General features: G+C 37.8%; 1 protein-coding gene across 1 annotated transcript; it reads left to right on the forward strand.

The window, feature by feature from the left end:
• The first annotated feature begins 36,142 nt into the window (after positions 1-36,142).
• TPBG (trophoblast glycoprotein) lies at positions 36,143-38,984 on the forward strand. Its single transcript, XM_027854717.1, has one exon. The coding sequence runs from the start codon at positions 36,328-36,330 to the stop codon at positions 37,642-37,644; it is 1,317 nt and encodes a 438-aa protein (XP_027710518.1). The 5' UTR covers positions 36,143-36,327; the 3' UTR covers positions 37,645-38,984.
• The last annotated feature ends 26,923 nt before the right edge of the window (positions 38,985-65,907 follow it).

Raw genomic sequence — 65,907 nt, forward strand, 5'->3', positions numbered from 1 at the left:
GGTCTTTTAGGTCTCAAATTTTGACAACTGCCTCTTTAAAGAGGCCAGTGCCTTACCCGTTAGGCCATTGGGGCAATTCTTTCTCTTTAAGAAACAAGAGGGGATGTGGTCAACACAAACTAGACTATCATTCAGTTTGTAATTCTTCTTGAGACTAGCTTTGGTGTTCTTTGGCTTTCTTGACCCTTTTGTCTCATTCAGATATTTTGTTTTTATCTGAGATTCTGCTCTCATCTGTCTATTATGTTTTTGATCCTACCTGTACTCCTGACTCCCATTTGTTATCTCCATTGGCCCTGCAATTTTCTCCTTTGGTATTGTATATGCAATTTCAACCTTTGGTATTGTAAACTGACCATCCTTTTGCTGCCATCACTCCTAATGCCTGTTGTCTAGCTCTCTTCCCATTCAAGGAACAGCTTTCCTTGGCTTCTAGTGACCTATTAAATCTTACCTAGCATTAAAATTCCATATTTAATCTCCATTTCTCTATTCTCAACTCCCCTATTTTTTCCCTAACCTGTCCAAGAGTGACCTTGAACTTTCATCCACATATTATTAGATCTGAGATTCCACCATATCACCATGCCTGCCAAAGAGTTGTGGCATAGTGGGAATAGTGCTGTGTTTGGAACCAGAGTACCTGGGTTCCAATCTTAGTTCTACTACTTAGTACCACTGTAACCATAGGCAAGTCACTTAACCCTCATGGTCTTCAGTTCCCCATCTGTGAAATGGATCTCTCAAGGTACTTCCACCTGTAAGTCTATGAGCCTGCGATCTATACTTGTGTTATCTGTACTCGTGCTAGTTCCTAGGGAGAACCACATGTCTTGTAGTGTTGGAATGAAAAGACCTGGGCTTGAATCCTGGGTCTGATACTTACTAGTTGTGTGTTGTTGTTGTTGTTGTAGCTGTTATTGTTGTTGAGTCATTTCAGTCATGTCTGACTCTTCATAACCTCATTAGGTGTTTTCTTAGAAAAGATACTGGGGTGGTTTGCCATTCCTTCTCCAGCTCATTTTGCAGGTGAGGAAATTGGGGCAAACAGGGTTAAGTGACTTGCTCAGGGTCGCATAGCTAATAAGTGTCCTGAGGTCAGATGTGAACTCAGGAAGGTGAACCTTCCTGACTCTAGGCTAGGCGCTCTCTCTGCTGCACTACCTAGCTGACCCTAGTTATATGGCTTTGGGCAAAATCACTTAACCTTTCTTCATCTTAATTTTCTCATCCAAACAATGAAGATAATAATATACTTGCACTACTTCTATCACAAGATAATTGTGAGAATCAAATGATATGTTGCGCATTTAATATTTGGCTTCCTGGCTGCTACCCACAAGCATTGTCACAGAGATATCAGGTTCTGGAAATGGTAAATAGAGTCTATCCCAGAGTTCACCAGCTTGGAGATGTCTTTTTGAACTTGGTCTTGGAGCTTTATAGGAGTGAGAAGCCAGAAGAGATCATTCCTCTCATGCACCATGTGGGAAGAAGTATGTTAGGAATGGCCAAGCAATACGTCTGAATTATGTATTCTGCTCCCCTGTTCTCTGTCCTGGGACTCTGATATCTCAAGACAGTGGTGCATTGTCTTCTACCATTCTTACTCTATTTGTGAGAGGAAGAGAGAAGGTGAGATAGGGGTTTGATGCCCCCAGCTGCTAGTCAAAAGCATCTAGTCTCATTTATAAATAAGTCTTTCTGACTCTAGGCCTAGCTCTTTATCTACTGCGGCATCTAGTGTAACCACATACCCTTTATGTTTTCTGGCAACCACCTACGCCCATTGTCCTTTCTTACCTGTATCTATAGAGATTTGAGGAGAGGTATCAATTCCTTTGGGGCAGTTAGGTGGCACAGTGGATAGAGTGCTGAGCCTAGAGTCAGGAAGACTTTTATCTTCCTGAGTTCAAATCTGGCCTCAGATACTCACTAGTTGTGTGACACTGGCCAAGTCACTTAAGCTTTTTTGCCTCAGCTTCCTCATCTGTAAAGTGAGCTAGAGAAGGAAATGGCAAACTACTCCACTATCTTTGCTAAGAAAACCCCAAATGGGATTACAAAGAATCAGACATGACTGAAAAATGAAACAAACATCACTGATCCCTTTACAGCAGGAGTTTTTAACTTTTTTGTGTGTCACGGACTCTTCTTACAGTCTAGTGCAACCTATGGACCCCTCAGAATAATTTTTAAAAATGTAAGTGATTACTCTGGCCGCACTGTCTGAAGATCAGATATGTTACATTTCACAACTTCCCCTGGGTTCTCTAGCACTCTTAGGGAGGTTTGTGCGTACTTAGTCTTTCTGTCATTGGCTCAAGCTCCCACCGATGGTGTTCCCCCAATTATAGGGGTCCCTTGCACTGCAGTTTAATTTCACCGCATTGTTAGATGAGCTGACAAATACAAAGGAATATTTACTTCAAGTATAGCAAGAATTGGGGCAGCTAGATGGCACAGTGGATAGAGCGCCGGGCCTGGAGTCAGGAGGACCTGAGTTCAAATCTGGCCTCAAACACATAACACTTGCCAGCTGTGTGATTCTGGGCAAATCACTTAACCCCAACTGCTTCTCCAAAAAAATCATAAAAAAAGAATAAATATACAAACATCCTCCCCAACACATGGTAGTGGGGAAGGAGAGGATAACCACCCCCTAAACAACCCCCGTTTCTCCAGCAGCGAAGGAGATTATATTTATGATTTAGCTCAGTTCCTATATGGTATAGTCCCACTAAGCTCCAAGTTCGAATCCTTGGGCTTGAGTTTCAGCCACACCGGCCTCTCAAGTGTTCCTTGCTGGGCCAGTAGCAATATCCAGCCTGGAATACTGTCTCCAAACCTCCTGGGTCTAGGGATTCCATTGCCTGCACCCGAAACTGAAAATGACAAATGAAACACATCAGAATAAAAACCCCAAACCCATTCTCAGGACCATAGCACCTAAGGGCTGGAGGGAGAAGGAGGAGAAGGCAGAGAAGGCCCTTACTCAGTTCAGTTTGTAGTATCCTTGCTGCAGGTGAGCAGAACTTTTACTGTCCCTGGACACCACCGGAAAAAGAGATGATCCCAGTCCACTTGTTTTAAAGACAAGGCCTGTTCAAGGTACACAGCCGATCAGAAGAAGTTATTTCCAACCCCATAGTGGGAGAATGTCTTTTCCTAGAAGCTGGTCCCTGGGTTCTCCCGTGTGGGACTGGGCATGCACAAAGTACAACCCTTTTACATATAAAACATATAGGATTATAAAAGAAACCAATTAAATTGAAATATAGTTATTAAAATATTTTTAAAAGTTCATAAACCCTAAGTTAAGAACAGCATCCCTTCTTCATTGTGAGCTGAGGGAGATGGCGGGTTGGGAAAGAGGAAGAGACTGATCCTGTCTGAATTTCCCATGAGCAAGTGAGGCATACTATTATGAGACTCTTAGGCAAATACAACCTTTCCCCTAACCAGAAGAGATTATGCCATAATTTATATAACCTGAGACATAACAGAAAAACCCTTGATCCAAACAAGACCTGGGCAGGATATGCAGGGATAGGGAGCATTTTGAACCAGCCTCCTCTTGAACTGTCTCATGTTGAGAGGCATTGGAGAAGCAGGGGGCTGCCTCACTTGGGAATTGCCTCCTTGTCACAGAATATCCTCACTCCTGTTTGTTCTGTTATGAGCTTGATCTCCCCTCAACCTGCAGGAACTCCAGGCATCTTTGTAAACATCAAATCTCTACACAAATCCGAGTTTCTGTTATTCCTGCCAGTTATGATTGGCACAAAAAGTAGTCATATGGCCTTCAGAGGCCATAGAAGCATGCACTAACAAAAATTATAAGTCTCAAGAAACATAATTATCTATTATATTCTCAAGCAGTTGGGATATGAAAGAACATCATAAATAAACCTGAGTATCTGGTGATACTTCCAGTGAGGAGATTCCTGCATTGGGTTCTCTGGTTTTAAAACCCATTTATGATTCATATAAAGTGAAATGAGCTTCTGAGTTTCTATTGTTTTCTCAGTCATGTAGCTGCATTTTTATTTAAAACAATTTGTCAAAGGAACAAAAGATTTCTTTCACACAAGCAGAAAGTGAAAAGGAAAATATAGCAGGGGGAGGATACTGCTTTCTGCAGATCTTCTGAAAAAGATTATCATATTTTAAATATCATTAATTAAAGCCTTCTTTGGTCTTTATATGATTATAATATATTTGCAACATATTAGGCTTTAGGTATTCCATTTTCTTTCTTGTTTCCATATGGGGATATCTCTTCCATTCAGCATTTTAGAATAATGTCAGGAAAGTTGTTTGGGAGGTTTTAGAAAAGGTATTTTTATGAGCATTATAATCTGTCCTTATCTCATTCCACCCTCCCATTATTTCAATTGTGTCCAACTCTTCATGGCCCCATTTGGGATTTTCTTGGCAAGGATACAGGAGTGGTTTGCTATTTCCTTCTCCAGCTCATTTTATAGATGAGGAAACTGAGGCAAACAGGGTTAAGTGACTTGCCCATGGTCACACAGCTAGTAAGTATCTGAGGCTGGATTTGAACTTAGGAAGATGAGTCTTCCTGATTCCAAACCCAGCTTTCCATCCAGTGGGCCACCTAGCTGCCCTTACCTTCCCCTCCTCCCCCCTGCCAACTAAACAACAACAAACAAAAATGAATGATAAAACATTCGTCATAAGGATATAGTCCAGCAAAACATTGGTCATGCCCCAAAAATATCTCTCTCTCTCTCTCTCTCTCTATCTCTGAATTTTAAGTCCATCACTTCTCTGGCAGGAGACAGATGGCATAGTTGATCTTCAGTCTACTGGATTTCTGTGTTGTTTTTTGTTTTTATTTTTTTTATGGCATTGATCACTGTTGTAAAGTCTTTCAAAGTTGTTTTTGGCCTTGGGATCTGGACCTCAAAAAGGAAAAGTCCTGGACTTTCCCCCGTGGCCAAATCTCTGTTGTTCCATTTTCCCTCGGTCACGTGGTCCAGGTCCCTGGCATTTTGTTACCTCACAGTCACCTCAGCTTAGTGGCCACTCCCATCCGGATCTTCCTTAGACCCCTCCTCCAGTCAGAGGACTCCAGACTACTTGGCCACTCACAGTCTTTCTGTTTATAAGGTATATCTGGCCTCCGATGCTCAGATTCTTATAATCTAGCCAATGCTCAGATTCTTTAAGAATCTAGACAAGGGCTCAGATTCTTAAGATCTGGCCCACTTGCATTAGTGATACAAATGCTTAGATTCCTTAAGAGTCTGGCCAATATGGCAGATTCTTTAAATCTCACCCACCCTGATCGGTGTTTGAATAAACCTTGTCTTTAGCTGAAAAAAAAAGTTGTTTCCCTCCCCCCACCCTATAATGCTGTTGTAATTTTATTAATTATTTTCCTAGTTCTATTTGCTTTTCTCTGCGTAAGTATCTTTCAAGTTTCCTCTGAAACTGTCCATTTTGTCATTTCTTAGGACATGATGATATTCCATTACATTCATGTATCATAATTTGTTTAGCTGCTCCCCAATAGCATATACCCTTAGTTTCCAGTTTTCAGCTACTACAAAATAGTTGCTATAAATAGTTTTGTACTTATAAGTACTTTTCCTCTTTCTTTTGTCTCATTGTGGTGTAGGCCTACTGGTGGTATAGATGGGTCAAAGGGTATGAGTGACTTTTGAGGCATAGCTCTAAATCGTTTTCCAGAACAACTGGACCAATTAGCAACTCTACCAACAGTAGAGTTCACTGTCTCTGGACACCACTGGAAAAAGAGATGGTACTAGTGACTATTTTTGGAAGGCTTTTCAAATGCTTCTAGGACACAAGTTCTCAATCTTTTTTTTTTTCTTCTTAATGTCAATAGACTCTTTGGGCAGTTTGGTGAAACCCAATGACCCCTTCTCACCACAACATTTGTTGCATGAAATAAAATACATAGGCTTACAAAGGAAAGCAATTACATTGAAATACAGTTGTCAAAATTTGTTTTACGTTAACAGACTGAAGGTTAAGAACTCCTATTCTGTAACTATTTTTATTTGGTTAATAGACATAGCAGGGCTAGCCCTAATTCTAAGTGAAAGACTCAAAGTTAGTCTTCATTGCTCCAGTACTCTCCCTTCTTGCTCCCCTTTTCCACCCTCATTATTTATCTTGAAGCTCTTCATTGTTCCTTTCCAGTCACCTAAAACACTGGCTCCCAGGAAAGGGACTGATAAATGCATTCACACCAAAGGTGTAAATTACTAATAGGACTTAAGGTGTTAGTTGGTGGCTAAGAGGAGCAGAGGGGTGATGATGGAGATGACTTACTCGTTTGTAGTAGATGAATGAATCCATGGAATTTAGACAGCTAGTTGACACAAGATAGAGTAAGGACTTCCTGGAGCCAGTAAGACCTGAGTTCAAATTTGACCTCAGACACTTACTAGCTCTGTGACCCTGGCTGGGCAAGTCACTTAACATCTGTTCCCTTCAGTTTCCTCATCTATGAAATAGGGATAATAATACTACCTGTCTCCCAGGATTGCTGTGAGGATCAAATAAGATAATAATTGTAAATCATTTAGTATAGTACCTGGCACATAGTAAGTGCCATATAAATGTCAACTATTATTATTATACATGATAATAATCATTACAATTTAATAATTATTATCATTAAAATGATAATGATTATCATATAAGTTTATAGTGTCCAGTATCAATTCCATTACAACTCTATGAGGTAAGTAAGGAAATTATTATTTCCTCTGTCCTCTGTACATGAGGAAACGTAGATTCAGAGGAGTTAAATGACTTGGCCAAAATCACAAACCAAGTGATATTCACAAGGGGCAAGGGCAGATTTAGAACCCAAGTTTTCTGCAACAAAGGACTTTTACAAGTTGAGCCATCACTTCCAATAACATTTTTCATTTTCCAGGAATAATTTAAAATTGTGTTTACATTGCTCAAATGTCAAGCAAGAGTTCATTGTTTTGAATTTTTACTTTTTGCTTGCTTTTGTAATTAATGCAATGAATCATCAACTAGTATACTATCCCACATTAGCAGAAATTATCACAGGTGTCTATACTTATAAATATTATGTCAACATTCAAAATGTGCATCCCTATTTTTTTAAGTGCACAGCAGATAGATTTCCATTCAATTATTCTCAGGTGATGAATTAACTTTCTTGCTATATTTTTAAACTATAAATTTTTCCCTGTAGAATCGTAAAATGTTAGTGATCATCTGTCCCAAACTTTCAGTTTAATTATGTGGGAACTGAAGTCCTTAGAAGTAAAGTGACCCATCCAAAACCACACAACAAGTAAATGGCAGATTTAGGATTCAAGGTAGGAATGTGCTTGTAAATGCTTAACAATGGGCTCTGCCGGGGTGGGGAGGAGAGGTACCCGCAACACACTTTTAAGTTTAATCAATATTCACATTTTCTCCATCACCTGCTTAAGTCAAGACAGTCAACAAAACAATAAATCAAGCCCTGGTTTTTAGAGTTTGCTGGTTTCTGAAGTGTAAATGTTCACACTGAAAATTTAACAGTCTGCTCTCAGCCCACCCCTGATTCAAGCGCAGCCCATCTGACTCCAAATCCCACACTTTTCCCACTACAAAACAGCTTCCTTCTCTTGGGAAATAACTTTAGTGCAGATCGTAGAATCACAGATTTAGACTTGATCTATCTGTCTTGATAACTGGAACTGAGTGTTTAATATCAAAACAATTTTTCCTCTAGCCACTGCTAAAAGCTCAGTGACAAATCTTACTCTCCAACTTGCCCTACACTTTTTGTAAACTCAATTTTCACCCACTTTTTATAGTTTCTATTTTTCTACATTATTGCAAAAGCTTCTCAGCGTCCTTAGGGATTCAATCTACTAAAGCACAGCTTAGGTGAAAAGAACACTGGCTTGGAAGTCAGAAGTCTGGATTCAAATTTCTATTCTGACACTTCTAGCTTTGTGACACTGGGGATGTTACTGCAGAAATGTGAATTACTGCTTATTTTACATTGAGTACATTTTCAGTAGGAAGGCCTTTCTGTTTTAAAAGGAAAATTCTTTGTTCTGGCTTTTACCCTGATCAAAATGAGGCAAAACTCAAGATAAAGAGAATTAAAAAGAATTTGTTAATAAATATGTCAAGGTAGCAACACATTGATGGGTTGATCACTGGAGATCATCAAGGGATTCAAGATGGAACTCCCTTTTACTGATAACTTTCATAATGACATAAAAACAAACATAAAGACAATTCAGATAGGTCCAGGCCAGTAAAAGGGAATGGGCCATTACATCTTAGTTCCTTCCCAATTGCCTATATGTGATGTTTAACAAGAACAAACAGGTAGAGGAGTGACTTGCAATGTAATGTGAGGTATTATACAAGCTGTAGATTGGGTGATACCTCCTCAAACATTGATTGACAAGCTGGTCTGGGAATAATGGGTAACTGCATATAACTTTCAAAATTTTTCTTCCAGGCAGTTAATCTCTTCCATGGGATATATGGTTGCACTGAATTTATGATCTCATTGGTTCAGGGAAATCCATCTGTCAATGGAGGTGAGCTCCTTTTCCAATCCAATCCAATCTGATAAATGTTTATTAGGCATCTGTTATGTACCAGGCACTATGGTAAGCACTGGGGATACAATTAATAAAAAGAAACAATCCCTTCCCTCAAGGAACTTACATTCTAAAGGGGGATACAACACACAGAAGGAGGCAAGAAAAGGGGGTAGAGATGGGATACCAGGGGTAACTATATGAGGCATCTTATTTCGAGAAGTTGAAACCAGGCAGAGTAGCATATGCAAGTGGAATGAGCTGAGTCCAGCTTCTGCCCTCTATAAAGGAAAGCTTTGAAAGAAGTTTGGCATGCCTCCAGCCCTCCAATCAGAGGGGAGTAGAGACTGGGGGTGTGTGTGGTATCAATCAAGGTTTGAAGTGATGAGCTTATCTTGGGAGAGCCATCAAGGCAGTAGATTCAAACTGCTCTTCTTTGGAATATATAGAGTTGCCCTAGAGCACTGACAGCTGTGGGTAGCTAGGTGGCCAAGTGGATAGAGCATCAGGCCTGGAGTCAAATCCAGCCTCAGACACTTACTAGCTGTGTGACTCTGGATAAGTCATTAACCCTATTTGCTGCCTCAGTTTCCTCCTCTATGAAATGATCTGGAGAAGACAATGGCAAACCACACCTTTGCAAAACAAAACAAAATGAAAAACCTAAAAGGGGTCACAAAGAGTTGGACATAATTGAAAATGACTAAACAATAACTGACAGGTGTAGTGATTTGCCCAGGGTCTCTCAGCCAGAATATATCATTCAGCAGGACTTTCTTGGCTTCCAGGATAGTTCTCTATCCACTATGACACAGTGTCTCACACTGCCTTTCCTCCCTAGTATGTCTAATTTCTTTTCTAGTTTGTGAATTCCTGTTAGCCTCACAGAGTGAGTTTTTTTTTTTTTTTGGTGAGGCAATTGGGGTTAAGTGACTTGTCCAGAATTACACAGCTGGTGAAGGTAATATGTCTGAGGCCAAATTTGAACTCAGATCCTCCTGACTCCAGGGCTGATGCTCTAGCCACTGTGCCACCTAGCTGCCCCAAATGTTTTTTTCCCCCCAAACATTTCCTGGTGCATCTTTTATTTAAGTCCTGAAATAAGGTGTTCAATGTAGATTGAAGTTAATAATGTTGATCTGAGATTCATTTAGAGTCGTGGAACCTTAAAGTTGTAAAGGACCTGATAGTGTATCTGGTCCAACCTCTTCCTCTTCCATGAGAGAATAAACTCTACAGTATTCCTGGCAGGGCTGTTTTCTTCCAGATCAGTTTCTGATTCAGCACTTTTAGTGATGGAGAGAACTCCCTGCCTGAAGACTAACCATTCCATTTTGGGATGGCCTTAATTGTTAGAAAATTCTTTCTTATTGGAGATGGTGGGAGGGCACCATTTTGTGATTTCATGGGTCAAAGATCTAATATTGCTTCATATTCTCTTGTCATGCTAGCTGCTCTCTTCTAAATATGCTCTAATAAAAATGGAACACCCTGAATTAAACAGTTTTCCAGATGTGTTTTTTAATGTGTCCTCATTTTTCTTTTAGAGATGAGGGAACTGAGGCAGCCTGAAGCCAAGTGATTTGCCCAGAGTCACATAGGTAGTGTGTCTGAGGCTGAATTTGAACTCAGGCCTTTCTGGCTCCAGGGTCATTGCCAACTAGCTGTCTCGTTATATGCTTACATTTTGTGTTTTAATCCACACAAAGTGCTATAGGACCATTAATTCCTTTGTCTTAGATATTATACTTCTATTAGGGAGATATCTTGGTATAGGGAAAATAGCAATGACCAGACATCAGAAGACCCCAGTCTAGTCTCCACTTGAATTTGCATGAGCTATTTTTAACAGACACTTCACACTGGGGGTTTATAATGAGGATACAGACAATTGACGCCTCTAGGCTTTTTTTCTTTTCATGTGAGCTATGGTTAAACCAGGACTTACCTCCCTTATGTCAGATTTTTGGGGCAAAATGTAAGACCTTATATTTTATCTTGTTAGTTTACGATGGTTAGATTTCATTTGATGGGCCTCTTAAGAACTTTTGAAATTTTGGCTTTGCTAACCAACATATTAGTTCTCTCTCTACCATTGAGGGATCATGGATTGGTTGAATGAATTTTTGATATCTTTTAAAGTTCTGCAATTTAAGTGCAGTAATAGGTAGGTAGGGCACCTAGGTGGCACCATGGATAGAGCACCAGGTCTAGAGTCAGAAAGACCTGAGTTCAGATTTGACTTGAGACACTTATTAGTTGTGTGACCCTGGGCAAGTCACTTGTCCCCATTTGTCTCAGTTTCCTCATCTGTAAAATGAGCTTCAGAAGGAAATGACAAACCACTATAGTATCTTTGCCAACCCCTCCCCCCCAAAAAAACCAAAAAACAAAAAGCAAAGTGGGGTCATGAAGAGTTGGACGTGACTATAATAACAAACAGGCAAGAAGACAGGCAGAATATGGAGGGTGGGAGGATGGGGGCAGATCTGGCAATGGTATTGGGGACCAAGCCACAATGAGTGGGCTTAGAAGCATAATAGGAGACTTTCCTAATCTTCCCAGCATTACTTTCTGTACCAACCCCCCTTCCCCCAACCTAACATGACCTCACATTAACTGCCTATTGAGAGGCCTCATGGTGTAGTGAATATAGCATTACAAAGACTCGAGTTCAAGTGCTGCCTCTAACACATACTAGCTGTGCAATCCTAGGCAAGTCACTTAACTTTTCAGTGCCCCCAGTTGCATCTCTAAAGACTATAAATTGAAGATCAGTTGCTGATTTCTTTTTCTAAAGGACATTTCCTCTCTGGAACTTCCCTATGCCAATAAACTCTCCAGTCCAGTTCAAATCCAAATACACATGTGTATTTCCATAGATGTGCACATGTTGCTGACTCGATAGGATGTAAGCTCTTTTAGGATAGGGAGTGTTTTGTTTTTGTCCTCATCTTCCCAGTGTCTAGAAAGACACCTGGTACAGACTAGATATTTAAATGTTCATTGAATTAATACACACTGGTAAGATAGTGTCAAATTCTCAGATCCAGAGGAACTGAGTTGGATCTTGGTCAGGGTACAAGAACAGAGAAGCAAGAGAGAGACTCAACTGCTAAACCTGGTATACAAGATGAAGGCTTGGTTACTAGGACCAAGGCAAGAGTCCAGTTATCAAAACCAGAATAAAAGTTCAAAGAGGGGCAAGAAGCAAGGCTGGATTTATATTGAATCAGCTGAGTGCTTATATTTCCTCTGCCCATGGGCTAGACTGCTAGATTGATCTTAGGCCTTGTTGTAGGGGTACACTTTCCTAAAAGGCCACCTTGACTCCAGTCCTTGACTCAGGACTGAACAGATATAAAGGCAAGCAACTAGACCAGTCATTAAACCTCCTGATTTGGACCTTCAGGGGGCTTGCCCTTCGATAAAAAGAGCCTGACTTTGATCTTCCTATTAAGTAGCAAGAGGAAAGAAGAGAAAGGAAAAGTTGAGGAGTAGATGTTGGATTTCTCATAAAAGAATAGCTGAGTGCAGCTACTGTTTACTTTAGACCACTAGCAGAGATCCTGGGTCTGATGTGCCTGAGCCAGTTGGGATCACAGAGCATAAGAACAGGAAGGGAAAACTCATAAAAAGGCAGGGAAGCACTTTGTAGATAGAGCCTTCCTAAGGAACCTCTAGTGAGTGCCTAAGCCCATAGCAAGAGAGCTCGGTGCATTAAATAGCTACAACAAATAGGCTGTTAAGTGGCAGGAGTTAATGGTAAGCATGACCCAGGACTGAAGATCCTTCTTTCATCAAGTATGGTGGACCAATGACCTGCAGAGATTGCTCTGTTTGTACTTTTGCCCTCTGAGCAGCTGAATGACTGATACTAGCAGAGGCACCAGGTGGATACCTGTGACATAACAGAATGCAAAGACAATGAAACACTTAGCAGAGAGCAACAATACAACACCAAGTGATATAATATAATGGGTAGTTTGGCGGCTCAGTGAATACAGCACTGGGTCTGGAATCAGGAAGACCCTAAGTTCAAATCCAGCCTCAGACACTTACTAGCTGTGTGACCCTAGGCAAGTCACTTAACCCTGTTTGCCTCAGTTTCCTCATCTGTAAAATGAGCTGGAGAAGAAATGGTAAGCCACTTGAGTTTGCCAAGTAAACCCAAACGGGGTCATAAAGAGTCAAACATGACTGAAAAATGACTGAACAACAATAAATATGATATTATATGATATACAATGTATTATAAATCAACAATATTAATAACATATAATTAAACATACTTTAAAACACTATAGGATTTGCAAAATACTTTCCATGTTAACTCATTTGATCTGCACCATGTGAGATAGTGGTGCCAAGAACAGGCTGACATTGCCTAGATGAGTTTCCCAGGATAAAAGTTCTCTGATCTGGGAAGCTGCCTGGGGTGCTTCTACTGCAAAAGTATTTAAAGCCCATCAGAAAAACAATGTTTATTTGGTTTCATTTCCATTTCCCAGGTGATTGGAGGACAGTGGTACCCAGAACAGTAATAGGAAAGTTGGGAAGAGGAGAGGTTTTTTCGGGGAAATGATGTGGTCTGCTTTTGACATGTGAAGTTTGAGATGCACTGAAGACATCTAGCTTGAGATGTCCAAAAACAATTGTTGATTTGGGAACAGAGTTTGGGAGAGCTACTAAGGCTGGGTAGATTGGAATGGGAATCATCTTCATAGAGGTTGTAATTGAACCCTTGGGAGCTTATAAGATCACCAATGAGAGAGTTTAGGGGGAGAGAAGAGGACCCACAGCTAAGACCTGGGTGACACCACAGTTAGTGGGCATGATCTTGAAGATGATTTAGCAAAGGAGGCTGAGAAGGAACAGAAAGGTAGGAAGAGAACCAAGAGAGAGCAATGCCATGAAGACTTAGAAAGAAAAGAGTATAAAAGAGATGCGGGTGATCTACAATGTCAAAGGCTGCAGAGAGGTGAAGAAGGATGAAGATTTGGGGATGTTAGATTTGACAGTTAAGGGGATTTCATGGACTTCCTATCTACTTTGATTCAACAGTAAGATGTGACAGCAAAAAAAAAAAAAAAGAATCATAACCAAAAACATAATTGTATCTCAGGTGTCATTAACAAAGACATATTGTTTAGGACAAGAGAGGTGATCCAGAGAAAGAACTGATGGAGTCTGAATTCAGATTGAAACATACTATTTTCACTTGTGTGTGTGTATGTGTGTTTTGTCCTTTTGTTCTATTTCTTCTCTCACAACATGACTAATGTGGAAATATGTCTTACATGATTACACATGTTTAACCTTTATCAGATTACTTGCCATCTTGGGGAGGGGGAAAGGGAGGGAGAAAAACTGGAACTCAAAATATTTTTAAAAATGAATGTTGAAAACTGTCTTTACATGTAATTAGAAAAAAGTAAAATACTATTAAATTTTTTAAAAGAGAGAGATGATATTATTAATTAATTTTGTCAAGGGTATAGTTCTTTTCGAATCTGATTTTTCTATTCATGGTGCCATATTTTAGAAAAGATAGATTAGAGAATGTTCAAAGATGGTCAGAGATGACAACTAGGATGGTGTAAGGCATTGAGATCATGCCATTTGAGGAATATATGAATTAATAATGTTTAGATTAGTGATGTCAAACTCAAATAGAAACAAGGGTTACTAAACTGTGTTTAAGGGTCTCTATGAGCAGCATATTGACTTAGAAAACCACATATTGTCTATATTCCATTGTATTTCTTATTTATTTTAAAAACATTTCCCAATTACATTTTAATATAATTTATAATTCCAGATCACTCAAGTGTGTTGTGGACCAAATGTGACCCACCTTGTGTTTGATCCTTTGGTTTGGACTATACAGGGGAAGACTTAGGGGGGGACACGATAGATGTCTTCAAGTAAAGGATTGTCACAAGAAACAGGGATTAAACTCATTTTGCTTGGCCTCAGAGGGCAGAGCCAAGAGGAATGAGTAGAAGTTGGACAGGCAAATTTAGATTTGACGTCAGGAAAAACCTCCTAATCATTAGAGCACAGTGGAATGGGCTTCCCTGAGGTCTTCAAGTAAAAGTTGGATGACCCTTTGTCTGGTATATATAAGCAGTTAGGTGGTACCTGGTGTCTGGAAACTGTTATTCAGTCATTTTTCAGTCATGTCTCACTTTCCATCACTTCATTTGGGATTTTCTTGACAAAGATACTGAAGTGGTTTGCCATTTCCTTCTCTGGCTCATATTACAGATGAGGAAACTAAGGCAAACAGGGCTAAGTGACTTGCCTAGGGTCACAAAGCTATTAAGTGTCTGAGGCCAGATTTACTCAGGAAGATGAATCTTTCTGGTTCCAAGCTTAGCATTCTATCCACTGTGTGACCTAGCTGCCCTAGATGAACTCAGGAAGACCTGAGTTCAAATTGGGCCTCAGATATCTCTATCTCTATCTCTATCTCTATCTCTATCTCTATCTCTATCTCTATCTATATCCATACCTATATATATATATCCATCTCTATATCTATATCTATATCTATATCTATATCTATATCTATATCTATATCCATACCTATATCTATATATATATCCATATCTATATCTACATCTACATCTATATCTATATCTATACATCAGCTGAATGACCCTGGGGAAGTCACTTAATCTGTGTCTGCTTCAGTTCCTTTATCTCTAAAAGGGGAGTAATAGTGGCACCTAACTCCCAGGGTTCTCGTGAGGATCTTATGAGATAATATTTGTAAAGTGCTTTGCAATGTTTTATAAAAATGCTAGATATTTTTGTTATTATTATATTGTGGACAAGAATGACTACTAATGTGTGGATCAGATTAGCTGATCCCTGATGTCTTTTCTAGCACTGAGATTTTGCCATTGGATTTCTTTGTTTCTTCTTGATACCAGAGAGCAGAGCTATTGAGCAAAGGGTGGAAATTGCCAAAAAGGCAAATTTGGGGTTCATCATAGAAAAAATTACTAACAATTAGATCCACCCCCAAGTGGAATGAGCTACTTCATTGTGCACTTCCTCATTGGAAGGCTTCAAATGGAAGGTTCCCGAACACTTGTCAGTCTTGTTGCCAAGAGGGTTATGGGTGAAGTATAGATTGAACTCGATGGCCTCTAAGATCTCATTTAACTCTGAGATTCTATGTAACTCCATATAGGTGAGAGAGGAGCAAGTGTACACTTAACTGCTCTTAAATAGTTCAGGTCATCAGGCCTGGATGAATTACAGCCCAAGTTGCTGAAAGAGGTTGTGGATATAATAGCTGTGCTGCTACTGGTGACTTCTGATGCATCATTGGAAAGAAGAGATGTGCCACAAGAACAGAAATGGGTGAATATTTTGTCTTTCAAAGAGGAGGAAGAGGATCTACAACTAGCTGTAGATTGGTGAACTTGATTTAAGTTCCTGGAAAACTCCTAGATCATATTATTAAAGGAATGATTTGCAAACCCTTAGAAAGAGCAGCAGTAATCATTTAGAGTGATAAACTTGGGTTCATTCAGGATAGATCATATAAGACATCTCACTTCTATCATTGATAGCAATATTTGACTAACAGAAAAACAAAAAAAGAAAGTCCATAAACAAGATATATCTGGATTTTAGGAAGGCATTTGACAAAGTCTCTTAAATTATCCTAGTGTATAAGATGAAGAAATGTGCAGGACTAGTTGAATTATGGGACACCTAAAATACTAGTTAACGGATTCTGAAGAAGATAGAGCCTGTTTTCAAAATAAGTTTCATTGCTGCCCTTGGTTTTTATATCACACCCATTTCTGGAAATACCAGCCCAAACCTAGCCCAGACCAAACCTACTGTTCTACCAGAGAATTAATCCAAATTGTTCCAAAACACCCAGTGGAATCATGACCTCCTATAATGTATGTAACATTCTTCCCTAGGAGGGAGGAAGATATGCTTCATTATCTACAGTATTCTCTGGGACCATTCCTGGATTTTGATATTCTTAGACTTTGGTATCCTTTTAGTGATCCTTTCATTTGTTTTTTTTTGCAGTTATTTTACAGTATAGTATTCTCTTGGTTCTGCATATTTTACTCATCACCAGTTAAAATCCACTCGAATGTTCTGAATTCTTCATTTTCTTCATTTCTTACTGAAGAATAATATTCCATTACATTCATATACCTCAGGGTTGTTTTGTTTAGTTTTTAGCCATTTCCCATCTCATGGGCACTTATTTATTTCCAGTTCTTTGCTACCACAAAGAATATTACCCTGAATCATTTGGACTTTTACTTCTATCTTTGATCTCCTTGGTATATATGTCCAGTAGTGGGATTTCTGGATCAAAGAGCAGTCACTTTTCTTGCATAATTCCAAATTAATATTCACAATGGTTGAACTAATTCACTCCACCAATAATAATTAGCTCCTTCAAAATTTTTCCCATTTTTGCAGAGTGTTAGGTAAAACTTTTGAGTGGTTTTAATTTCTGCCTTTCTTACTTCTAGTAATTTAGAATATTTTCAAGTGGGCTTTTATAGTTTGTAATTTTTCTTTTGAAAATTTTTCATATTCTTTAACCACTTATCTATTAGAGAAATTATTTTGGGTTTATTTGTGTCATTTCCCTATATGCCTTGGATATCAGACATTTTTTTCACATATTTGATGGAAAGACCCCTGTTTCAACTATTTTTCTTATTCTATTTTCATTGATTTTGTTTGTGCAAAAGATTCTTATTTTATTGAAAAGAAATGATATATTTTGTATTTTATGATCTCCTCTATTCCTTCTATAGTTAAATATTCTCTCCTTAATCCTGTTTTTATTGATGAAACCTTTTATATAGCGCTTTAAGATCATAGATCTGGGACTAGAAAGAATCTAGTCCTATACTTTAAATTTTGCATTTGTGGGTAGAAATTGAAGAACAGAATGAGAGATGAAGTGATTACCAAAGTCATACTGGTAGGAAATTCTGGAGCTCAGATTTGAACTTAGTCACTCCAGCAGTGCTTTTCTTTTCTTTTCTTTTCTTTTCTTTTCTTTTCTTTTCTTTTCTTTTTAATGAAAAACACTGCCTCTCTTATTAATATCCTGTTTCCATTTGAAGTCTACTGTAGCAAATGGAATATGATGCAGGAAAAGGTCCTATGTAGAACACATACAGTGTTTGTTCTTAGACCACCTGTTTTTGTTTTTGTTTTTAGCATTTTCATCATTGGCCCAGATGAAAGTACAGTAAACATATTTACCAAACTAGAGGGGTATAAAAATGGGAGAGTTAGCTTACTTTTTGTATTATAGAACTAGGAACCAAAACAATTTCAACAGACTAGGAAAAATGAGCTAAATCTAAATAGGGATAAATATAAAATCCTATGAATTTTAAAAAATGAGTCACACAAGTATAGCATGAAGAAGTCATGGATAGATATAAAGTTTTAGTGGACTACAAGCTCAATATGAAACTATAGTCTGTGCTATGGTAGTCAAAGAAAGCTAATCTGATTTAAGCTTCATTAATAAATATAGTGTTCTAAACAAGGGAGATATGTCTGTGATAGTCACAACACAACTAGGAGTACCATTGTCAGTTCCAGACCCCACATTTAAGAAACACACTGGAAAGCTGTAGAGCATCTAGGCAAGGACAACTAGGATGGTTAGAGTATGAAAATCATTCCATATAAGGAATGGTTAAAGAAAGTGGGAATGGTCACCTCAAAGAAGAGAATGCCCGGGAAACCCATTATATCAGTCTTTAAGTATTTGAAGGATTGTTATGGAAAAGAGGAATTACTATTTTCTCCACAGGGCAGGCTAGGAGCAGTGGGTAGAAAATGCAGAGAGAGAGAGAGACTGATCTTGGATTGATTCAAGGAACTAGAGGATAAAAAAAATGTTAAAAAGCTATCATAAAGTGGAATGGGCTGCTTCAGAAAGTAGTAAATTTGCCATCATTGGAGGTCTTTAAGCAAAGGCTGGATGGCAACTTATTAGAAATATTGTGGAGGGCATCCCTTTTCAGCTATAACTTGAAAGTCCAACTCTCAGATTTTATGATTCCTGGTGCTGGTTTGATAAACAGATTCTTACTTCTTTTGCTCCTAATCTTTTCCTCCTGTTTGCTAGGTCTTCCTCTAAAGCTCCTTATCTTTTTGTTCCTGATTCCAAGCTACTAACCTAATCTGGAATCTCGATTACTCCTTTGTTTGACCATGAACAGTGCCCAAACATATTTGCCATGGCATAGCAGATTGTTAGAGGTAGGTTTGGCACCAGCAACCTGCAAATTCAGATTTGGTGTTGGGATGAAATGAGGCCCTCATAGGTTATTGAGTAGTTAACTAAAGGAGGTTTACTTAGCCTGAACATAAATACAAGGATACAGTAGTATTTAAATTCCATAGTTACAGCTCTCCCTCCCCCATCTCCATATGTAAATGAGCCCTGTCAGCAGGACAAGGTGTAGTGACTCACATAATCTCAATATATTTACCAAAATTGAAGGGTGCAGATTCCCTGTGGAGGGGACTTTTGATGTTCTTAGGTGGCCAGGAAGCCACATGAATACTTCCAGAGACTACTAAGAAACTGTGTCAAAGGAGGCACAGTTTGAGCCTAACTTCTCCCCCAGGCCTATCAAGTCCTGAATTTGTCACCTTTTAGGGAAAATATAACCTAACCCATTAGGGGTGGAGGCGGGGGTAGGGGGGACGGGTGGGAAATAGGGACGGGGGAATCCTAATAGCTATTAGTCCTGCCACATGTTTCAACAAGAAAGGCCAATGTCACTTCTTTTGACATTTGAGAGTCCTAGATATGAAGCTGAACTGAAAAAAAAAATGGAAGGGAATTGAGAAAATGACATAGAATGGAAGACAGTTTTAAAACAAGGACTGGAAGAAAAAGGCAGCAAATGCAATAGTTCATGCTTTACTGTTCTCGTGATGCCTTTGAATCAGGGCAGTCAAGACAGTGTCGGTCTTTTGATTTCTAGTTCTTGTCAAATTCTGGATGGAGACAATGTTTGTCTGGATCTTGTTAAACAAGCAAAAACAGCAGGGTTTCATTTTAAGTCTAACAAATAACAGTTTAAATGGGACCCTCTGACTCAGTAACAGGTGGTCTGGATAAAATAAAACGGGAGAGGAAGATGGGAAGGATGTGATTCTTATGTTGGTAATGGGGGGGGTAGAAGAAGGCTGAAACAAATAAAGTAATACGTATGGAAGGTGTAATTACAGTCTTTAATTGTGTTAGTGACTTACTGTATATGTGATCCTGTTTCGGGGATGGAGAGAAGACATTCCACTGCTTCTTTTCAATAACAAATTGTCTACAGTCTTATGCCAACTACTAGGAATGATTTTTGTTGTTGTTGTTGAGACCTGTGATTTCACTGATGCTGGGAACTTCTGGTGGGGAAATTTCTCCCTGCCAATGCAGATCAACAATTTTTCTGTAATTCATAATGTTAGAAAGTTGCCTGGAAGTATTGAGAGCTTAAGTGACTTGCCCATGTTCACAGAGATAATGTGTTAGCAGCAGAACTTGAACCCAAGTCTGTATGACCCCAAGTTTCTTCCTCTAGACATTATATCAGATTGCCTCTCACATAAGAAAGATTGGCAACTTTTGAGGAAACACAATGATAAAGGTACATTTATGCACATCAACAATTGAAGAATAAAAACAGCAACAATAATAATAATAGCTAGCATTTATACAAGTCTTTAAAATTTGCAAAGCACATACAAATATTAGCTAATTTTGTCTTCATTACAACTCAGAGAGATTGATACTATTATTCATCATTTCATCAATTAAGGGGGTGTATTGGGTGTTCAAAAAGGATGAGCATCTCTGATGAGGACTTGCCGAATCCTTTTCAGGGCTGTTAATCCACTTTTGGTGGTCACCTGCCATCCAACTCTCACCTGTGCCTCCAAGAAGCTGATACATGTGCAACTTGCCCAGTGAAGCAGTCTCTGCAAATGGGTTAAACCAGGTTGAGGGTAACTGACAGGCCTGAAATCCATCAGTGAGTTAGGGAGATGTCGACCCCAAGCATGTGAAGACTTTTCCCAATGGAATGGGCAGATGAGAACAATTTGTTCCAAAGGCTATGAAGGCAGCTGAAACAGTCACTGTGGAGCACTTAGAGTTTGGTCAGATATCGAAGATGCCAAGGTCTTCCACTGCATCCCAGATCATTGTCAGTTGTCTTGACTTTTGTCTTGCCCCTGGACTTCAATGACTCTATAGGCTCTACATATACATTCATATTGAACCTATTTTCACATTGTCATGTTGTAAAGAAGACCATATGACTCTTCTACTCAATTAGCTCCAGTTTCTTCCTATTGTCTCCACGATCAAATATAAACTCCTCTGTTTAGTTTTTAAAGCCCTGCAAGCCTGACTCTAACTTCTCTTGATAACCTCATTGGATAGCACTCCTCCTCTCTCACTCTGTGATCTATCCACACTGACTTTTTTTCAGTTGTGCAGAGATAGCATTCCATCTCCTATCTCTGCTATCCCCCATTGAACATACCTCTTACCCAACCATTATTGGCCTGTATAGGAGAAAGAATATCCTAAGGCTCTACCTATACTGGCTAGGATAGTTTTTTTCCTTATAAGGTACTGAAGCCATATTTGAGACCTCATTGACTCTGGAGACCGAAGGCTTGGGTCTTTAATGTACCTTCTTGATGGTCAAGCTACAAAAAAGCCAGGACTTAAGTCATAATCTCTTTCTTCTGGTTTCTGGCTAGCAAAACAGCATGGCCAACAAGTTGAATCCTGTATCCTCACTGAATATCCTTTCCAGGATGTTACCTAAGTAAACATTTTTTTTGTTAACTTGTTAGTTGTTCTCTAAGTGTCTCATTTTACTCTCAAATATGAGCTACTAGACAGGCCTGAAGTCAAGTCTGGCCTATGACAGCATCTATGGAGTTAAAAGCTGCAAAAGGATTCTTGGAAGCATTAGATATATTTAATTGGACATGCCACATGGTGTCTCTGCTGATGTCTTTTGGCTCAGGCCTTAGGGTCCCTCGAATATCCACCTAATAAACTATAAGTTCAATGCCTTGCCTAAAATTTGTGTCTTCTCCAGCTGCTAGAATAGAGATTATTGAATTGATTGGTTTTCTTTGGACTATTTTTAGATTAGGAGTGGGAGAAAGGTAGGCCTAAGTGGCAGTCTATTAGGCAGCTATGGTTGTCCTAGTGACCTGGAGCTTTTCCTTGCATCCTGTCTACGTGTTCATCAGTTGTGTTAATCTGCTTGGAAGTCAAGAGACAGTATGTGTGGTTGGGTGTGGGTATGGGGTATAGGCATGACACGTTTGTGTTCTACCCTTATTTAGATATCTCACGTACTAGGGCTGTGCAAAGTACTTGGTATCATAACGTGGTATTCTAAGTGTCCAAAATGATGCTACTTGAGATTTACCATCAGGCTGTGCAATGAAATAAGTGCTATGAAACCCCTACCCATGCCCGAGAACAGTGTCTAAAAGAACCCTGGATGTAAGGTATATTATCTTTCTGACACTGTGGTTTCCTAAGATTTTGCAGCCCCTAGCGTAACCTAGATGGTGATATAGTATATGGCTCCGGTAGTGGTGACGAGTTAGGAATAATTGAAAGCTGAACACCTTGCCAAATCTGAATCAGTTCTGTCTCCTCCTACTCAATCTAGGCTTGGCTCATTATGTATCTGCATTGAATATCCAATATTATATGTACATATACACATACATATTATATATATAATATACATAGAAGAATGTCCATCTAGCTGCCTATCATAATCTGGGCAATATACATTGTTCATCTACTTTATTTAGTATTGCTGGTCTGATAATATAATATAATATAATCTGGTATGATATAGGGACTGGACCTATGATTTTGTCGATAAAGCGAACTCCTAATTAAAAAAAAATCCTTCTATAAATACAGATTAGGACCTCTGTGAAAATTATAGTCTTAATTGCACAGAGCACTGCATACTTGTGTCTTGCCCAGAGTCAGTGTGTGTCATAGATGGAATTTGAACCCAGGTCTTCCTAACTTCAAGTTCAGCTCTCCATCTACGATACCATAGCGCGGTGTGGTAGGATACAATACAAAGCAAAGAGTGAAATCGCACAGAAGCTACAAAGTATCATGATGTTTTTCTTCAGATTACTGTGAATTTTCTTGAAGAATCACTGCAACATTCCAGAGCTTAGGACAATACTTTGTATGATGTCACTGATGCATGTGGAGAAAAATGATGTTGATGATGGTAACTGACATTTTTGTAGCACTTTAAGATTTGCAAACTACCATATCTACTCTGGTTCTTAAACTGGGATCCATGAGCTTGTTTTTATATTTTTAATATTTTGTTACATTTTAAGGTCCTGTCTCCCTCCCTCCCCATTCTACACTAGAGAAGGCCACCATTTCACACACACACACACACACATACACGTATATATATATACATACATATATATATATGAGTATGTGTAGATAGACATATATATATATATGTAAAACCATACTATGTATACTTCTATTTATCAGATCTTCCTTTGGAAGTGAATAGCATCTTCTTTCATAGGCTCTTTGTAGTTGATTTGAATATTTATAATACTCAGAATAACTTAGTCATTCACAGTTATTCTTCAAACAATATCACTGTTATTGTATACAACACTGTTGATTCTGCTCATTAACTTGGTTCTTTCACAAAAATCTTTCCAAGTTTTTCTTTTTTTTCTTTTGGCTAGGCAATGGCGGTTAAGTGACTTGCGCAGGGTCACACAGCTGGTAAGTGTTATGTGTCTGAGGCTGGATTTGAACTCAGGTACTACCTGAATCCAGGGCCAGTGCTCTACCACTGCACCACCTAGCTGCCTCCAAGTTTTTCTAAAACTCAATCTGTTCATCATATATTATAGCATAGCATAAACTTGTTTTTTAAAAATGTTTTATTAACTGTATTTCAATATAATTATTTTCTTGTAATCCTATGTATTTTATTTTATGCATTTAAAAACATTATTCTGAGAAAGTCAGGTTTTACCAGACTGCTAAGGGGGTCCATGACAATTTTTTTTAAAAGGTTAAGAACCTCTGATTTGACATTATGTCATTTAATCCTCACAACAGCCCTGTGAGGTAAGTACTCCAAATATATTTTTTTAATCTATCATCTATAGATGAGGAAAGTGAGTCTCAGCGATGCTAAATGTCTTGCCCAAGGTCACACGGCTAGTCAGTCTATGAGTTAGGATTGGAGCCCAGGTCCAGCGTTTTATCCACTACTACATAATGAAAACTTTACCATTCATATGAAATTATATTTTTGTTTGGACCTTACACAGCATATCTTCAATGACACTGGTGAACACCTTTTGCAAACATCTACTTCCCTGTTTAAGGCCTTGATTGATGTCAGTACTTAGTGGATTGTTAACACAGCAATCTCTGTAATTGCATCTGTCATGGACTCTTGTATAATTCTGACATACGTAAGAGACACCTTGTCTGAGGACAGATTTCGAGACTGTATTTTGCTCTGTTGGAAGAAAGAGCACTGATTTCTTGCCATCAGTAAACAATAAACACTGACAGCTTTTATGTTTTCTATACCTCTCATTAAACTTAGTGACTGTGAAGATGTGGCCTGTTATAGGAAATCACCTGAGATGAAAATCACCTGATAAGGATGCCCTTGATATGTGATAGACCACTCTCATAAAGATTTTATAGAGATGGGGAAGCAGGCATATGGGTCAGTAACTGCTTCTGTCTTTTCAGTTGCCCTCCCCCACCCTCTTCCAGTAAAAATGTTATTTGTGATCTTTTCCATCCATTTGGAATCTTGCTTGAAATAATAACCTGGGATATTTGAGTGTTTTTAAAATTCTTCTACCTCTCACTCATGTTTTTGAGAATGGACTTGGTCAGGTCCATCTGCTATTTCTGCCTTCATTATCCTATTCTTTTACATGATACATTAGGAACCTAGGCAGTATAGTATAGACTTAAAAGCAGAAGAGCTGGTTTTGAGACTTAGCCTCAGCACTTACTAGATGTGTGACCATGGGCAAATCACTTCGTTCCACTGAGCCTCAGTTCATTCATCTATAAAATTGGGATTATAATACTTATATCTTCTACCCCTCTAGGTTCTTATGTGAGGAATAGCACAAAATAAATGTGAGTCATTATTCATGTGTAGCCAGTAATGTCCCACTATTACTACCATTGAAAACACATCATCATAAACAAAAATGTAAGCATGTCATAGGAGAAGGTAATAAACATTTAAATAGCACTTACTTTGGGCTAGACACTGTGTTAAGTGCTTTTATAAATCTTATCTCATTTGATTTTAATCACAGGTAGGTACTAATATTATCCCCATTTTATGGTTAAGGATACAGTTGAGGAAACTGAGGCAAATAATGGTTAAGTGACTTACCCAGAGTCACACAGCTAGTAATTATCTGAGTTTGGAAACAGAATTCAGGTCTTGCTGACTATAGCCCAGTGCCCTATCCACTGAACTACCTAGCTGCCTCTATGGTGCCAGGACCAAAGATTTAAGGTTGGAGGTCATCATGTCCAGCCCACTCACTTTACAGACAAGTAATCTTAAGCCCGGTGAGGTTGAGTGACTTGTTCAAGGTGGCCTGGGTGCAGGATTTTAACCTGGGTTCTCTGTCTCTAGTTCCAATGCTTTCCCAACTAGGCCATGCTGCCCTTCTATCCTCAGCCTATCTGTTCCATGTTGTAGCTGTTTGTTACCCTCCTTTTTTTATTTTCAAATGCTTATGAAATAAAATGTTTATCAGGATCTCCTGGCAAATTCTCCTCAGGTTTGATGTCTGTTCAACTGCTTTTCACTGTCTTATAAGGCAAAATTCCTTGTAATCTTTTATCATAATCCTCTGGGGGAGTGAACAAATGAGCTTTCATTCTGAATCAGTGTCATTCTTGGCTGCTACATCTTGCACTTAGTAATGAGATTAAGTCTTTATTTAAGTCTGAGGCAGTTTCTCCATTCGTTTGACCTCATTTTGGTGAGAGTTTTGCATCAGTTAAACTTTTCTAAGAAATGTTGATAGAGTCAATGTCTTTACTTTGGTTCATTTCCCGAATTACAGTCCCAGCATCACAAGAGACCTTCAGAGGTCGACCAGTGAAAAGTGACTGAGACCCCTTCTCTGACATCCTGAACACATGGCCATTCAGTCTCTCCTGGAGGACCTCCAAGAAGGGGAGCCCACTACCTTCTGAAGCATCTATCCCGTTCTACTTTGGTCAGCTTTGATTTTGAGAAAGTTTTCTCTTACATAAAGCTTATATCTTCCTTTTCCATTTAGGGGAGTTGGCAGCTTGTTTAAACACATCAGGCAGGAGCTGCTGTCATCACACACAGTGTTCCCTTCTCATCTTTTTTCTTTCTTCTAACTTGGTATTTACTCTGACATTTGCTTTGACTAGTTGATAATCTGACTACATGAGGGGGTTGAACTAGATGATCTCCAAGGTCTCTCCCGGCTCTAAATCTATGATATTATAATTCCACACATAGAGCTGAATCTGAAATCACTTCCATGTCTGGAACCAGTTGTTTCCTGACTGTCAAGATTTCTTCCTATGTCATTCGCCACCTACCATGTGCAGCACCTTCTTACTTCTCAAAGAAAGTGTTCATAATACACTAGTAGGATGCTTCTAGTCTTTTCATTACTTGATCTTAAACCAGATTTCATATTGAAGACACCAAGTATCAAAGTGTATCCTGATTTAATTTGTAGAATTGCATCAAGCTCTTCATACAACTTCTGTACTTCTTGATCCATCACAACCATATAAGGTACACTTATCTTCAGAGTGGCCTGTCTACTGTACTAATTATGAGAATTTCAAGGCAAGAAGACCAATGTTTCATTAAATGATATTTTTGTACCTTTAAGTACACAATGAAACTTACCTTGGCAGAGAATGGCCTCAATTTTCTCAGTAAAGTAAGAGACAAAATCCTCAGCTGATGGAGAAGGGCAATGTGGGAGGCTTGAGGAAATAAGAAAATATTTCAAATAACTTTTGTAGAGAGTGAATCAGGGAACCAATTAAGAAAAAAAAATCAAAGGATTTACCTTGCTACAGAGATGGTCCAAAGAAGGCTACATTACACAAATTTCTAGTGTACCTAGGAAGCATAGTTGTGTGACTTCCTCCAGCTCCCTCTAGCAGCACATGAATAGGGCTATAAGAGGCAAATGGTGGGAGTAATCCAGGACTGGTGTTCAGCGAAGCATATGTGGAGGTAATCTAAGGAAACAAGAGATGTGAGATTAGAGTGTTGTAGAATTGGGTTAGTTAACTAAAATCTCAAGATTGGGGAATGGTGTGATCTAGTATGTGACCATAATTATGTGTAGCTGATATGAGATGATGAAATAGCTCATAAAATTTAGGGGACTGAGGAACTAGATCATGGAATTTGAGACAGCATCCATTAAAAGTCCCCTAGTATAAGGACAGAAGTTGAGGAGAGGAAGATGGTGACCCAGACACTGAACTCTTTGAGAAAGAAGGAATGACCTGAGGGCCATTATACTACAATAAACATAATTTGGATTGGGTAGAAAATTTTGATGGTGTTGGACTTCAAAGAAGGAAAGATTGTCTGGTGAAAGAGGCAAAAGGAACATTTTAAGTGACAGCAAGGAGTATAACAAACTAGTGGGTCAGATATGTAGCCAGTGCTAGAGAAGATAACGCAATATGCATTGTTGTTATGGGGCAGCCAAGTTCTCATGAAAGCTAATAGATTAAAATAACATGAGAGAAGTATATCCAGAACAAAGGGGAGTTTGTTCACCGTGAAACAGGATTTCTAGAGGAGACAACATATGTCATTTCTATGGAGTGGGACAAAGGTGGAATAAGATTGAGGACAATGAAGATGAAAGAATAGGGGAAACTACAAAAATAGATAGTTTTCTCCTAAATGGACAGTGATTGATTAGTGTAAGTTTAGAGAGAGAAGCAGTTAAAGCCATAGGGAGAAAGTTAAAGCCAACCATTATTATAATGGTTGGCAGATTCCAATCTCCAAGGGCATATTATAAAGGAAGTAGAGTCAGGTCTGTATCTATTTTACCTCCCAGATGGCTAATGAAGAAGGTCAGGATGCTTCCTCGCTCATAGAGGGCCTGGGTTGATACAAAACATCATCATAAGAGTCTAGGGCACACTGTCCCAAAAGTGCACACAGGTTCATGGGAGAGTGGATTTGAACTGTAGAAAACATGTATGGCAAAAAACTCACAACTCCCAGTTACTAGAAATCCTTTCTTTTATTTTTAATTTATGGAATAAAACAAGCATTCCCATAACATAGTACAATAAAAAAGATGTTTGCACATGATACTGCAAATCTATTATGTACATCTTGTTCCTTTTAAACGTACCATAATTACCATGTAAATTTCTTTTTTCCTTTTTTTACCCTTCCCCTCCTCCCTAGAGATGACACAAATAGGTATATAAATGTAAAATTATTCTGTACAATACTTCTATTTATCAGTTCTTTCACTGGATGCAGATTGAGTCTTTCTTCATATGTCCTTTCTAGTTAATTTGAGTATTTATAGTAGTCAAAATGATTTATTTGCTCAAAGTTGTTCTTAAAACAATATTGTTGTTACTGTATACAATGTTCTCTTTGTTCTGCTCACTTTATTTTTCATTATTTCATGCAAGTCTTTCCATCTTTTTTCTAAGATCATTGAGCTCATCATTTCTTATAGCACAGTAGTATTCCATCATAATCATATACTACAACTTGTTCAGCCATTTCTCAATTGATGGGCATCACTGCAATCTCCAGTTTGCCACCACAAACAGAAGCTGCTATAAACATTTTAGACCATATAGGTTCTTTTCTTTTTCCCTTAATCATCTTTGGAAATAGATCTGGTATTGCTGAATCAAAGGGTAAAGGGAGTTTAATAACTCTTTGGGCATAATTCCAGATTGCTCTCCAAAATGGCCTGATCAGTTCACAATTTCACCAACAATGAATTAGTGTCCCAGTTTTTCCTCATCCCCTGCAACATTTGTTGCTTTCACCTTTAATCGTCTTAGCCAATCTGGTAGATGTAAAGTGATACCTCAAGGTTGCTTTAATTTGCATTTCTCTAATCACTAATGATTTAGAGCATTTTTCCATATGACTATAAATTGCTTTGATTTCTTCATTGGAAAACTGCCTGTTCATATCTTTTGACCATCCTTTCTTGAATACTTAGCTGGCATTCCTCTCTCTTACAAGGGGTCATGTTTTTTGAAGCTGCTTCTTCTTTCGAGTGACTATTTTTCTTTCTGTCTATGTTTATGTTTGTCCTTAGTGTCTCTTTTTCTGCTCTTCAATGATATATTGTCTGCTACTGGTTGTCTATCCAGTGATATGGTCAATATGAGGTATGGGGAATACAGCCCTTTGGGCACCCTCCTGTGTAATCTGTGCAAGAATATACCCCAAGTGTACATGGGTACTTCATGGTGGGTGTGGAGAGGCTTATCTTATCACTTTATTTTCTATGTTGTTTTATTATATATTTTATGTGTTAAAGTAATTTATTCTCTGGTTGGCTGGTAAAAATAAATATATCATAAGGGGCTCATGAGCAATGATATGAAATGGGTATTAACTCACCAAGTTACTTGACCCTGGCATAGCTTTTGGGGAGCCTATTTATGAGTAGGGGTGCCACAGTTACTATAATTGTACCAGCCTACCAAATAACATACTTGCCTCCAGGTTTTCCCCCATTCAAATCATCTGTATGCTATTTATATATATCCCAAATGCCATTTTTAATATTCTACATGCCTTACTTAGAAAACTTCGATAACTTTGTCCCAGCAGACAGTCATGAACCCCATTGCTGCCACTAATTGTCTTGGTCTAAGCTAGGAGTTTCAATGTATTCTTGTGTTCTGATACTTGGGAGATCCTCATGGTTGGTTTTTGTATAGACTTTACTGAAGATAATAGAGAGGTAGCAGGAAGGACACAAAGAGATTAGCAGTCTATAGATGGCACTAATCAGAAGAGCTGCCAGCCATAGTTCCCTGGTCCTGGGAGTGTTCTGAATCCTGGGGATGTAGCAGTCAATGTTGTGAGTTTTCTCCATATAGATGGAGACTTCAGTTAGAACTGAGCATCCTCTCTGAGGATGGGGTAGAGATATGTGCCTAAATAACTACCCTAGACCAAAGAGGTCTAGGCTTGAATGCAGACTCATTCAAAAGAGGTTTAACCTGCCAAGTGTTTTTTATATCTTGGTGTTAATTACCAGGACATATTCCCAGGCATGGTTGATACATTGAAGCCTGAGGTAGCTGAAATAGCTCTCTGTCCACACCTTCCATAAGAGGTTCCCCATTACCTTTATGATAAAGCATGAATTCCTTAGCTTGGCATCCTTATTTGGACATAAGCTTTCCTTCCAGACATCTCAGGCTAATCCCCTACATAAATACTTTTCTCCAGATATATTGGTATACTTTCTATGCCCCCAAACACATCAGACACATTTGCCATTTCCATATCTTTACTCAAACCACTCCCTATGCCTAAAGTGCTCTTCTCTTTCTTTTCTGATTTTCCATAACCTATTGATCCTTGAAAGCCAAGATCAAGTTCAACCTTCTCCACTAAACCTTTCCTCATTATTGTTTTTGTTGTTTGTCCTTCATTCTTGAAGAGGACTAATTACATCAGGAGGGTGATATCTTGACTTGCAAGTGAATTGTATTTAAGTGAGGTAGAGCTGTGCAAAGTCATCAGCCTCACTCTCTTCTTCAGGGTCATATGAGTCCAATGGCAAGACATAGGTCAGGATGACTGGAAAGGACCCCTAAACCTTTTTTTTCTTTTTGATGAGGCAATTGAAGTTAGGTGACTTGCCCAGGGTCACACAGCTAGTAAGTGTCAAGAGTCTGAGGTCGAGGGGCTAGGTGGCGCAGTGGATAGAGCACTGGCCCTAAAGTCAAGAGGACCTGAGTTCAAATCCAGCCTCAGACCAAACACTTGACACGTACTAGCTGTGTGACCTTGGGCAAGTCACTTAACCCCGATTGCCTCACTAAAAAAAAAAAAGAGTCTGAGGTTGGATTTGAACTCAGGTCCTCTTGACTCCAAGGCCTGAGCTCTATCCACTGCACCACCTAGCTTCCCCTCCCCAAAACTTTCTTTACAGTCAAAGTAATTTTCTCCTTCTCAAAACTCATGGCAGTTTGTACTTTTCTTACTTTTTTATTCTATACCTCTATTTTATTTGTATATGTACTCACAAATAGAAGATAACTTCAATAGCAAAATGATATACAATGTAGGAGTTATCTATTCTTTATAGCTCTCATATGTAGTAGTCATTTGCCTCATGTTTCCCTGTGATAGTTTTTATTTTGATGTTTAACTCTTCTATCATCATTTCAAACATTATGTATTTATGCTATCCTAGTCAAAGTCAAGTCAAAGATAATGCCTTCTATACAATTAAACCAACAAGCACTTATTAAGCACTTGCTGTGTGGCAAGCAATCTGTTAGAGGCTAGAGGCAAAAATAGCTAACATTTGTATAGCACTTTAAGATTTGCAAGGTGCTTCACAAATATTATTTCATTTGATCCTCACAGTAACCATGTAAGGCAGGTGATATTATTGTCATCCAAATTTGAGAAAATTGAGGCTGAGGGGTTGTGATTTGCCCAAAGCCACACAACTAAGTGTCTGAAGCAGGATTTGAACTCAGGAAGATGAGTCTTTCTGACTCCAGACCCAGCACTCTAGCCACTCTGCATTTACAACTTCCTCTCCCTTTCTTCTCTCTCTTTATTTCTCTTTCTTCCCCTACTTCCCCTCATACTTTTCTTCTCTCCCTTTTCTTCTCCCTATTCTCTCCTCTCCCTCTTTTTCTCCCTCTTCCCCTTCCTTTTTCTCTTTCCCTCCCCCTCTTTATTTTTAGCTGTATTTTAATCTTCACTTTGGAGATGGAGTAAAAAGAGCCTCATCAATTTCTATGATAAGTAAATTTTGAACTACAAATGTCTATTTTTTCTTTTGATGAGCTCAAAAATCACTCTCATTAAAACCTTATTAGCTAGAAAGGCACCAGATATAACTAGTTCAATTATCCAAAACTGCAGAAAGATAAAGAGAATTAGTCAAGACTTTGGAGAAGATTAACATATTTTAGAATTAGAAAATCCTCCCTACTGCACTTCATTTATCCATTTATCACTTCCTTTAAAACATTTGATCTAAAACAAAACTTTAGATCTCAACATACCTATTCCAGAAAACTATCCCTGAGTGCCATTATCTGATTTGGGTTCATCGCTTCAGTCCACATAAACTCATTTACTCTCTATAATTTTGAAATTGACAATAAATTGCTGGTATACAGTGTCTACCTAACTAGATGTAAACTTGAATTTTAGCAACTGAAAGAAATGAATATTTCTCTCATATTAATAATCAATTATTGAATTAGGACCAGGATTTTCTCAGAAGCCTGTAGGTTGTTCTGTCTGTAAAGGACATTGTTGATAGATGAGATTGCTCAAATGGGGGGGTGGAAACCTCATCCAACTAGAGAACCTGACAAAGAATTCAATCTAATCTGAGCAAAATCTGTCCCATTGTATTCTAATTAGATAGGTCTGAGTGATCAAAGTTAGGTCCTCCAGCCCCTCATTAGAATAGGTTCACCTCTCATTATAATATTCATTCTCTCTCATTACTTGTTAACCAATCACAGTCAATTGCCACCTCAGGAACACCCATTCTTCTAAAGGCATACAAGTGTTGAGTGGGTTCCATGAGAGGTCTTTGGCCTTCCAGAGTGTCACTGGCCCCTTTTATTAATTACTACCAGCATGATTAATAAAATGATTAATTACCCAAGAACTATGTCTCTTGAACTCTTTATACATCACACAACCTTGTTTGAATTTAAGACCCTCAAATTGGAGGAGGTTATGAAAAGTTGAAGCAATTATTGGGGAGAAAAAAGCTTCTACTCATTCTGAATAAAGCTGCGACAAATTCAGTTACATATTTCCATAAACTACAGGGTATCTCTTATTAATTTGTTTATAAAATGTGATCTATTGATGCCTTTTGTCTTTTACATTATAGTCCTTTCAACTTCTCCCTCAGAAGGCATCCTCCTTTGTGACAAAGAAAAACTATTAATGGAAAACGTTCAATCCAGTGACAACATTTCACAAGATATACAACATTATGTCCTACTAGTCCTTCACCTCTTTGCAGTGAGGAAGAAGATACATTTTATTATTTGAGGTTATTATACCAATACCTAGCAAAGGACTTTGCACGTAATAGACACTAAGTAATTTTGTCAAGTCGAGTTTATCACAATACTTTCTAATTCTGATGCCCTCTTCAGAAAGTCGTTTACAAATAGCTCTAGTCCTTCATCATTGTTTCAAAATTGGCTTACAGAATTTTTTAACTTCTAAATACTTTGGGATTTTTTAATTTTTTTTATTTTCTGTTGAATTTGGAAGACTTTTCATTATATGTCTGAAGTAAGTTCAGGCTTTAAAGATTTTATTCAGAGTGTTGAGCTGTGCAGTTTACAAACATCTTCTTAGGTGATGGGCTTTTTGTTCACTGATCAAAAACTGCTAATTAGCTTTATGTTGTCTTTATTCTTTTGAAAGCTATGATGTTGGTTGAGATCTTCTTTCCTTGGTTTAACCCAATTTTTCACTGACCTATTATTTCATCAATATATATTCCCTCCACCACTGAAGCTGGTCACAATTTTTCCATGACTTAAAAAGTCATAGAAGCTGCTGTAGTCAAAAATTCAATTGATAGTGAACCTCTCCATACTTAGGTATACTGGTCCTTGGACAAAGGAACACCAGAATCAGCTTGGTGGGACCTGTCACAGCTGGTGCTCCACTGGCTTTCTGCCAACTATCATCAGGTTAGCCAAAATCACCTACTATAAATGAAAACTCCTTTATTCCTGCTCTCCCTGGAAACTAGCAGCATTGTTCTAAGAGTTGACTAATGACTTGGTCTTAACTTACTGGAAGAGAAGTGCTTTCTGCAGAATCACTGTGTAACTTCCCTGGAGTTAACTGGCAATTACTTCAGTAACCTATGCTGTCCCCGCTTAAGAATAGTATCTCTCTCTTTCGCATTTTTTTTTCTTGATAGAGCCCGTATGATCATTTTGGAGAGCAATAGTACTTCATTTAGTTCCTAAATCTTAAGATTTCTACCAGTCTTTCCCAGTTTCTATTTGAGTAGTAAAATGAAAGCCCAAAGGAATCCGTACCTTCCAACATTTATCGTGGATATTTGTTGGTGTAAAGATTATGACAGGGAGAGAGACAGCAAGAAGTAAACTTGAGTAGCAAAAACCTTTTTTTTTGTTTTTCCTAATTAAATATTAGGTCCCCTTTATACTATTAGCACAAAAGCGAGGTCCTCATACGTAGGAGCGCTTTTCCACCAGGTTCCTTTTTTTTCCTACCCAGAACTTTCATTCTGCCAGCAACTTTTCCCCAAAGTTACTCCATTCCACATCTGGTGAGAAAGGCGGGGACAAATTTACTGTGACTCACGGTGTTGCTATTCTGCCCTTTGTTTCTAAAATGCTTTGGCTTCCGCTCTCTTCCCTCTGCTTTTAATTTCGGGAAGAGGAAAACTAATGAATCAAGAATAGACTTCCCCTCCATAACTTTCCTTTTAAAGCGGATTCTGCCTCTTTTTCACATAGTTCCGTGGTTACCTACAAAGGAGATGGGGGTGTGTGTATGTGAGGGAGGGGAGCAAGGGGCAGACCAATCATTCATCACAAAAACTCTTTCCCCGTAGTTTGCAACCTTAAAGTCCCACTGTCTCAGTCTCTCAGCATGCTCCACACTGTGTGGCTTTCTTTGTATTTGTTCAGGTTATTTCCTTTTTTTCTTTCCTTTTTCTCGTTTAGTCCTCTCTTAGAGTCTGGGATCTACAGTCAGTTGCTCCTTTATAGGTGGAGGACTTAGTGTGAGCTACACATGCAAATGCAGAGGTTTGGTTCCTTTCCACAGTTAAGTACAATATGCAAAATGAGGAACAAGGGAAGAATGCCCGGGAGGGGGAGACTGGGAAAGGAGTTCTCTCACCTTTGTCTGCAAATCCGTGGTTAATTTTCACGGAAAGGAGGACGTACATCTCAAGGACCCTCCTTCCCAAATGCTACTTACGTGTACCCACCTAAGCACGGCGTCCACAAGCAGCTGTGGAAGCTGTGTAGAAGTCTATTCAAGTGGGCCCCGACCTCTCCCCCCCCATACCCCCTCGCCATTGGTTTTTCCCTGCTGCGGAGGCTGGGCCAGGGGCTGGGGTGTGCGGAGAGTCGGCGCCGGCTGTGCGGGGGAAGTCACTCTGACTCAGGCGGGACTCAGGCTGAGTTTGACCGGGAGGCGCAGGGGCAAGACTGGGAGGTGGTGAGTAGCGGGAACGGAGCCTGTGTGCCGGGAGTAGGGCAAGACCTCTAGAGGAGGCGACCCTTTCATCCTCTCCACCCTGGGACCGGCTGGAAGGTGGTAGTGGCTCTCCGGATTCACTCTGCCCAGCCCCTTTTTGCAGCTTTGTTCTCCAGCCTCACTCAGGAGGGGCCGGGACCTAAGGGGCAACCCGGGAGGAGGGGTAGGAGGGAGCTGGAAGGGAGACAGCTGCACCAGACCTTAGCCTCTTTCCTCCACCCCCCGCTCTCCCCATCCCCTTTCCACAAACCCGGCAAAGCCAAGGGAGCGCGAGAGATCAAAAGCCTCTTGTAATCTGAAACTTCCCTCACTAGGGACCCAGAGGAGTCAGGGGCCATAGTGGAGACCCCCAGAAGGCAGGCAGGTTGCCGGCTGGGGAAAAAAGTAAAAAGGAGCGGACCAGAGAAGTTTGGAAGAAGAGGGGCTGGGGGACTTCCAATGAAGTTAGACCCAAGGGGACGAGTCTGGTCCAAAGTGGAGGAGGAAGGCAGACTATATAATCTGGGAATTTGAGTCCCAAGTCCCACAGGCTGGGAAACCAGTAGGGGGAAGGGGAAAGGAAGAGAGAAGAAATGTGCGTTGGGGTTGGGGGAGGTGATACACCCTGTGTCCAGGTCTGGGTTGCAGGAGGGTGGCTTCCAGGGGTGAGAAGGAGCTGACAAGTCTATCACGTCCCGCGTTCAGAGTGTCAATTCCTAGACTGTGCCACCAGCACTGATTCCTCATCCTTTTCTAATTCTTGTCCCAGGTCGAGCTGTGGATACTGGCTGGGAGCAGCGGCCACAATAAAGCCAAAGAAGTGCCACCCGCGGCGGCGGGAAGAGGAGGGATAAGGAAAGTATTGGGACGACACACCGGCCGGTGCAGTGCGCCCTCTCTCGGGGGGGGGGGGGGGGGGGGGGGGGGGGGGGGGCTGTAGCGCCTCTGTAGGCGTCTAGGTTGTGGCGTCCCTCCCGCCTCCCTGGGAGCTGTTGCACTCACAAAGGCAAGTTGTCTTGACTTCCCGGAAGCCCCTTCCAGCCACAAGCCCCAGCCCCTGGCGCCCCGCTTAGTTAGTGGGGAGCGCCCCCAGCGCAGCCCAGGATAGACAGCTAAGCGCGATGCCTGGGGGGTGCGCCCGGGGCTCTGCTGCCGCCACCGCTGCCAGGGACCAGAGACTGCGGCTGGCTCGGTTGTTGCTCTTCCTCCTGGGCTGGGTCTCCTCGTCCACCAGCACCTCCTTGTCGTCTCTGTCGTCCTCCTCGACCTCCTCATCTTCTACATCCTCTTCAGTGTCGGCTCAGCCGCCGCCGCCGCCTCCTCCGCCGCCCCCTGGCCACTGCCCTGCACCCTGTGAGTGCTCTGAGGCAGCCCGGACAGTCAAGTGTGTCAACAGGAACCTGACCGAGGTGCCGGGGGACCTGCCCCGCTATGTGCGCACCCTCTTTTTCACAGGCAACCAGCTGGCAGTACTGCCGGCCGCTGCCTTCGCCTCACGGCCGCCCCTGGCCGAGCTAGCCGCCCTCAACCTCAGCGGCAGCTGCCTGCAAGAAGTGAGCGCTGGCGCCTTCAAGCACCTGCCCAGCCTGCGCCAGCTGGACCTCAGCCACAACCCGCTGGCAGTCCTCAGCCCCGTCGCCTTTTCTGGTGGCGGCGGCGGCGACAGCAATGCCAGCGGTTTGGGTCGGAGTCCCCTCGCAGAGCTGTTTCTGAACGAAATTCTGCCACCCGAACACTGGGAGCAACAAAACCGGAGCTTCGTGGGCATGGTGGCGGCCGCTCTGCAAAGTGGAGGCGCTCTGGGCAACCTGCTCCGCCTGGAGCTGTCCGGCAACAGATTCATTTACCTGCCCCGGGACATGTTCTCCGGCCTGCCCAAGCTCAAGCACTTGGACCTCCACAACAACTCGCTGGTGGGTCTGGGCAACCTGGCCTTAGGTAACCTAACGCAACTGGAAACTCTCCACCTCGGGAACAATGCATTCAAAACCTTGTATAATGCTACCTTGGCCCAGCTACAGGCTCTGCCCAGCCTGAGGGTCAACTTAGACAGCAACCCCTGGCTCTGTGACTGTAACCTGGCTGATATGGTGGCCTGGCTTAAAGAAACTAATATAGTAGAGGGCAAAGCCACCCTCTCCTGCTTCTTCCCAGAGAAGATGAGGAACCGTCCCTTGGTGAAACTGAACAGCTCTGACCTGGACTGTGGCCCACCTCCTCTAGACCCTTTGCAGACTTCTTATGTCTTTCTAGGGATAGTTTTAGCCCTTATTGGAGCAATTTTCTTACTGGTTTTGTATTTGAACCGCAAAGGCATAAAAAAATGGCTATATAACATCAGAGATGCCTGCAGGGATCACATGGAAGGTTATCACTACAGATATGAAATCAATGCGGACCCCAGGTTAACAAACCTCAGCTCCAATTCAGATGTCTAAAAATCCTGAAGAAAGCAGAGTTGACAACAGCTATGCATGAGATGTAGACTTAAGCTTTACAACACCCTAGGCTTGCTCACCCTCCACCCTTCACTACAGAAACCACAGACTGATGGAAAGCCATGCAGGAACTATGCCTCCATGTTATATGTAGAGTTCTCTGGTGTTTTCTGTTAACTTAAGACAAGGACAATTACACACAGTGTTTGGCTGTACAGAAAGAGACATGCTGTCCCCCCTCCTCCCACCCACTCTCCACCTGTTCTTGGAACTTTGTTCAAACCTGTTTGGAGGGATTTTTCAAGTTTCATCGTGACTGAGGACTTCTTGCAATCTGGTTTTCTCACAGTTCAGTACAAGGTGTAGCAATTGTATATACCATTCAACAAAAGCTGCCTCAACTTTTTTGAGAACGTATTTTATTTGTCAATGCTGGTTTTATTCTTGTGTACCAAAATTGCGGAGAAAACAATTTTATTCCATAAACTGCCTGCAGAGTCTAGAAAGCTTTTTTTTCCCCTTCAGTAGTGCACAGAGGAGCAAACAATTAGAGAGCATGCATGCCTACAGTAACTGTTCTGCATATTACAAAAGATAACTCCCAACCTCAGACAGATTCTTTGAAAAAGGAAGTTTCTCTGAAAAAAAGTTGCTTTTGACTGCAGTTCACATGAAGCTACATCAAGTTATTTTTTTTAAATATAAACTGCATCTAGATTCAAAAAAAATAATTGTTAAAAAAATTCAATAAAGGTTCTTAAAAGAACTACAGCAGTGTCAAAGTTATGTATGCTGTTGTTATTAGACTTTGTAAGGGAAAAATAGCTTGACTAGTTTTAGTTCAGACTAATAAACTAATCATTATTCATGTTGCCATCTTTATTGCATAGCCTGAACAATTATTATATAGACTGAAGTTAGAGATTCCTTTTGAAATATTGTTCTGGTTAGATTTAAGAGATTCTAGATGTCTTGACTGTGAATATTTATGTGAAACTGCCTTCTCTTGGCCAAAAAGTTGGTGTCTACTAACCCAGAACTAGATTTTCAAGAGCAATATAAAGTAGGGCTGGATAATAATTTCTCTACAGTAAACCAAATTGAATTTGCTGCTCTCCAAATGTTAATGAAGTTGCTTTTGGAGCTTAATTATAAATAAAGTTCTGTCAGTGAAATCACTCCTTGGGGTCTCAGAGCAGGAGGTGAAACACTCAGAAAGACTGAAAAAAAAATTAAATTGTAAATGTGGAACAGCTTTAAAGTACATCTTAACATTATGGGATGGAGTATTTTAAAATATAATTTTTTTTTACATTTTCCAATATCACAAAATAAACTAAATAGCTATTCCTCTCTTGTTTTTGTTTTCTTTTTTTTTTTTTTTTTGGAATAGAAATTTTAATTTAGACTGGAGCATGTATACGGTAAAATGTTTCAGGAAGCCCAGGTACATTTAGAAAACTGTCCTGTGACCTATCTCATTTTTGTATTATTATCTCTAATGTCTATCAAATACCTGGTACATAGTAGGCACTTAATGCATGCTTGTTGATTATTTGAAGGAACCTTGGATGCCATTTAGTCTAGCTCCCTCATTTTAAAGATGAGGAAACTGAGGTCCAGAGATTAAGTGACCCTCAGGTAAGTCTATTTAGTGCTTGGATCTTTTGTTCTCCTTATTGACTTTAGCCAATATGAATTTGAAGAAGTGACCTTCTTAAAATCTCTGTTGGAAGGAGTTAGGGGTGTAAATCCTACATAAGTTGATATTTGAAGAGACTACTTTCTGAAGGACAGGAGCCCCTAGAATTTGATTTAGATGATGCAGATGACAAAAGTAAATTCTTTATCATTTGGAATATCAGGAACAGATGAGATTTTCCTATTAGTGTTAAATTTAACATTCTAATTTTGAGTTAAAAAAAACTTTCCATTATAACTTGGTGTTTAAGATCATCATTGGTTTTTATTCTATGCTAAATATTGATGGTTTGTTACAAATAATTTAATATAGCTCCATTGTTTATAATCTTTGGCCTGTTGTTTTCAAAAGACTAGGTAGCTGTCACTGTTCTATAGCTACCATAAGAATTTAAGCCCTAAAGGGAATCCTCTTAATTAATCTCTAATTTATTATATAAAGTTTTTCCAATTTAACTTACAAGATGTCATTAAATTTAGTTAATTAAACTAGCTTGTATTAGTCTCAGGGTTCTTTTTTCTGTGCTTCAAAGTGGTTGTTTTCATCAATGTGATGCATATGGAATAATTATAGATTTTTGTGTTTTGATAAATGAGACAGAAGTTGAGAATTGGTGTTTTATGCAAACCTATGTTTCAGAGATCATCAGCTTACTTCTTAGAGTTTAAATCAGTTACATTCTCAAAATAGGGCCAAGTAGATTAGTTTCAGTTTATTGTTTATAATGATATAAATGCAGAGTAAAACATTTCAAACTACCTCAAATAGTTTAATAATGATACATTTTTATGAAATATCAATTCTTTAATTTTGAGCTATATCTCAGAACCATGATTACTTTTGAAAAGCAAAATGTGTTGTTTTTGCCATTCATTTAAAATGTTCACTAGAGATTCATATCTGTGGCCAGTGAGCCCCTATTCACTAAGAAGGAAAGAAATACTTGGACTGCCTGAATTATTGACATCTCATTAATTACAACACAGTATAATTTTGTAAAGTTATACTTAAAGATAAATTTCTGTAAGAGACCTTAGGCAAATCACTAAGTCCACTGAGTTGTTCAGGAATGCAACAAATCCATAATTGTATGGGAAACAAATGTCAGAACTGTCTGCTGTAGCATCTGTCAGAAGGAATGATTTAATTTGTGCCATATTTTTACGTGGAAATAATAGAAGTCCAGAAGTGATATAATGGATAAAGGACCAGTCTTGAGTCAGGAGAGCCTGGGTTCAAGTTCCGCCTCCAACATATATTAGCTGTGTGACCCTGAGGAAATCTCTTAACCTTTCAATGCCCTGAGCAACTTGCTTAAACTAATCTACATTGATTTGTGGGGGGAGGGTGGAGATGTTGTTCACTGAGAGTTCCCTAGACAGATGAAAGCACAGGTGTGGATCAGTAGTTAACAACTGGAGGAAGATTCAGGTTGCAAAGTATTAAATTCTTGAAATTTATATTGACTGATATAAGCCTATCTAGGAGACTAGGTAGCTCAGGTGGTTAGAGAGTTAATGAAGTCATGTTCAATTCCCATTTCAATTAAATTCAAGAAGCGCTTATTAAGTGCCTATTGTATACTAGGGATACAAAGACAAAAATGGAACCATCTGCCTTCTAGAGCTTACATTCCCTTGGGTTAGTATGATTCAGTTAGTTTGATGTATCCCCACTTCACTCCTAACCCCAACCAGCCAAACATACATTGCTGGCTGTATTAGTGAGCGAGGAAGTGATGCTGGATAGTAGACAGCACGCCTGGCACTGTCCATCTGACTGCTTGTATGAGAATCAAAGTCTTTATAAAGCAAGACCTTAGCCCTGTTACAAGTTAACATTATTTGCTTCCTTTTCATGTAATCATTTCCTTCCCTGTGTACATTTCCTGGTCTCCCCGCCTCCCACCTCATTTTCTTTCCTACCACATGCATGGCCTCCAATAGTCTAATGTTCAACATTAAACAGTACTTATTACCTGAAAGTTAATGGTATCATATTAGAACTATTAATCGTGTTTGACCGAAAAGTTAATACTGTATAATGTAAAACCTATAATAAATACATTCCCCTGAGTTCTCTGGAAGATAGCAGTTATGTAAATTCAATAAATGTGAAGAAATATGGGATAAGATGAAAATGAAACGAAAATCTTAAGTATATTTGTAATGCGTATAGCTGCTATTTTCTAAGTTTTGTGTTCATTGATATCAGTGTATATATAAGCATTTAGAACAATCGTAGGCATTTGGTTTTTATAAATGTTGTTTATAGAACACTTCTAAGAGTAACAGTTTTCAGAGGCAAAAGTGAAAAACTCATTCTTTACAAAGTTCCTTTATATGAAATTATTGAGATTCTTACATATTTAAGTACTTGGTAATTGCCTCAATTTAAATGCCATTAGATATCCAATAAGTCTCCATTATAAATGGCACAAATTTTAGAATAATGAAATAACTTCTTTTTCTCATTTCCTTTGGCATTTCCACTTACTACTTTGTCATAATTTTGCTGCCAGAAGGATAAATAAATGGTGGCTACATAGAGCATTGAGTAACTAAGAGTAGTTGAGGGCTTTCAAGTGAGAATTTAAATATTTTTGACCTGACTTTGTAAATGAAAATAAACTACCAACCAAAAAAAAAAAAAAGGTTGTTGGTATAAATTATCAGAACAGATAACTGTGATGGTACTTAAAGTTCTTCATTGTCCCCAAATTGTAATTATTTGAACATTTAATTAGAAGGAGTAATATTTTTGTTTTCTTTCTTTTTTTGTCAACATAGGTTTAAAAGGAAGAGTGGGGTAAATCATATCCTTGGGTATTCGCAATCCTTTCATGAAGTAAGCCCTTTAGTCTAATGTTCCTATTATTTATACACTTTAACTTTATCCTGTACACTGTGTTAACAGATAAAATGCTAGTTTATATGTCTTTCTTATTTATTTTGTCATATTCATTCATAACCTATGATTTCATGTTAAGAGACAGCATTTATATTTGTAGAAATAAAAAGCTAGATGACTTAGGATTTCCTCATGCCCCCAAAACTATTAAGCCTCTTCCAGTCTTCAGAACAACATTACACAATGAAAAAAAGAAATAAATTAGGTAAGAATCAGATTATTCTTTCTTTAAGAGCATTTTGGAAGGGAGGGAATTACATTTCTAAGTAATGTAGGAAAAATGCCTTGACAGGCTTCTTTTAAAATCTGTCAGCACCACTGGTCACAGTATACTTGATTGATACACTAGAAATAATTGGTTTAAGATAATATGTTCCCTGTACTGTGCATGAGATCCTTTCACCTTTGCATAGAGGACAAATAGCTCTTTTTGACTATCATGTACAATTAATTTTCTATTCTTGTATTGCATATTGTTGTTATAAAATAAATCAAACCAGCTTCGGTAGTGTTTTAATTTGAATGGTTTAATAGTTATATCTTGGTGTGGTCTAATCATGTAATATTTTCATTTATATTTTTCACACATTTATGTAGGCTTGACAGGGAACAAAATTCATAAATTTTTTTGCTTGTAAGGGATCTTAAGGGTCCTCTTGGCTAATCAATCCTCTCATTTTACAAATGTGAAAACTGAGGCCTAAAGCAGGCATTTTGCAATACCCCAAATAACTCAGCTAGTCTGTGGCAAAACTGGGTCTGTACAACTGAGATCATGGGATAATGGTAGTAGGCCTGAAAGAGACCTTTGAGATTATGTCATCCAGACTCCTTATTTCATAACTGAAGTCTTCTGATTCTTATTTCATTTCTCTTTCTATTAACTCTAATTGCCAAAATTAGAGCCCTTGAGACTGTCATATCTAATGGAGAAAGGGAATTTATTAGTTATTCCATAAGTAATACAGGGTTTAGGTGTATTTATGCCTTTTTTTAAACCATAAATATTAAGATGATTATTTGCAGGCCAGTAGGTGCACTTAAAATGTTTTTGGTTATTTTATTCACAGCATTAATACTATTGAGAAGTTGCATTGAGTCAGTGTTATGTTAGTCAACTATTTGGTAATTTTATATCTTAGAGTTTCTAGTGCATGTAATGTGAAGTCCTTCCTACAGAACAAACAAAAGTTATATTTTATGGAAAGGAAAGAATTGAACTCTTGAAATTTATATTGACTGATGTAAGCCCATCTAGGAGACTAGGTAGCTCAGGTAGTTAGAGAGTTAATGAGTTTGTGTTCAATTCCCGTTTCAATTAAATTCAAGAAGCACTTATTAAGTGCCTACTGTATACCAGGGATACAAAGTCAAAAATGAAACTGTCTGCCTTGTAGAGCTTACATTCCCCTGGGTTCATATAATTTGGTTAGCATTGTATATCCCCACTTCCCTCCAAACCCCAAACAGCCACACATACATTGCTGGCTGTATCTGTGAGTGATAAAGTCATGCTGAATTAACACAAATCTGTACCCACTACTAGGGCAACTCATGTGCTCTACAGTCATGGATATCCTTAGATATGAAATGCAGCATATTAGGATCTCATTTTCCCTCAGACATGTTATGCATGCTACAGATTCTAAAAGGCTTATGGTTTAGGCATGTGCAATTCCAAGCTATTTATACTGAGTCTGAAGTTTCAGAAATGTCTATAATAGTTATATGTAATGTGTCACTTTGTCACATTCTTTCCTTCTGCTCCAAAGTAGTTTGCTTTACATATAGTGCTTTATTGTTTAAAAATGAAACTATAGTTTTTCTATTAAGGATCATGATTACGATGCTGTAAACTTATATTAAACTATTTATAAAAGCACAGTTTATGTACTGATAATGGAATTTATGGTTCTTAATTTAACTTGAAAAAATGGTCAATGTAAAGAAAACATTTGTTTTTGGACATTCTGTGCTTTAAAATACAACCAACTATAATAATTGCTACATTGTTTTGTGAGTCTATGAAACTCTAGTATAATAATACTTTAAAAAGTCTGCAGGTTGTAGGTTATAGAGGCCATCATCTTTATGAGGGATCTAAAGATTTTCCTTTTCCTTACTCCTACTTTCTTTTTTGATTTTCCAAAAAGAGAACTCTAGTAAATTTGAACTACATGCAGAATCAAACCGACTAAGGAATTAGGTATGTCTGCTATGTGGATCCACCTAGGTGGAGGAATCACCCCAGGGCATGGAAGGCACCAGTCTCTGTCAGTTACTTTGTAACTGATAACCTCACAAACTTCAAAAGGAATCCCCTACATCTTTTACATAGAGAGATTCTACCATGGTGCATGTATGTCAAAGGAAAAATTGCTATCCATACTGATAAATGTTTAGGAATACTTAAGAACTAGAGATAAACTAGAAATTGTGAGTGGAGACTGGCTTGATACCTTTTTTTGTGTCTGAGTCATGGTTTACGTATACCTAATAATTTCAAGGATCACTCTTCCACCATATGCACACACATATATACACAACATAAGGAATTAGATTGTGTAGACAAGACTAAACAAAATAGTTATTTTACCTCCAAGATATTTTTCATTTGTCTTCATTTCCATTCTTAGGTGTCTGTTATTTGCAAACCTACTGAAAGTAGTGTATTAGATCAGACATCTTGAACTGGAAGGGACCATCAGAGGTTATCTAGTTCAGACTCTTCACTTTACAGATGAAGAAACTGAGACTGACAGATTAAATGACTTGGCAACTAAGCGGCACAGTAGATAGACCACTGGAGTAAGAAAGACCTGAATTATGGCCTCAGACACTTACTAGCTGTATGACCCTGGGAGAGTCACTTAACTGCTGTATGGCTCAGTTTCCTCATCTGTAAAATAGCACTTACCTCTCAAGGTATTGTTAGGATCAAATGAGATGACATTTGTAAAATGCTTAGCACAGAGGCTGGTGCATAGAGTAGGCACTGAATAAGTGTCTCTTCCCTCCCTACCTTTCCTTGTGTGAAGTCACAGGAAATAAGTATCAGAGGTAAAATTTGCACTGAGATCTCTGACTGCAGGACTAATATTCTTTCTACTCCACCAATGGACCTCCGTAATCAGAATGCATTTACCACTTTCCCCTAAACCAATTTGGAGGAAGAGGAGCATGTAAGCCACTCAAAGAGTTGTCAAACTAACTGGGTTTTAGACTGAGATAAACTTATTATTTTTTTATTTTTAAGCTTTACTTATATCAGTATAATTAGATTGAATTTACATTTAATGCAAGTGGTTTCCTTGTATCAATCTTAAATTTTAAATTTAAAGTCCGTCATGTTACCATGACCCTTTATATATTATGGGTAGGTCACCACTTTAACAAATAAAAATTCCCCCCCTGCAACCCCTTGCAGTCAATCAGTTAAAAGTTATTGAACACCATTACAAAGGAAGGATAAAAAAAAGTCGCTGCTCTCAAAAAGCTCACAGTCTAACAGGGAAGCCATTGCAAGCTGCAGACATTTAAGAAAACCCGCAAATCTAAGTTATTAAACTGAATCAGTTTCTCAGCCTACCAAATGAAGGCAGGATGTCAGATGTATCTGACAGGAAGAGGAACAAATACTTCATCTCCTCCCTTTCTAAGTTCATCCTTTGATGGTGGTTCTAATGACAAAGCAATTGGCTATGAGTGGTCAGAAGAGAATAAAAGGAGTAAATAGCTTGAATAATCTTCAAAATGGATAATTCACTAACAACCTAATCAATTTAAAAGAATGTGGTTCTAAGTTCAAATAGTCATTATAGTAAATTACTCATATCTAAAGAGCGAGGCTTAAACTGACATGGTGTACTAGACACTACCAAACTTTTATTTTGAATGGTCTCCCTTGAAAATATTTTCACTTCAAAAAAATAAGTCAGTGCTTTTTTTTTTTGATTTAGCAGGTGTGTAGTGTAGGATAAGAGGAGCAAAAGGGAGTATTAAGTCTCAATGTGTTTTTGTTTTATTTTAAGGGATATTTTGCATTTTATTACTTGATAATAGGTTTTTATAACAAAATGACTACATTAAAGCATTTTAAAATTTACAAGAAATGCTGCACCTTTTTTGTTAAAAGGACCTTGAATAAAAGATATAATAATGTACCTCCCTCCCATCTTTGCAAAGGTAGGAAGTTGTGGTTGCAGAACAAAGCATATACTGTAGAACTTATCTGATGAATTACTTGATTTTCCTGAATTTTTTTTATCTTTCTTTTTTATTCTTTGTTTTAAGTGATGGCTTTCTGAGTTGGAGGAGGAATATTTTAGGAAAGTGAAGGTGATATAAAAATGAAACGTATTATTTTTTTTACAGTTCACTATATAAAAGGCTTCCACAATAGTACCACTTTTAATTGTGAGAAAACATGCCATAATGGCCACATTTTTGTTTTTGTTTCTGTTTTATTAAATAACAACTAGTAACTTAGTCATCCATATTTTTTAATTTGTGTCCTAAAATTGTTCAGTTATTTATACTTAACCAAATCAGTCTTTGAAGTAAAAGCTTTAAGGAAGCATTCCATAAGGTTTAGGTTGGGAAAAATATCTAGATGATTTGATCAATGCAGAGAAATGAGGTATTTCAGGCCTAACTTAAATATTTTGGCTTTAGTTTGACTGTCTGCATTAATCACAGGAATCAGATAATTGCTAAATCCTCCCCTTCACTTTCAGTGCCAGCAGAGATTTAGGTCATTTGTTAAGTCTTTTCAGCTTAATCTCTGCTGGACCGTCGGCCCCTGTATAGTTGAGGTGCTGAAAACAAGAGTACTTACTCTTTTGGTTAGCCGGGGATGTTAATCCCTTTGTATAGGAAACACACACACACACACTCCCTCTAGCCCTGGTGTGACTATGTAAACTGTCCCAACAGTGGGATAACTCCTTCCCATATGTGTTTCTCTAAAGACAAACCAACTTATTGCTACAACTGTCTTGCTAGTTCACATCAGTTAAAAGAAAAGTAGTTTTTGACTAATAACCTTTTCAATAAGATACTAGAAATTCTTTTTGACCTTTTCCCCCCCGACAACTTATCTATATATTTAGTACCATCTTTACTCCCAAAATATCAACACATGTGATAGAGTGTCCCCAAGGTAGCTCTGAGACTATAAAATTGTAGGTGCTTTCTAGCTCTAAATCTGTGGTCCTGTGTGATTATAGGATCATAGAAGGGAACTTTGATGCCATCAGATCTAGACCACTGTATTTTAAAGGTGAAGAGACTGAAGCATAAACAGAGTGACTTGTACGGGGTCATGCAACTTGTAAGTATCTGAAATATCTGAACCCAGATCTATCCTGACTCCAAGACTGGTGCTCTATCCACAACACTTCTCTGCACCAATGTATCAGTATGGAGAGTTTCCACATTGGGAACCAGATACCCTACGCTGATAATATCAAACGTGTGGGCTAATAATAATCCATGTGACCTTAGACAAATCACTTAAGTTCTGCTTGGGACTTCAGTTATCTCATTTATAAAATGAGAAAGTGGGGATAAATGACTTCTGCATTTCCTTTCAGTTCTGATATTCTGTGATTCTGTGAGGTGTGCATGTAATGAATTATCATTGAACTTTGAGCTAGATTTTCATTGTACGTTGGCTGCTTCTAGGTTGAAAATGAGTTGGAATGGCCAAGGTCAGAAAAAATTGAATTATTGTAGAGTTTTAGAATTGTGAGATACCTTAATGATGATCTAGACCAGCAGTTTTCAAAAAATGGTTCAGGTACCATAGGTGGGTCCCTAGCACCCTTTCAGTGCATCTTTGAAGTCAAAGCTATTTTTATTATATACTAAGATTTTAAAATTTCTAATACAGTAAAAATTGATAGCTATAACACAATAGATAAAAGCTCTTTGCAGAGTCTTCAATAATTTTGAAGAGTGCTAAAGGATCCTGAGATTAAAAAAAAGTTTCAGAACCACTGATTTAGAGATAAAGAAAAGGAGGCCTAAATTTGTTTATTAGATTATAGATTTAGAGCTGAAAGGAACCTTAGAAGTCTTCAAGGTTAACCCTTCATTGAGAAAACCGAGGCACAGAAAGGTTATGTGACTTTCCCAAAGTCACAAGGCTAGTGAATGGCAAAACTGGTAGTAATAGCTCATATTCACTACAACTCACATTTATATTCAATTTAAATTAGAAAAATATTCATTCAGTGCCTACTATATGTGCTAACCAACCCCTGAGTATATGAAGAAAATAAAACAGAATCAAACAAAATAGCTCCTGCTCTCAAAGAGTTTAAGGATTACAAAACACATTCCTCACAACCTTGTGGAGTTATGATATAATATGTGTTATACATATTATAAATATTTCTATTCCCCCTTTTAATCAAGTGAATTTGTGATTTCATGATTTGGAAACTGGTGATTCCTCTAATGATGCAGATCTCTGCCCATAGCTACTTGCCCATTCTGGGGACTGTTATTCATGCTTTCCCATAGGTCTTCCCAATGTGCTGGAGGATTGTTCAATTTCTCTGGATGATGTGAGGATACCAGTAAATTATTCTAGCAGACTCCTGCCATCCTTTGTTTATTACCAGATGAATAACCCATCCTCAATTTCCAGATGAGGAAACTGAGACTTAGAGAGGTGTTTTGACTCCCAAAGTCAGAAAGCTAATAAGTGTCAAGATCCAGGATTCGAACCCAGGTATTCTGACTCTAAGTTCAATGTGCTTGCCACCATACCATACTTAGTGAACTTAGTTAGGCAAAATGGGTACAATCTGGATTCAGAATGTTTGGATTTGAAATGTGCAGTGCCTGGCATGCAGTAGACATTTTATAAATGTTGATCGATTGATTGAAGTTCTAATGGCATGCTGACCAATACAGAGTCGAATGTTGTTGTTCAGTTGTTTTCAATTGTGTCCAACTCTTTGTGATCCCATTTGGGGTTTTCTTGGCAAAGATGTGGGAGTGTACTTTCCTTCTCCAGCTCATTTTACAGATGAGGAACTAAGGCAAACAGGGTTAAGTGACTTGCCCAGGGTCACATAACTAGTAAGTGTCTGAGTTTGGTTTTGAACTCAGGAAGATGAGTCTTCCTGACTCCAGGACTGGTACCACCTAGCTGCCCACAGAGTTGAACATCATGAGTCAAATTCCTACCCTTCCTCTTGACTTTCTTATTTTTGTCAGTGGTTGCTACCATCTCCCTGTCATTCAGGCTCAAAACCCCAGGGTCAACTTTGATTTATCCTTCTCTTTTACCCTCTATAGCCAATCAGTCACCTCACCGTATCTTGTCAATTGGTCCTTTGTAATGTCTCATATCCCTGTTGTTTCTTTGTAAGATTTCATGTGCTTACTCCCACAACTCCATCTCATGCTTCAGTTATTACAGTAGATTCCTGATGGCACACTCTCTCTCTCTCTCTCTTTCTCTCTCTTTCCCTCTCTTTCTCTTTGCCTCTATCTCTCTATCTCTGTCTCTGTCTGTCTTCCTCTCCCCTAGTTCATTCTGCACAGTACTGTCAGAGTAACCTTTCCAAAATGATGATCTCCTTGTATTATTCTCCTCATGTTATTCTCCTGTACAAAAGTTTCCAGGGATAAAGTTTAAACTCTTTAGCTTGCTATTGAAGTTCATTTCTCCTCTCACACCCCCTAATTAGCCTTACCCTATCTGTTCATTTCTTTCTTCTACCACTTGCTAGTATAAACCTCTCTAGCAGCCCTGTTTCTTTGCTGTCCTTTACATATGTCATCATGCCCACTTTTGTCATCAAACCTTTCTTCCTGCTGGTTCCCTTTCCTGAAATACTCCCTTTGCTAGTCTCTAACTACCCAAATTCTACACATAGCATGTGATTCAGCTCAAAAAACATACTATGTACAAGATACCCCACTAGGCCCTAGAGATAAAAAGATATAAATGACTCTTACCCTTAAGGAGCTTTTTTTCTACTGAAGACGCATTGTGAACACATTCATGTATGTAAATACAAGGTAATTTGACATAAGAGAAAAAGCACTGAGCAGAGAGTCTTGGGATCTTAAAAATGGTACACGAAGGGAAGGAAGATAGGATTCTGATGGGCAGAGTGAAGGAAGGACTGTATTTCAGGCAAAGGGAACTACCTGAACAATATAGAAAGGTGGAAGTGACATGTAAAGTTCCGAGAACAGTTAGTGATAACATTTTTCCTGGAACATAGAGTGCTGATAGGGGAATAATATGAAATAAGGTTAAAAAATAAGTTGGATACAGATTGTGGAGGGTCATATGATTATTAGAATGAGAAGGGACTTTAAAGATCATTTCATCAAAATATCTCATTTTACCTACAAGGGAGGGGGGAATATCATCTTCCCTCCATCTCTAGCTCAGTTGAAGTCACAGAATATAGTCGCATATGAGAGGTCTTAATATTTAATAAGGTGTGACGCCCTATGGTCCCATTATGAGGTGCAAAGACCTCTGACTGAGTCAAGAGCAAACAAATTTACCATGCCTCTGGGGGCTTTAAATAGCTAAACCCTGGACAAATTTCAGAAGTTCAAGAGTAAGAACAATTGCAAGCTGGGAGCTGCCTGTAGTAGGAGACTCTTGTGGGGAGTGGGGGAGGAGAGAATTTCTCCCCTCCAGCCCCCATCCCACATCCCTCATGTGAGCCATGTAGCTTTGAAGAAGAACTATAGGAAATACTACATCTAGCTGAGAGCAGAGACATATGCATGATACTGACACAGCTACAGTGTCAGTTATGTGAAGTAAGAAGCAGTTTCAAAAAGCATGACCCCTTGGAACCAGAGAAGAGAGTCAGACAGTGGAGATGAGTAGATCCTAGGAACCCATCAAAGCAGCCTGCCCAGCAGAGATACTGGGTCGTCTGGTTTCTTCAGGCTTCAGCTAAAATTCTGCCTTCTATAAGAAGTTTTTCCTAGTCTCCCTAAATGCTAGTGATTTCCTTCAAAGATTTTCTCCAATTTATCCTGTATAGATCTTGCTTGCTTTTTTTAAAGTTAAATTTTATTTTTTCAATTGGCAAAGATCTACCCTTTTTCCTTCCCATCCTACCCATCCTCAACTGAAAATGAAAAAAATACACCTGTTACAAACATCTATAGTGAAGCAAAACAAATTTCCACATTGGTCATGTATAAAAGAAAAAACTATAAAAAATATGTACTTGCACACACATGTATATGTCTATGCACAATTGACATGTGTATGCACATATATAAAATATTAATACTTATGTACATACATGTCTATATAAACATATTTGTACATAAACAGTTTTGCATGTATGCATACAAGTGTAAACATATATGTCTCATTCTATACTCTTAAGTCTCTTCTCTATAAGGACGGTATATCATATTTCATCAGTCTTGCTCTGGAATCATGTTTGATCATTACACTGATCAGAGTTCTTAATTCTTTCAAAGCTATTTGTCTCTGTAATATTGTCATCACCATACAAATTGTTTTCCTTGTTCTAGTCACTTCGCACTGCATCAGTTCCTATACATTTCCCAAGTTTCTCTGAGACCATTTCCTTCATCATTTCTTATAGCACAGCAGTAATTTGTCACATCCAGATACCACAGCCCATTTAGTTATTTTCTACTTGATGGGAATCCCCTCAGATTCTAGTTCTTTGATACCTAAAGAAAAGTTATTAATATTTTTGTACATCCGTAGAGTTTGTATTGCTTAATACTAATTCTTCCTTTAGTCTGCCTTCCCTCCAATTCCTCCTTTTCCCTTTTCTCTTTTCCCTCCTATTGCTCTGTTGAGTGAAATGTATTTCTGTAACCAACTGCATGTGTCATCCCTCCTTTGACCAGTTCATGTAAGAGTGAGGTTCAAGTATCAGCCATCCTCCCACCTCTTCATCCTTATTTGTATAGACCTCTACTTGCATATTCTGATTATGTGAGATGATTTTCCCTAGTTTTTCTCTCTATCTTCCTCTCCCCCTCCACACCCCACTACAGTGTATTCCTCTTCCCTTTCTTTTCCATTTTTCTTTTAAGATCATTAAGATGTAACAGAACCACCCCCAGGCCTTCTGTCTAATTGTTGTGAAGAACAGCAGGTATGTGAATGTAGATGAATCATAGCATGTGTGGAAAAGAATAAAGTGTAAGAAGTTTAGAAAGGTAGGAAGGGCCAGGTTATATATGAAACTTTAACTGCTAAAGAGAGGGGCAGATATTTGATCATGAATGTAATAAGGAGTCATTGGAGTTTATTGAGCAGGGAAGTGATAAGGTCAGTCCTAGGCCTTAGAAAAATCATGGTGGTAGCTGGATGGAGCATATATTTGATAACATGATCAATTAAAAGTCTATGTAATAGTAATGATGAGATATATATGTATATAGAGCTGTATGAATGGAGGGAAGGGGATATGTATACTTATAGACGATGTTGTGAAGGTAGAAAGCAACAAGGTTTCACAATGAATTTGATATGTGCGTTAAGCAATAATGAGGAGTCAAGGATAAGGATGAGGATGATGGTGGTGGCTGAGCAACCACTTGTTACAGGTGTGGAAACTGCAAGGACAGTAGAATAGAAAAAAGGCTTAGATCTAGAGTCAGAGGACTTGGTTCCAATACTTGCTCTTTGTATAACCCTGGGAAAAACACTTCACCTTTCTGGACATAGTTTCCTGGTTTATATGCAGCATCCACTCTGGGATATTCCTCCAACTTGCAGTCCTTGCAATTTGCACGGCTCCAATTTGTAGGTTGGTTCTCCAAAAAGCAGCTGTTACTATTTATTCTAAGGGTAGCCCTGTAGGTCTACACTCCTAACACAACACTCTTTTTTTTAAAAATTGTAATTAATTTATTTTGAATTATCAACAACCAGTTCCATAAGCTTTTGAGTTTTAAATTTTTCTCCCCCTTCTTCCCCACCTCCCTCCCCAAGATGGCACACAATCTGATATAGGCTATACATATATATTCCTATTAAACATATTTTCACATTAGTGATGTTGTAGGTAAGAATTAAAACCAATAGGAAGAACCACCAGAAAGAGAAAACAAAACACAACAGAAAAAAAAATAGCAAACAGTATGCTTTGATCTGCCTTCAAACTCCATAGTTCTTTCTCTGAATGTGGATAGCATGAGGCCTTTGGAGATGTCTTAGATCCTTGTATTGCTGAGAAGAGTTAAGTCTATCAATATTAGGCATCGCACAACGTGGCTGTAACTGTGTACAACATTCTCCTGGTTCTGCTCATTTCACTCAGCATTAGACCATACAAGTCTTTCCAGGTTTTTCTGAAGTCAGCCTGTTCATCATTTCTTAGGGCACAATAGTATTCCATTACATTCATATACCACAACTTGTTCAGCCATTCCCCAATTGATGGGCATCCTCTCAATTTACAATTCTTTGCCACCACAAAAAGAGCTGCTATAAATATTTTTGTATCTGTAGGGCCTTTTCCCATTTTTATGATCTCTCTGGGACATAGCCCTAGAAGTGCTATTGCTGGGTCACATTTTTATAGCCCTTTGGGCATAGTTCCAAATTGCTCTCCAAAATGGTTGGATCATTTCGCAACTCCACCAACAACGTATTAGTGTTCCAATTTTCCCACATGTTCTCCAACGTTTATTATTTTCCTGTTTTGTCATGTTGGCCAATCTGATAGGTGTGATGTGGTACCTCAGAGTTGTTTTGATTTGCATTTCTGTAACCAATAGTGATTTAGAGCATTTTTTCATATGACTATAAATGGCTTTAATTTTAATTTCTTCTAATTTCTTCATCTGAGAACTGCCTGTTCATATCTTTTGACCATTTATCAACTGGGGAACGACTTGTATTCTTATAAATTTGACTTAATTCTCTATATATTTTAGAAATGAGGTCCTTATCAGAGACACTGGTCGCAAAAATTCTTTCCCAATTTTCTACCTTTTTTCTAGTCTTGGTTGCATTGGCTTTATTTGTGCAAAAACTTTTCAACTTAATGTAATCAAAGTTATCCATTTTGCTTTTCGTAATGTTCTCTATCTCCTGTTTGGTCATGAATTCTTCTGTTCTCCATAAATCTCATAGGTAAACTATTTCTTGCTCTCCCAGTTTGCTTACACTATCAGCCTTCATATCTAAATCATGAACCCATTTTGACTTTATTTTGGTATATGGTGTGAGATTTTGATCTATGCCTGGTTTCTGCCATACTCTTTTCCAGTTTTCCCATCAGTTTTTGTCAAAGAGTGAGTTCTTATCCCAGAAGTTGGGGTCTTTGGGTTTATCAAATAATAGATTACTATAGTCATTGACTACTGTGTCTTGCCATACTTAACCCATTCCACTGATCCACCACTCTATTTCTTAGCCAGTACCAAGCAGTTTTGATGATTGCTGCTTTATAATACAATTTAAGATCTGGAATGGCTAGGCCACCTTCCCCTGCATTTCTTTTCATTAGTTCCCTTGATATTCTGGACCTTTTGTTATTCCAAATGAATCTTCTTGTTATTTTTTCTAACTCTATAAAATATTTTTTTGGTAGTTTGATTGATATGGCACTGAATAAGTAAATTAGCTTAGGTAGAATTGTCATTTTTATTATATTATCTCAGCCTACCCATGAGCAACTGATGTTTTTCCAATTATTTAGATCTGATTTTATTTATGTGAAAAGTAATTGTGTTCATATAGCTCCTGGGTTTGTTTGTAACACAACACTCTTGACAACAGCACAAAGACAACCACCAAAGTACTTCCTATTATCAGCTAGTAGATTAAATTGTTGTTTTGTTCAGTTGTGTCCAATCCTTCATGACCCTATTTGGAGTTTTCCGGGCAAAGTGGTTTGCCATTCCTTCACCAGCTCATTTTACAGATGAGGAAACTAAGGCATACAGGGTTTAGTGACTTGCACAGGGTCACATAGCTAGTAAGGGTCTGAGGCCGTGTTTGAACTCAGGTCTTCCTGACTCTCAGCCTGGAGCTCTATCTACTGTGCCACCTAGCTGCCTACTAGATCCAATTAGCTCTTAGCAAAGGCTGTAACAAGAAGAGTAATTACAAAACCTTTCCCTACTAAACTGGGTCACACTCTCCTACATATTCATAAAAATTCATGCAGTATCCATGGGAAAGATAATGAAAAGAATCTACCTTATTTTTTGTTTGACAGTTTTCCTTATTTGGTTTATTACACATCTACCCATAACTATAAAAGGTATGTGATCTGCTTCCCTCCTAATTTTTTCTGCAGCTTGATTTTCAATAATAAGATCGTGTATCCATTTTGAATATAAAAAGTGTTTGTCTTGGTCTAATTTCTGCCAAACATTTCCAGTTTTCCTAGAAGTTATCACACAGGGAGTTCTTTCCTAAGTAAATTATGCTTTAGCATTTATTGTGTTATTGCATTCCATTATTTCTGATTCTGTTCCTTTGATTGATTTCTCTATTTTTTGAACCAATTTGAAATTATTTTGATGACTGTTGCCTTATAATATAGTTTGAAGTAAGAAGTACTATGCTGCCTTCATTCTTACATTTTTTTCACTTATTTCCCTAGATATTCCAGATTTTTTATTCATTCAAATGATTTTACATTACTTTATCTAACTCTAGAAAGTTTCTTGGTAGTTTTGGTTAGTATAGCAGGAGATCTGCAAATTAATTTTAATAGTATTGTCATTTTTGTTACATTGGCATGACCCAGCCATGAGCACTGAGTATTCCTCCCACTATTTTAGTTGTTCTTTATTTATCTAATAAACATATGTGGGTTAGGATACTGGCAAAACTTGGGAGGCATATGTTAACCCCCAACAACATCAGTCTGGATTGTTATGAACAAAGAAGTGGTGCAGAGCTGGAGTGGTTTGGGTTAACTTTGGCCCAGATAGGTTATTCTAGAACCCAACTATGGGTGCTGTAGACAAAAAGAATATAGAAACAGCTTTTACGACTTTGGCAAGGAGCTCATGACATCTCAGGGACCCTCTAGATATTCTGCTTATCTCCTTATAAAAGGCTTTTATTTGATTTTATTTTCCTTAACTGCTTTTAACAGCCTTGGGAATTACTTCTACTTAATGTAGTGGAATATATTTTTATGCAAGGACTATATGTTTAAACACTTGAGCTCCATCATACCAGATGTGGAATAGCCATTTTGTAATTGAATTTATGCAAATATTGAATATGCATTGGTTGATTTACTTTTAAATGTTTTATGCCTTTGGTATTATTTTGAATGTGATGTTCATTCTTCTAGTGCCACATAAATTTTGTTATTTGTTCTGTTGATTTGTAATGAGGTATTGTGTAGCTTGTAAATTTACTGGAATTATTGTCTCAATTCATTTCTTTTCAGATTCACTAAGTTTTTGTAAGTATGCCATCATGTCATTAGCAAGTAAGGGTAATTTTTTATCCTCTTTACCCACCCTTTTATCTTTAATTACATTCTCTTGTCTTATTGTCATTGCTAGCATTCTAGAACTATAACAAATAGTGGCAGAGCAAACAAGCAACCTTGTTTTACTCCAATGTTTACTGGGAAATCTTCTAGTATATCCCCATTGCACATAATATTTATCTTTTTTTATTTTAGGTAATACTTTTAGTTATATTTTTGAAAAGATTCTACTTTAGTCACATGAAAAGATGCTCTTAATTACTATTGATTAGAGAAATGAATACTAAAACAACTCTGAGGTATCACCCTACATCCATGAGATTGGCTAACATGACAGAAAAGGAAAATGACAAATGTTGAAGGGGATGTGGAAAAATTGGGACACTGGTGCACTGTTGGTGGAGTTGTGAACTGTTCCAGCCATTCTGGAGAACCATTTGGAGCTATGTCCAAATGGCTATAAAGCTGTGTATACCTTTTCATCCAGCAATAGCACTATCTGTATCCCAAAGAGATCAAAGAAAAAGGAAAAGGACCTATATGTACAAAAATATTTATAGCAGTTCTTTTTGTAGTGACAAAAAAATTGGAAATCAAGGAGATGCCCATCAATTGGGAAATGGATGAACAAGTTATGGTTTATGATCGTGATGGAATACTATTATGCTGTAAGAAATGATGAGCAAGATGCTCTCAGAAAAACCTGGGAATACTTATATGAACTGCTGCAAAATGAAGTGAGCAGAACCAGGAAAACATTGTACACAGTAACAGCAATATTATACAATGATAAATTGTGAATAACTTCACTATTCTGATAAATATAATGATCCAAGACAGTCTCAAAGGGCTTGTGATGAAAAATGCTATCCACCCCTAGAGAGAGAACTGATAGAATCTGAGAGCAAATTGAAGCATATTTTTCTTTCACTTTCTTCATTTGTCTGGCTTTTTTTGCCACCCGGCTATTATGAAAATATGTGTTACGTGATTTCACATGTATAATTGATATCACATTTCTAGCCTTCTAAATGAGTGGGGTAGGGATGGGTGGGAAGGAAAGAATCCAGAACTCAAAATTTTTAAAAAATAAATGCTAAAATAAGTAAATAATAAATTAATTTTTAAAATAAACTTAGAATGATCCTATTTATGCTTATGCTTTATAAGGATTTTGAAGTATAAATGAGTGTTGTACTTTATCATAGAGATAATTATGTAGTTTTGGAAGTTTTTGTTTTTAATAACAATTATGTTTTTTTTTTCAAATATTGAACCATTCTTGTATCCTTAGTACAAATTTAATTTGGTCATCATGAATTTTTTTTTTAGGAGAAGTTGCCAGCATCTGGATTTTATTGTCTGGACATATGGATGTCTGGATTTTACGTAAAAAATTTTTGATTGATTCATTAATTATATTGGTAAACTGTACTCTTACTCTGCCTATTCTTTCCTAGTTTAGGTATTAGCACCATATTGTCTTATAAAAAAGTATGGGAGAGTACTATCTTTTTTAATTTTTGAGAATAATTTATATAATAGGGGCATTAATTACACTGAAAATTTTTACTAAAATTATATTATAAATCTATCAGAAATCAGAATTTTTTAAAAACAGTTCTTTTATAACTAGTTATATTTCATTTTGTGAATTTGCACTATTTAAGATCTCTAATTGGTGTTCTGGTGAGTATTTTTTTTATTTTTTCAAAGTAATACACTTTCTTTTGGATTCTCAGTTTTCTTGGCATATAATTACATGTAGTAGATTATTAAAATGGTTTTTTCTCTGGTTTTGTTGTGGTTTTGCCTTTTTCATTTTTATTTTGCTTGTTCAATTTTCTAGCCTCTTATTTACAAACATGTTGGCTAAATGTTTATTCATTTTGTTAGTCATTTCAGATAACCAGCTTTTATTTTTGCTTATCAGTTCTGTAGTCTTTTTGTATACAATTTACCCATTTCTCCCTGAAACTTTAAGTGTTTCTTTTTAGTGCTTATTTTGGGGTTAATTTGTTGGTTTCTAATTTTTTAAATGTATATTCAGCTTTTCCTTTCCCCCTATTATTTTGTTAACATAAGCTTATTGGATTATAATTTTTCCTCTGAATGCTATTTTAGCTGCATTCCATAAATTTCATGTTGTCTCAACATTATCATTGCCTTTCATATAATTGTTATTTTTATTTTATTTATTTATTTATTCTTTAATTCATTTATTATTTAAGACTTCATTATTAAACCTCCATTTAGTCCTATAGATTTTTGTCCTGCTTCTTGAATTGATTACTCTTTATTGTGTTATGATATTTTAAGGATGCATTTAGTATTTCCTCCCTTTTATGTTTATTTGCAATTCCTCTGTGCTCAAATGGTCAGATTTTGTAAAAGCAATTTTGTAAAAGGGTGTTGCTTAGAAATATATGCATTCTTTGGTTGTTCCATTTAGAATATGATATAAATCTTTTAGCTTTAAACTCAGTTTGTTCAATTCTATGTTTCCTCCTTTAATTTAAAAAACCTATGAGATTATATGACATGTTCAACTCTGAGAGGACTCTTGCCCCATGATATACAATCTGCCTTTACTATTCTTACTATGTCTTGTAATTTATGTAGTTTTTCCTTTTGAATTAAATGCTATGCCACTTGGAAATCTTTGTTTAATATTGCTATTGCTTCATTTTTCTATGGTTTCTTTAAGCATGATGTAATTTCCTTGTTTATCTGTTAATATAATAAATTTTTATTTGTGCTTTTCCTGATTACATGATTCCAACTCCTGCCTTTTCTTTTCTTTACATCACCTGATATAAAGTAAATTAGCCTCTCATTTTTATTCTAGGTATGTTTTTGTTTTTGTTTTTTAGATGTGTTTCTTGTAAACAACAGATTGTAGCATTTTGTTTTCTTAACCAATTTATCACTCTTTTAATTGAGTGGTTTAATACAGTCATAACTAAAGTTATGAGAATTCAGTTTATTTTTCCTCCATTTGTGTTTCTAATTGTTTTCTAAATTAGGATTTTTTAAAGAATGTCCCTTCCTCTTAAGCCAGTACTTTCTCCCATGATTAGTTTTTCTTAATTTAGTTTTAGAAAATAGGAAAGTATTACTTATTTCTTTTTCTTAATTATCTAACTCTTCCTCTCTTTCCTTTCTTACTCCCCCCCCACTCTCAGTTAAGTGCTTAGTTCAATCACCTCTCCTCCCTTCTCCTCCAACTTTTTTGTTTTTTAGGTTTTTTCCTACACATTTTTCAAAAAATCCAGTTCTCTTCATTAATACTTTCTCTTTTCCATCTATTTAGAATTTTTATTCTTTGATTAATCATATATGTATACATATATTATTTATACATATGTATTATATATATTTATCCCTTCTTGAATTTCTTTATATTCTTCATAGAATTAAAGCTTCTGAAGTCCCAAATTTGAGCTCCCACTTCTAACCAATTTCTGTTATTGCCCTTTATATCTTGCCACCTCATCCCTGTTTTCTATTGTACCTCTTTCTTTTAGATATATTAATTCATGAGGGAGGTAATGAGGATAAAAGTCTTGCCCTGTGATATAATTTACCCCCAGTCCCAAATTGCATGGTCTAATTCAAACCCCTGTCCTATTCATGATAAATTTCCTTCCCATTTTCCATGAAATCTCCTCTCTGGGTCCATGTCCTCCCACTCTCTTGGGTGCCAGGTGACCCCAGGAGTTCCAATTTTTCCTTCTTCTAAGTCAGTATGGTATGAATGTATAACACCCCCTCAGAGGAAGCAGTTTCTCTGTGTACAAATAACCTCCTTCTCCCAGATTAGACCCATTTTAAGATCCCCATCTCCCATTACAGACGTATAAATCTTTTCCCCTATGAGAGTCCTTTTGCATGGAATTCCATTCCCCCTAACTAGGATTGAGACATGTCCCTTTCTTTATTCATGTTTCAATTTTTCTCTTTTGCCATTCTCCCCTAATCCTTCTTTGTTGAAAAACTAGGTTTTGTTACTGATCCATGGACTTGGTTAAGGTACATCACAATTCCCCTCTATACCCCACTTATTTCCCTCCATTTGTGCACCCCTTTATTCTGTGATTTAGTTTCATAAAATAAACTGATTACTCCATAGGGGGGCTGTGAGCTTTAGTCTATGGTGCTTCAAGTCTGCTCCTCTACTTTACTTCTCCTATTTCTTTAAATTCTACTTTCATCTTTTGCATACTTTAAAAAATGTTAAAGTAGTTCTTTTTCTGAACATATTTTTCCTTATTAGCTATATTTCTTTAACTTTCTTGTGTTTCTGTGTGAAGCATTTACAAGTTGAATAATATGCTCACATCTGTTTGGTTTTTTTTTTTTTTGCAGGAATGCTTCAAATACGTCTCCAGTATTGAATATCCATCTTCTATATATTGATGATTGGGATCATGTTTTCAGGGTATTCATTTGGGTTGCATCTTGATTTATTTGCTTTTTTTTAGTATATTATTCTGTTCCCTTTTATGGTTTTTGATGGCTACAGAATAGTCTTTGTTATTCTAATTATTTTCCATTTATATTTGAAGGTCTTTCTCCTGTTCATTTGCAGAATTTGGTGTTTGTCATCAGAATTGTTCAATTTAGCCATTGTGTGTCTTAGAGTTTAAAGCATGAGGTTTTTCTTCTTTTCCTAGAGGAAAGAATCCTTAGATTCTTTCAATAGGTACTTTGTTTTCTCAATTCAGAAGTTCTGGGCAATTTTCAATTTTCTTGTATTATGTATTATATAGGTTTTTTTGATTAATCAAGTTGTCTCTGCATATCCTATCTTTGAGGTCAATGGCTTTTGCTTTATATAAAGATTATATATTCTCTAAATGTTATTACCTTCACCCTGCTCCCACTTCCTCCAGATTGTCCTTTACTTCAGTATCTTCATATTCTAACACATTTTCTTTCACTTTTTTTTTTCAGAGACATCACCATAGATTTTTTTCTGTTCTGCTAATTATGCTATAATTTCTCTTATGGTTCCAATTTCTCTCACCATTTTTGGACATTTTGTTGTGGTTCCATGACTTCTTGGGATCTCATAGGGTTCCATTTCAGGCATTGTTTTATTTTCCTTTGTCTTATAATATTTATTTAGGGAAGTTAGTAATTTTTTGCAGTTCATTATTCATAATATGTTCTAATTTTAGTATCTTCTCTGTTGATTTATCTGTGTGTGTTCTAGGTTTTTAATGAAATTTACTTCACCTTAAAATCTTTTGTGGTTTTAGACTTTTTTCCATGCATTCCCATTTTACTCATTTTCAGATTATTCCCTTCTAATGGTAGGTGCTGGACACTCACTTTCCTCCCATGTTGGGGAATTTGCTTAGTTCCTACCCCAGGAAGGACATGGAGGAAGGAAAGAACTAGTCTCTGTTGTATTTTCATCCCTTTTCATTCAGGCCAAGTGTGGCTATCTATGTTGGTGCTCTGTTCCAGTTACTTCTGTTCTCCCCTTCCCCTTCTTAACTGAACGTCCTCCTTCTGCTTTTATCAGCATTGAGAGAGGACAAGATGGGTGATATAGACAAAGTCTTCGTAGCCTTGGAGTTCTCTAACTTAAGGACTGCCACAGTCAGAATCTGAAAGCCAAGTTCTCCTCTCTCTAAGGCCTCCTTCTCCATCCTCTTTACATAGTAGAGTAAAATCAGTGTCTACTACCCTGGCTTCCTGTTGCCTCCAGGAACATTATACAAAACACTCATATTCCAAGCCCTTCATGAGGAGGCCTCCTCCTACCTTTCCAGTCTTCTTATACCCTGGCAAGTACTCTTCAGTCCAGTGACAGTGGCATCCTGGCTGTTTCATGAACAAGAACACTCTATCTCCTGCCTCCAGGCATTTTCTCTGGCTGTCCCCCATGCCTAGAACTGTCTCCGTCCTGAGCTCAGACTATTGACCTCACTAGATTTCTTTAAGTTTCAACTAAAATCCTGTCTTGTACAAGAAGCTTTCCCTAAACCCCTCAATTGCAGTGCTTTCCCTCTTTTAATTATTTCCTATTTATTCTGTATATCGCTTGCTTCATATATATATTTGTTTGCTTGTTGCCTGCCTCGTTAGATTGTAAGCTGGTTGAGGGTACTGCTTTTTGCCTTTTTTTGTATTTCTAGTGCTTAGTAAAATGCCTGGCATATAGTAGGCACTTAATAAATGTTTATTGAATGAATGAATGTATATTTACTATTGTAAATTGTAATATTGTAGTAGGGTTGGGCTTCAGCAGAATTTTGGAGTAGGAAGAGAATCTTCCTGTGTGTGAAAGCACAAAATCCTGGGTTGGTGTGTGGGCTCTTCCAAAGGGTGGAGACTGGTGGAGTGGGTAAATGAGTAAGTGCCTGAAGAATTAGAGGATATCTAGTGTTAATTCATAAGACTGTTATATTGTTGGTAGGCTTCATGATTTCTTGTCCTGTGCATTTGGCTGTATTTGCTCTACCTCTATACAGAGATTCCCAAACTTATTTGGTCTACCTCCCCCTTCACAAAAAAATTACTCAGCACCCTGGAAATCTACTTTCTTTAATCTTTTAATGGTCATTTAAAATATTTTTTTTAAATGAAGCATCTTAAATTTAATAATTTATTATAAATTTGTGGGTTTTTTCCTGCATTGGAATTTTGATGATGTAATATTGTGTCATGTAACTGTCATATTGTAAACAAGTCATTACATACACATATTCCTGCCAATGCATGCTGGACTTCCCAACAATGTGCAACCTATATACTCGCCTGCCAGCACTTGCTTGTTAAGACCTGTCAATAACCAGTGATAGGTTATGACTTGCGTTTTGTATTTTTATTTGGAAAATATTATAATCACTATGACTTTAATTCTGTTACATGACAGATGAAACATGTATGAATGGATTTTCAAAATTTTCTTATCTTCTTTCCTTATGCTTCCACCACCCCCTTATTTTTATTCAATGCTGCCAATTGCACCTGAAGCTACTACTGCCCCCTTAGATCATTCCAGTGCCCCCCCAAGGGACAGTATAGCCTACTTTAGGAAGCTGTGCTTCCAGAACATAATTCCTCCTTTTTTGTTTTATTTTTGTTTTTGAGAGTTAGTGGTGGCTAGAGAAGATGTCTAGTTTGCTGCTTTGTTGGTTACTGGATGGATACTATTTTGACATGGAGATAAGAGGAATATGGTATTCCAGGTGGAGGCAATGATATAAATGAACCTAGAGATAGAACATTGTGGGATATTTTGTGAAGAAACACTATTAGTCCAACTTCTCTAGAGAACAGGATTAAGGAGCATGAAGAATAGAAAAAGTAGATTGAGCTTTTTTGTTATGCTAAAGGAGTTTGGATTTTATAAAGGAATTTTTTGAACATAGGAATTGTAATAGTGTGGAGATAGAGTACTAGGTTTCTTGGAATCAAGAAGATCTTAATTCAAATCCTGACTCAGACCCTTTATAGCTGTGTGATCTTGGGGAAGTTATTTGGCTTCTCTGTTCCTCTGGTTTCTCAAGTGTAACTATGATCTTATGATGTGAACAGAGTTTTGTTTTGGGAAGATTAACCTAGCAGAACAAATTATGGTAAATAAATGTGATGGAATACTATTGTAGTATAGGAAATTACAAAAGGGACATTTGAGAGAAATCTGGGAAGATTTGTATGAATTGATTGATGCACAGTCAAATGAGCAAGACCAAGAGAAAAGTTATACAATAGCACCGTTGTAAAGACAAACAACTTTGAAAAGACTTAAGAACTATAAGCAACATAATAGCAACCATGATTCCAATGGACCTATGATGAAGCATGCTACCACTTTCCTGACAAAGAGATGATGAGCTCAAGATTTAGAATGAACCATTTATTTTTGAACATGGCAACTGCATGAATTTATTTTGCTTGGCTATGCATATTTCTTACAAAGGTTTTCACTTTTTTTTCCAAATGGAAGAGGGAGGTAGATAGGAGAGAAAAATAATGTTTGTTAATTGAAAAAAAAAAGGTAAAATAAAATAGAGGCTACATAAAAATGATAAATCTGGCAGCAGTGTGTGGAACAGATGACAAGGGGAGAAAGCTTTTGCAATGATCCTGTCGAGAGGTGAAGAGGACCTGTACTGGGTTGGTACTAACAACAATAAAAAGTGAGAGAAGCAATTTTAGAAGGAAGCATTGGTAAGATAATGGACTTTGATTTTGGACATTTGAGAAATGACAAGTGCATACTACTGCTAGAAACAATATTTGTAACTTCTCAGTAAAGCATAGGATTATAAATTTGGAGCTAGAAGAGATCTTCCAAGTCCTTTGGTCCAACACTTTCATTTTATAAATGAAAAAACTGAGTCCCAAAGAGGCTAAGTGACATGCCCAGTGGTCATACACATAGGAAGTAGGAAGTGAAGGATTTGAACCTAGCCCCTCTGAATTTTAATTACAATTATTATAGTCTTCCCCTGACTGATGGACTTCTTAGACATCTTTAGAATCAAAATGAAATCACATGAACAATATAAAGATTAGTATTATCGTACTTGCAAGTTTTTTTGTGAACTTACAGCTGTTTACATTATTTTGTGACTTTCCTATGGATTAAATGCAAAATTTCCAAACAGTTGAAAATAGTGTTTTAAAATAATAAATTATGGCAGACAATATGGCATAGTGGAAAAACAAAAACAAAAACAACAACATTGAATGTGGAGTCAAAGACCTGGGGTCAAGTCCAGGTTCTACTACTTATTCCTTGGGCAAGTCACTCCCCTTTTCTGGGTCTCAGTTTCCTCATCTACACAGTGAAAGAGTTGAACTGAATAAACTCTAAAATTCCTTAAAACTTGAACATTTAAAAATTTCAAGCATGCACCTGGTATATATCTGGCTTTATGATTTAGCTGTAAAATGTTGGTATATCATAACTCCAAATGAGAATTTACAAGGAACAGATGAGTCTTTCAGTGTACAAGAATGTCACTTCTGCAGGGTTTGCAGTTTTATTCTGAAAGTGAAGACTCAGAATCTCAATACAGAGAAGTTACTATCCTTCTGAAATCTCTTCCTTCTTCCTTCCCTCCCTTCCTTCCTTTTTTCCTTCATTCCTTTCTTCCTTCCTTCCTTTCTCTTTCTCTCTCTTTTCCTTCCTTCCTTCCTTCCTTCCTTCCTTCCTTCCTTCCTTCCTTC

The sequence above is a fragment of the Vombatus ursinus genome, unplaced genomic scaffold (assembly GCF_900497805.2).
Source record: "Vombatus ursinus unplaced genomic scaffold, bare-nosed wombat genome assembly UNPS02000582.1, whole genome shotgun sequence".
NCBI classification, from domain to species: Eukaryota; Metazoa; Chordata; class Mammalia; order Diprotodontia; family Vombatidae; genus Vombatus; species Vombatus ursinus.

Excerpts from the sequence above, each read along its gene's own strand:
- TPBG (XM_027854717.1), top strand. The coding sequence starts at position 36,328 with ATGCCTGGGGGGTGCGCCCGGGGCTCTGCTGCCGCCACCGCTGCCAGG.